Here is a 72,089-nt window from a genome sequence, read left to right as displayed (position 1 = left end):
ACAGAGTGGCTGCAACGATGAACTCGACTTAACAATTGAGAGAATGACACAGGACTGGACAGTGTTTTGATGAGATGGGTAGACAGAGTGGCTGCAATGATGAACTCGACTTAACAATTGAGAGAATGATACAGGACTGGACAGTGTTTTGTTCTGTTGTGTCCTATGAGTCTGAAGCAACTTGATACCACCTAATATTAATAACAATATAATAAATTTAATAAATATGTTTACTTATAAGATGACTTGTTTTTATTGTGTCTAATCTACTGTTATAAAATTTTTCAATGGCAATAAAAACAACAATAAGACCATGATCACTAACTGAGCTTCACCGAGCACGTGCTGGTGACAAGCATTGTACAGGGGACATTTTCCTGACCAAAAATAAAATTTAATTAGAAGATAATACTTTTATCTTCCTTAATAGATAAAAAAGAATGAGACTCAGGAAGGTGAGATGATTCACCCATGGCCACAGAGTCATTTTAAAAAATAGAACTCAACATTTGTCAAAGAACCAGAAGAGGTGAAGAAGGTGGATGGTGCCCAGCTATTAAAAGATATAGGGTCTGGGGTCTTAAAGGCTTTAAGTTACACAAGCCACCATTCAGCAGAGAAACAAGTCCATATGGCAGAAGCACACCATCAGTGCGATCATGAGGAGTCATAGGGCCCGGGTAATAGGCCTCAGCAGACACATAACAAACAAACAAAAAATATAGTGTTGAGAATAAGGGGGTTTGGAGCAGAGATCCAAAGCCCATCTGTAAACAATGGAACAATCCTACCACAGAGGGGCCACAGGGAAGGGATGAGTCAGGATGCAGTAAAGCGTTGATGAAACACACTATATTCCTGATTCCTTGAAGCTTCCTCATCCCCCACTACCATGACCCAGTGCTGCTTCTCAATTCAGACTAGACCGGAACATGGACACAGGTATAGAGATGGGATGGGAGTTGAACTTATATAGTGCCTTGGGAAGAACTGCCATCTTTACTATATTCAGTCTGCCAATCCATGAGCATGGGATATTCTTCCATTTATTGAGGTCACTCTTGATTTCTTGAAGTAGTGTTTTATAATTTTCCTCATACAAATCTTTCATTTTTTAAGTCAGGTATATCCCTAGGTATTTCAATATGTGCTTGGCTATTGTAAAGGGTACTACCTTTTTAATCATCTCTTCTGTGGTCTTGTCTGATGTGTAGAGTAGTCCAATAGACTTCTGTTTGTTGATTTTGTATCCTGCCACTCTGCCATTGTCCTCCATTGCTTCCAACACTCTGCTTGTGGAGTTTAAGGATCTTCAATATATAGAATCATATCGTCTGTGAATAATGATAATTCGCCTCTTCCTTACCCAGCTGAATACCTTAAATATCTTTCCTTTGTCTTATGTTGCTAGCTAGGACCTCCAGTACAATGTTAAATAGGAGTAGGGACAAGGGGCATCCTTGTCTGGTCCCCTTTATCAATGGAATTGTTTTCGTCTTTTCTCCGTTAACTACCACATTAGCTGCTGGTTTTTCATATATGGTGTGTTAGACAGGGTTCTCTAGGGAGACAAAACCAGATTGCTAGTAATTATATATAAATATATTTATAAAGATAGATATATAACACGAGAAATGAACCATTAAATTATATACAGATAGATAATACAAGAAATTAACAGTTAAATTATAAAGGAGTGAGACACTAGCAGTCCTTTAAAGTCTTGTGAGCTGCCAGTCCCTTTTCTGTTAAGAGAGCTGGGCTATATATACCCAGGCTGGAGGGTGGAGAGAATGTGGGGTAGAAAGGGGGAACTGATTACAAGAATCTACGTATAGCCTCCTCCCTGGGGAATGGACAGCAGAGAAGAAGGTGGGGGAAGACGTCAGACAGTGTAACATATGACAAAATAATAAAAATTTATGAATGATGAAGGGTTCATGAAGTAGGGGGAGTGAGGAGGGGAGGGGAAAATGAGCAGCAGATATTAAGGGTCCAAGTAGAAGACAACTGTTTTGAAAATGATGATGGTAACAAATGTACATATGTTCTTGACCCAATGGATGTATGTATGGATTGTGATAGAAATTGTATGAGCCCCCAATAAAATGATTTTTTTAAAATAATGAAGGTGAATCAATAGAATGAAGGCAACATATGTACAAATTCACCTGATGCAAGCAATGTATGGATTGTGACAAAAGTTGTAAGAATCCTCAATAAAATGATCTTTTGATTAAAAAAAAGAACCAGAAAAACAAAATAATTCCCCTAAATATTCCAAAATTAAGAATTAGGTGGGGGGGGGAGGAAAAAACGAGGAGCTGATACCAAGGGCTCAAATAGAAGTAAATGTTTATAAAATAATCATGGCAACATATGTACAAATATGCTTGATATAATTGAGGTATGGATTGTTATAAGAGCTGAAAGAGCCCCCAATAAAACAATCTTTTTAAAAAAGAATTAGGCAACATGTGTATTCTGCAAGTTCATAAGGAACTTAATAATTTCTGTTTAACTGCAGAAACAGAACATTTGCAAAAGACCAAGATTTAATGTGTTAGCAAACTGCTAATGAAGATGTACTAACTAAACAATTGCTTCTGAAGAAGTATCATATATTTATATAGTGTTTCTAAGCTTTCTGTGCATAATTACTACCCTGAAGACCTTTGGCTTTCATTTTTTAGCCTAAATCAGCTCTGTGTAGTAGGTCCAGACACTGAGCATTGCTTCCTGGAGCCACTCTGCCTTCTTATCGAGGCTGGACTCGAGTATCCAGCCTGGGAAAAGGCTCAAAATCTCTTGTTGTAGGACAAACATTCTGGAGTCAGCACAAAGAGGCCCAGTAATGCTTCAGGATGTGGTTTCAGCCAAAGGTGATACCATCACAAGGCCAGGACGAGAGGGGAAATACAATCAGGAGCTGTATTGAATGGATTCCCATTACCTGGAGTCTTCCTGTTCTTTCTACCACCTCCAACTCGCCAAGAGTCTCAATTACCATTGAAGCAAATAATTAGTAATGAGAGCCGGAAGCAAAAGTATTGGAACACTTGAACTCTCCTGAACATAAATATAATCATAGTAATAAAATAGCAAATGAATCACCGAATTGAGGGCAGGGCAGATTCCATAATGATCTAAATTGAAAAGATTGTTCTGAACAGTATGCAGAGTTACAAGGCTCTCAAAACATTTTGCTCAATCAAAGAACTATTAACTCTCCCATACTCACAATCTTGGTGATAAATATTCAGACTCTGGGTTTTTACATACCCCATGTCCATTATTAGATGACTCAACATATAGATGTTGCATGAGATAGTCGAATGCATCAACCACAATCAGTCATTCATCTATTCATGTATTTAAACCACATCTGAAAGGAGAACCCATCCTCAGGGAATTCAGATCCAGATTCAGTTCACATTTCCTGAGTAATAACCACATCCTTGACTTTGATCTAAGCACTTTAACTCAGTCTGGTGCCTATCATTTGCTAGACTTTTTAAAATAATTAAATCATTTTATTGGGGGCTCTTACAACTCATAACAATCTATACATCAATTACTTCAAGCACATTTGAACATATGATATGTTGCCATCATCATTTTCAAAGTATTTCCTTTCTCTTTGAGTCCTTGGTATCAGCGCCCCCTTTTTCCCTCCCTCTGACACCCTCCCACCCACCTGAACCCCTGATAAATTATTATTTTCATATCTTACACCACCTCCTGTCTCCCTCCACCCACATTATTGTTGTTCATTGCCCGGGGGAGGGGTGGAGGGAATTATACATCATTGTACTCAGTTCCCCATTTCTCCCCCTTCTCCCTCTACCTTTCCCCTACCCTCATGGTATTGCTCCTACCATTGCTGTTCCTGAGGGAGTTATTTGTCCTGGATTCCATATGTTGAGACCTCTTATCTGTACTATGGTACATGCTCTGGTCTAGCCAGATTTTTAAGGTAGAACTATGGTCATGAAAGCGGGGGGTAAGAAGCATTAAAGAACTAGGGGAATGTTGGTGTCCACCATCCAGTTATCTACAGATGGGCTTTGGGTCTCCACTCTGAGGCGCATCATTAGCATAATATATTTGTTTGTTTGGGTCTTCTAATGCCTGATATCTTATCCCATCGACACCTCATGATCACACAGGCTGGTGTGCTTCTTCCATGTGGACTTTGTTGCTTTCCAGCTATATGGCTGCTTGTTTAGCTTGAAGCCTCTAAGACCCCAGATACTTTATCTTTTAATAGCCAGGCACCATCAGCTGGTATCATCACATTTGCTTATGCACCCATTTTGACTTCAATGATAGTGTCGGGAAGGTGAGCATCACAGAATGCCAGGTTATTAGACCAAAGTGTTATTTCATTGAGGAAGTACTTGAGTAGAGACCCAATACCCATCTGCTACCTTAATGCTTAACATTTAAATATTATGTACATAGACCTATATCACTATCATTATTAATGTATTCATATATATACATGTCTAAATTTATGCCTCTATAAATGTCTTTTGCCTCCTAGTCCTTTCCTCTATTTTTTTACTTCCCTCCTGTCCCACTATCTTGTTCGATTTTCAGTTACTTTATCATGTTATCTCTTATGATCGTCACAAACAACTTTGAAATTAGGTGTTCTAGTTCTATTTTATACATATGAAACTGGAACTCAAGGTTAAGTGACTTGTCCAAGATCATACAATCAGTCAAGATTTAAAACTCATTGCTGAACCTAGGTCTTCTAGCTCTCCCCCAAAAAACAAAAAGAAATTTACTGCCATTGAGTCAATCCAGACTCATAGCAACCCGATAGAACAGACTAGAACTACCTCTGGGATTCTGTGGCTCTAACTTCTTACAGGAGGGGACAGCTGTATGTTTCTTCCCAGGAGCACCTGCTGATTTTGAACTGCTAATCTTGTGGCTAGCAGCCCAACACATAACCCATTTTGCCACCAGGGTTCCCTCTAGCTATCTCTTGTAGATAATATTTCCCCTCATGTTCATGCCTTAACTTTACTGCTATCTGAACCAATGTGTCTGATCAGGAAGAAAACAAAGCTTATAGTTTGATCCAGAAAAGACCAAACATCTTACAGTTAAAGTCAACTTTGTCTAAGAATTAATAGGTGCTCTTAAACCAGCTCTAACAAACCACATGCTCCAGGGACAAGACCCACGGCAGAACGTTTTACAGCCCCTGGAGTATCACGTTGAAGAAGCTGCTAATTCTTCATCAGAGACAAATGAATAAATGGATGTGACATATTCCAACTAGGGTAATTAAATAATTTCAAGATTTTCCAAAATGACTCTTACATGTTTATCTTGTATCTGCAATCACTAAAAAGAACCCATTTTCCAATAGAGAAACTATATCTACCTCTTTTTCATAACTACATTTAAAGCATCTAAATTTGTGAGGTATTTTATCAACTGTAAAAAATTGTAATTTAGGTTGTATGAGGGGGTTTCAGAAAGATTATGAAAAAAATCCATTATCTTTTAATTCCATCATCTATGAATTTTTGAAACTCTGTGTTTCACATGCACACATATAAAACACAAGAGTAAGTTAAAAAGTATTTTTCAGACAAAATTATTTTATTTTTTAAGGATTTAAAATAATTTTTAATAAATCATTTTATTGGAGGCTCGTACAACTCTTATCACAATCCACACATGTACCCATTGTGTCAAGCATATTTGTACATTTGTTGCCAACATCATTCTCAAAACATTTGCTTTCTACTTGAGCCCTTGCTAACAGCTCCTCATTTTTCCCCTCCCTCCCCCCACCCTCCCTTCCTCCCTCACCCTTGATAATTTATAAATTATTATTTGTTTATCATGTCTTACACTGTCTCGTGTCTCCCTTCATTCACTTTTTTTGTTGTCCATCCCCCAGGGAGGGGGTTATATGTAGATCCTTGTGTTTGGTTCCCCCTTTCTACCCCACTTCCCTCCACCTTCCCATTATCGTCACTCTCACCACTGGTCCTGAGGGGTTCATCTGTTGTGGATATTCTGTGTTTCCAGTTCCTGTCTGTACATCCTCTGGTCTAGCTGAATTTGTAAGGTAGAATTGGGGTCATGATAGTGCCAGGAGTGGGGCATTAAAGAACTAGAGGAAAGTTGCATGTTTCATCATTGCTACACTGCACACTGACTGGCTTGTCTCCTTCCCGTGACCCTTCTATAAGGGGATGTTTAGCTGCCTACAGATAGGCTTTGGGTCTCCACTCTGCACTCCCCCTCATTCACAATGATATGATTTTGTTTTGTTCTTTGATGCCTGATACTGGATCCCATCAACACCTGATGATCACACAGGCTGGTGTGCTTCTTCCTGTGGGCTTTGTTGCTTCTCAGCTAGATAACCACTTGGTTATCTTCAAGCCTTAAAGACTCCAGACACTTTATCTTTTGATAGCCAGGCACCATCAGCTTTCTTCACCACATTTGCTTATGCATCCACTTTGTTTTCAGAGATCATGTCAGGAAGTGACCATCATGGAATGCCAGTTTAATAGAACAAAATATTCTTGCATTTAGGGAATACTTGAGTGGAAACCCAATGTCCATCTGCTACCTATAAATATATGCACATAGATCTGTTTCCCCATCATCATATATAAATATATTTACATATGTACATGCCTGTATTTAGACCTCTATAAATGCCCTTTGCCTCTTAGTTTTTTCCTCTATTTCCTTTTACTTTCCTCTCATCGCTCTATCATGTTTGGCTTCATTTGGGTTTCAGTAATTCTTTCAGATCATATAAATCTTTTGCCTTTTACAAAATTATTTTAAACATATCTCTGTGATGAGTGGATGCCTGAAGACAGGTCCTCTCAGTAATACAGTTACTTGTTTTAGCATAGTTAGGACACTGTCAAGAAAAAGATACCTTTTGTGCCATGAAAAAGAAAATTATATTTAGATCTGTGCTAATATCAAGTTTTTTTAAAACTAAAATAAGCATCTTCCCAAAATTACTGAAGCTTTGCAAAATGCTTACAAGGGTGCAGCCCCAGGAAAAGCAACCATTTTCAGATGGATCATATTTTAAAGAAGTTTGGGAAGACCTCCAAGATGCGCTATGAGAGGGAAGATAGGCAACTTCAACCCATAAAGTCCAGAAACTCATAGAAGACAGTAAAATTACCATTGATGTGGTGGCTGCTGAAGTTGGGATCTCACATGTTTTATTATTTTCACATTCAAGGGAACATGTTGCCTAAGCAAACGTTCAACTGCCTGGTGCCAAAAGCCTCATGCAAAGATAAGCTAGTTAGAAGAGTTGAACTTCCCATCAATCTTCTAATTAAGATCAAAGCTAATGAAGACCTTTTATTTTTTAAAGAATCACAACCAGGTATAGATCTTATATTTACCAATAGTATCCAGAGAGTAAGAGTCAATCAAAACAATCTGTGACCCAAATAAAAACCAAATTGGTGTCAATGCTGACTCATAGAATCCCTATAGGACAGAGTAGAACTTCCCCTATGGGTTTTCAAAACAATAACTCTTTACGGGAGTAGAAATGTCCTCTTTCTCCCCAGAAGCAGCAGGTGGTTTCAAACAGCTGACCTTCCAGTTAGCAGCCCAACACATAGCCACTATACCACCAGGGCCTGAGGGGATCTGTGAGGTAAATTAATTTGGAGCCAGAGAGACCAGGTTAGAATGTTATGTCAACCGTTTGGGAAATTCCAAAAGGGCCATACTGATGGCTTTCTCAAAAGACACAAGTTGACCACAAGTTTTAAGAATATTGAAAAATCACTAGGTAGGAAACACACCAGAAAAGTTGTGCCTAGGAATGTGTTTCCAGGACAACAAAGCACCTGCTCGTGTTTCGAGGGTAGCAAGGATTGACCTACAGGAATTTTGTTAGGAGACTTTACTCCATCAACTCAATAGCTTTAATCTTGTCTCATTAGCGTTCCCCTCATAAAAAAGGTTTAAGGGAACAGGATTTTGAGTTCCTCAAGGTACAAAAAGAGTTGTTTTGATGTAGTGTGGTGTAAATAGAAGAAAACCGCCGTCCTCGGAAAAGCGAGAGAGAAGAGAGCTCCACCTTTCGAAGTGTGTACACTTAGATGGAGGCCAGATCAAGAAAAAATAGTTTCACATTTTCATACTTTTAAAAAAATTTTTTTGATACTTTTGTTTAATAAAGGTTTCTACAATTTTTAGCAATAATTTACCTCCCCTTATATATATACAAGAGTAATTTAAATTAATTTAAAACCTCATAGAGCTATGAAATGATTTGATATATGCATCAATCCCAATTAATAAAAAGGGGAGTAAGCCTCACAATTATTTCATTACATATTTTCACAAACTTTCTGAACCCCACTCAGGGGTGTGTGTGTGTGCATTTCAAACACTGGCTCCATTACTTATCAGCCATGAAAATTTTTGTTGTGGTTGTGATTAATGCTATCAAGTTGGCTCCAACTCAACGGAATGCTATGTACAACACAACAAAACATAGACTGCTCCTCGCTTCTAAGGAACATTCTTAGTTACACTTCTTGGTTTGTCCTTCTTGTGTTAAGTGATACTTTCAATGTACTTCACCAGCACCATAATCTAAATTTATCAATTATTCTCCTAGCTTCCTTATTCATTGGTCATCTTTCTTGGGTTTTTTTTAATTAATCATTTTATTGGGAGCTCTTACAGATAAATAATCCATAATTCAATTAGATTAAGCATAGTTGTACAGTTGTTTCACCATCATTTTGAAACTACTTTCTTCTTGAACTCTTTGATATCAGTTCCCCTTTATCTACTCCGTCCCCGACCCTACCCCCCAGAAACTCATATTATTTTATATCTTATTATTATTTTGCCATATCTTACACCATCCAATGTATCCATTCTCCTGCAATTTTGTTATTTGTTCCCCTGAAGTGGGGTGATACAGTCATCATCACTCTGAGTTCCTGGCCCCTTTTGTCCCATACCCTCAGGGAGCCTTTACTCCCATTACTATTTTGGAAGGGTTTATCTATCTTGAATTTGATGTATCAAATGACCTTAATTATACAAATGAACATACACAAGTATCACAAAATTAATGAGGTGAAACTAAGACCATAATTGTAAGGGGAGGAAATATTAAAGAACTAGAGGATATTTATGTCTTTCATTAGTGCTATATTATACCCTGACTATATCATCTTCCATGTGGTCCAAGACTGTCCAATTATCTTACAGGTGTGTTTTGGGTTTCCACTTTGTCCATGCTCCTTCATGCCAATCTCATTGCTTGTGTTTTAATTCCTTATACCTATTCCCACTGACACGTCATGATCACACAGGCTGGTGTGTTTTTTCCATGTGGGTTTTGTTGCTTCCCTGATCGATGGCTGCCTGTTTAACTTCAAGCTTTTAAGACCCCGGGTAATATAGCTCTTAATAGCCATCAGCTTTCTTCACCACATTTGCTCTGCACCCATTTTGACTTCAGTGATCGTACTGGCAAGTTTGGTATCAAAAATCCAACATTATTTGAACAGGCCGTTCTTCTACTGAGCCATGATTTATGTAGAGACCCAAAGTCCATCTGCTTCCTTGGTGCATTATATATCATATATAATAGTGACAGAGATAAATACCCTTATAGTTATATATTTACATATATACATAATTTATACCTATTATACATATATAATTTTTACTTTCTTATGTTTTCCTCCTATTCTTTCCTCTGCTCAACTATTATGTGTACCCATCGTTCACCTCTCAGTAATTCAACTGCAAGGAGTTGGAAACAACTCAAATTTCCATCAACAGCTGAATGGATTAAAAAAACGGTGGTACATGCATACAATGAAGTATTATGCATCATTAAAAAGCAGTGGTGAACGCATGAAGCACATTTCCACATGGGAAGAACTGGAGGAAATTATGCTAAGCGAAGTAAGCCAAACATAAAAGGACAAGTACAACATGAGTCTGTTCAGACAAGCTTAAAAAATGCAAATGGGGCACAGAGAAAAAGATACAGTATACAAACATTCCTGGGGTGAGGTCCAGGTAGTATGGCAGGAGCCAGACTAAATCCAGGGATACATATGGTAGCCTACTAAAAAGGAAAGGGAAAAGAGAGAAAAAAAAGAAATGGGTAGTGGGGGAACAGGGCACTAACCCACCCAATGGGAGGGTATTGGTCATATCTCCACAGGGAAAGAGTAACCAGACTTCAACCCAGTGATCCAAGATGTGAATGCAACATGCCGGCATGAAGCGGGGAGCCAGTAGAGAGGTCTGAGGGCCCCACTGCAATCCCAACTACGTGGACAGCTGCCCCTCCCCCAAGAAGAATTTACTTCAGAGGATGCCACTGAAGCTACATCTCAGAGCACACAGGAGCAAATGAAGGGGGAGGAAGGAAGGGGGGAGCACATCCTGGCCCAGCAAGCCTTGATGACAATACCCCTGCTCAGAGCAGCCAATGCACAGAGAGGACCACAGGGCCGGCCCCACTGTGAGGCACAACATTCCTCACTGACCCATAGCCCTACAGGGGACAACACTGGAGACACAGTGTGGGAATTGCACCCAATCTGACCCCACAACACCGAGGCAAAACACTACAGGCGTGCAACAGAACAGCAAGGGGAGCAGAGAAAGGAAGTCCCAAGGGAGTACCAAAAATAGACTTTGGGGCCAGGGCATGGGACCCATCAGACTTCACCAGAAAGCACTCCTAAAGGTCAACAAACAGACCTTGAACTATTTACAGGATTTTCTTTTTGTTGGCATTGGTTTTTTGTTGTTGATTTCTTTTCTTTACTTTTCTTTTCTTGCTTTGTTTTGTTCTGTCTCTTTTTTGTGCATATTATTATCTCTGAAGGTCTATCTAGATAAGATAAGCAGGATAAACAATCTGGAGGAGAAAACAATGGGAGCAATGGTTGGGGGGGCATGCGAGAGGGGAGGTAGGGAAAGGAGGTGTTGTTAACAAACTGAGGCACAAGGAAACAGCAAGTGATCCAAAATCAGTGGCAAGGAGGGTGTAAGAGGCCTCATAGGGCTTAATCAAAGGCACTGTAACCGAGAGGAATTACTGAAACCTAAATGAAGGATGAGCATGATAGTGGGACAAGAGGAAAGTAAAAGGAAATAGAGAAAAGACCTAGGAGGCAAAGGGCATTTATAAAGGCCTAAATACAGGCATGTACTTATGTAAATATATTTATGTATGATGATGGGGAGATAGATCTATGTGCACATATGTATAGGTTTAGCATTAAGGTAACAGATAGACATAGGGACGCCTCTCAAGTACTCCCTCAATGCAAAGACACTTTGTTCTATTAAACTGGCATTCCATGATGCTCACCTTCCTGACACCATCGCTGAAGACAAATGTGTGCATAAGCAAATGTAGTGTGAAGAAAGCTGGTGTCCGGCTATCAAAAGATATAGCATCTGGGGTCTTAAAGGCTTGAAGATAAACAAGCGGCCATCTAGCTGAGAAGCAACGAAGCCCACATGGAAGAAGCACACCAGCCTATGTGATCATGAGGTGTTGATGGGAACAGGTACCAGGCATCTAAGACCCAGAACAAAATCATACCCAAGGTGAATGGTCAGGGGCAAGGGTGAGGGGCATGGAGTGGAGACCCAATGTCCATCTTTAGAGAATTGGACATCCCCTCTCAGAGGGGTCACAGGGTAGAGATCAGCCAGTCAGGGTGCAGTATAGCACTGATGAAACACACAACTTTCCTCTAGTTCTTTACTGTTTCCTTCCCTCTCTATCATGACCTCAATTCTACCTTACAAATTGTATTAAACTAGAACATACATACTGCTACAGATAAGAGCCCTAAACACAGGGAATCCAGGAGAGATAAACCTCTCAGGGCCAGCAATGATAAGAGATACCAGAAGGTTTAGTGTAGGGTAGGGGAGAAAGAGGAAATCGATCACAAGAATCAACTTATCACCCCCCCTCAGGGGGACAAGCAACATAAAAGTGGGTGAGGGTTGACAGAGGACAACGTAAGATATGAAAATAATAAATGAAAAAGAAATGGGGAGCTGGTATCAGGGGCTCAAGTGGGAAGAGAATGCTTTGAAAATGATGATGGCAGCATATGTGCAAATGTGCTTGACACACTGGATGAATGTAAGGATTGTGATAAGCGATGTAAGAGCCCCCAATAAAAGTATTCAATAAATAAAATACATTTTTAAAAAGAATGTTAGTGACCTTTGTGCCTCTATCAGTATTTCCCAAAGTGCGTGATAGCACCTAAGGGTGCTGGAACAGTCTAAGGGCTGCAAAAGCCAATCCCTCCACTTTATCCTGGGTTGTGGGATATAGTACCAAAGCTTATTTGGGTTTTTTGCTTTTCTTTTTCTGAAAAAGCGACAGTAGACCAAATGACAAATTTGGGCACCTGCGCTCTAGGTTTATTTATCATAAACTTAAGTATTGCATCGGATTTCACTGCCTTCAAATTGATTCCAACTTATAGTGACAAATACAAAATTTTCTGTCACTAAAATACAGCATTCTAGAAATAAAATATCTTTAATGACTCTTTCAAAGAAGGCAAAATCATGAAGTAACTTCATCTTATCAGAGTTCACACCATTATTCCAGCACATTTTTAAAATTGAGAACAAGGGGGTTAGTAGCTTCCTTTCATACTAGCTTATAATAGCTCTCTCTCTAAGTGACTATCGCTGGAAAGGACTATTATAAATTCCCTACCTGAACTATAACATTGCTGCACAAAATTGAAACACTGACATAACACCTAGAAGCTATTAGGTTCTAAATCAGACGTAAGTCACTTTAAATAGACTCTGCGGATGAGAGTTGCTCAGAAACTAATAGCAGTTATTTGCTCTACTGGATGGAATCTAAGAAACTATTTTAGTTGGGTCTGAAAAAGTCGTTAAAGTTTCTATGTGAACAGCAATAAAGAGAACTACTATAAAATTTACCTGTTTGCTTATTTTGCCCAACCTTTCAGATATGAGTTCTGGCATTTCCACAGAATTGATGGCCAACTAGTTTTGGGTCACAAATTCCTTGTAGCCAATTATTATTCCCCAGAAATTTGCCCAGGCCAGTTATTATAGCCAAACATAATCCATTAACAAAAACTAACCTTTGTGAATATGTATAAAACTCTGCAAAGTTATGTGAAATAGACGGAGCTGCCAGTACTCAGTAAATGAAGAGGAAAATGAATATTTTGTATTTCAAGGAGTAAATGAATATCCTTGGATATTCCATCCATCAGAAATAGCACCTTTGATACTTATGGGAATAATCAATTACCAAAATAAGAACAGAGAAATTCAGGGACTAAAACATTGAAAAATCAATAACTATATCTGTTATATACTGTATTTTAATAGGTTCTATGGGAAAGGAGCCCTAATGACTTAGTGGTTGTGTGTTGGACTGTGATTTGCAAGGTAGGCAGTTCAAAACAACTAGCCCCACTGGGGAGAAAGAGGGCTTTTCTACTTCCATAAGCAAGTACAGACTCAGAAACTCAAAGGTCAGTTCTACCCTGTCCTATAGAGTCACTATGAGTCGACATTAGCTGGATCGCAGTGAGTTTGGATTTTGTTTATTTGGGATGGGAGATAATGATATGTTTATGAAACCCTGTTCCTATTTATGACTTGATAATTTGAGTAAAGTATTATTTGCTATAGAAATAACAAACTTTATTTTTTAAGTTTTATTGATGTAAAATTCACATAACCTACACTTACATAGTTAAGTCGCCTTTTTATTATTTTATTGGGGGCTCATACAACTCATCACAATTCATCCATCCATCCATTGTGACAAGCACATTTGTACATTTGTTGCCATCATCATTCTCAAAACATTTGCTTTCTACTTAAGCCCTTGATATCAGTGAATTAAGCAGCTTTTAAAAACAGTTGTAAATATATCATCACAATCAGCTCTAATGTTCCTTCCCCTCTCCTGCATTCATTGTTTGTTCCCAATTCCCCTCATCTTCCTCACTCCCATCCTGGATAAACCATAGCATTAATCATTGTCTCTATTCATCCACTGTTTCTGTGCTGCATAAACTGGGAAACCTAACAGAAACAACTGAAATAAAACAAAACAGTAAGAAAAAATAATAGTATAAAGATAAAAATAAAGAGTAAGAAAGAAAAGAACACCAGCAATATTAAAAAGACAGAGGAAGGAATTTCTGTCATGGAACAAGTGAGAAATATTTAAGCCTAGAGCAAATTCAGTATGGGTCAAGAGGGAGGTCAACTAACCAAGTCTCATATTACATCATAGTTCAATCCACCAGGATCAAGTTTATGATCATCTCTGACTCAGAGTAAAGCTGTGCAAGTCCCTCACCTGTGGCTAACGAGGAGGCTTAGTCTGACTAGATGTTCTGCCGATGGGTTTGGGACTCCCACTCTCCTCCATAGCCTTCTATAAATTGGCTAGTCACAAATTAAGTTCTGACACTTTTCCCTTTGTCATATTTGGATTTTGTTATTGTCAGCTTTGCATCACACAGGCTGGTGTGTTTCTTCCATGTGGACTTTGTTGGTGCCTTACTTAGATGACTGCTTGTTTGAATGCAAGCCTTTAAGACCCCAGACACTATTCTAATTGATAGCCAGGCACCATCTACTTTCTTCACCACACTTTGCTGTAGCACCCTTTTCTTCAATGAACTCTTCATGCAGGCAAGTATTAAGCAGGGCCATGAGAACTAACAAACTTAGGGACTTAATTCAAATAGCAAAGTTTTATAACTGGAAGAGACCATAGAGCTTGCCTAGCCTAGTTTCTCAGGGTGAGTGAGGGAGTGAGTAAGCTAGTTATTCATTTATTTTTAGTGTGACCTTAAAATAATTTAACTCCCCAAAGCAAATCCACAAAAACCACAAGGAGTCCCCAAAATAGATTTCAGGCTAGGAGGGGCAGTTCCCAGAACCCCTTAAAACCGGTGGGGGTTCATAAAAGTCAATGGACAGACCTGGAATTATGTATGCATTTTGTTTTTTACCCCAGTTTTTTCTTTCCTTTTTTCTCGCTTTTTATTCAATCTTTTGTTTTCTTTTTGTTTTGCCTCTGTTTTTGGTATTTTGCCTACTTATATAAGATAGGCATGGGAAGCAAGCCCGAGGAGAAAGCAATGGGACAGAGAGTTCCAGAGGGACCTGGGGAAGTAGGAGGCAAGGAAAAGGAGTGGTAAGCAAGCAATGCCATAGGAGGAAGATAAAAGAAAGCAGAGGAAAGATCTAGGAAACAAAGCTATGGATAGAGGTACAAACATAGGTGTGTACTTATGTAAATATATTAATTCATTAAAATAGAGGTATTGGCCTATGTGTGTATATTTATATAGCAATACATTGAGGAAGTGGACAGACTTGGAGCCTCTGCTCAAGCCCTCCCCGAAGGCAAGAACACTCTGTTCTAACAACCTGGCATTCTGTGATGCGTACCCTCCCGACAAGATCTCTAAAGACAAAATGGGTGCATAAGAAAATGTGGTGAAGGAAGCTGATGGTGCACAGCTATCAAAAGATATAACATCTGGAATCTTAAAGATTTTAAGTTAAACAAGTGGCCATCTAGCAGAGACGCAACAAGCCTACATGGAAGAAGCACACCAGCCTACGCGATCATGAGCTGTCGACAGGATCAGTTAACAGGCACCAGGAGACCCAAAACAAAACAAGCAAACAAAACATATTGTGGAGAACAAGGGTGTCGGAACAAAGACCCAAAACTCATTTGTAGACAACAGAACATCCCTCAAAGAAGTGTCACAAGAAAGGGATGAACTAACCAGAGTGCAGTATAGCACCAATGAAACACACAATATTCCTTTGCTTCTTTCACTTCTGACTAGACCAGAGCATGTACAGTGGTACAGATAAGAGCCCGTGGCACACAAATACAGGTCAGATAAGCCCCTCAGCAATAGAAATGGGAGTAGTAATACAAGGAGGGCATGGGGGATGTGGGAGGAGGAGGGGAGGGAGGGGGACCCAATTACAATGATTCATGCATAACCATCCCTCCCAAGGGGATGAACAACAGAAACATGGGTGAAGGGAGACAGCAGTTGGTGTAAGATATGAAAATAATAATAAATTATCATTTATCAAGGGGTCACAGGGTGGAAGGGGGAAAGAAGGGAAAAGGGGGAGCTGAAACCATGATTCAAATAGAAACTAAGTGTTTAAAAAATGATGATGGCAACATATGTACAAATAGACTTGGTGCAATGTGGAATATTATAAGAGCTGTGAGAGTTCCAAATAAAATTATTTTTAAATAATAATTTAACTCCTTATAATTGTAACCTATATGACTGTATTCCTTATTATTCTGTATTTTTTTAATTTCCCCTTTCTTACTGAAGTGTTCCTAACCCAACCCATGATTTTTCCAATTGTCTCACATGTAAGCAAAAGCTAGAAAATGAAAAAAAACAGAAGGAGAATTGATGCATTCAAGCTGGAGAATTGGTAAAGAATATTGAAAATATTGAATATACTGTAAATTGACAGAAAAAACCATGCAACCTTAAAAGAAACACAATAAGAATGCTTCTTAGACACAAGCGTGAAGAGAGTTCAGCTCACCCATTTCTATCAAATAGAATACTTTTCTATCAACTAGAATTAAAAACATTAAAGAAACACATTGATACACTAAAATATTTTACATAATAATACAATAATAATGTCTTTTCCAAGGGCTCAATAGAAATCAGATGTCTAAAAAAGAAAGATGGCAATATAGTACAAATGTGCTTCATACAATTGATGTATGGATTACTATATGAGTTGTAAGAGCCCCCAATAAAATGATCTTTTAATAAAATAAACAATAATACAATAATAATGTCTATGTTTATCACAAATTACTGACTTTTGTTATTACAAACCATTGAGTTTACCTAGAATTTTTAATGTAGTAGCATTTACAGGATCTGTCCATTATTACAGATTATACATAAATTGGATATTTCATAACATGATACAGCCTGTACACCTGTCAAAGCTCCACTTCCCAAAATGAGAAGTGCAGACTAGCCAGTGTTTCACAATGGTAAAGGGCACACCTGAGGAACTTACTGAGGGAGACATTTTTGACCTCTTACTTTATTATTCAACCAATCCGTTGGCTATTTTGTATTTTTTTACTATTTTCTCTCATTGAGGAAATATTCTGAATCTGATCTAAACTTTTTAAACTATTCGGTTGTATGCAAAATACTTCTGATACTTGTGAGTTTACAAAATGTTCTTAACCTCAAGAGAAACTAAGCAGGTTAGAGAAAATTGAAACCAGTCCAAATCACTGAGTCCATTTTGGGAAACCCCTTAAGTCGAAGAGGAATGCAGGTAGAACGGAACAGCAATGAACCCAGAGAAAGTTCCTAGGACGTCAAACATGATTCCACATTCAAAACTAGATGTTTTGTGTTAATTTTCTCAAAAAACATCATTTGAAAAGAAGGGAAGGATGACAACATATGTAAAGATGTGTTTGACAAAATGGATACGTGTGTGGATTGTGATAAGAGCTGTAAGAGTCCCCAGTATGGTTTTTTTAAAGAAGGGAAGAGTTGAAGAAAAACATGGAAGAGGCAAGCCTATCAAATTCAAGAATTTGCAGTGATACCTTGCTGAAGTTAATCTTCCTAACTCTTGAAGTTTATCAAAAACTCACTCCATTCCAACTCATAGCTGCCCTATCAAACAGGGGAGAATTGCCTCTGTACCCTTCAGACATTATAATTCTCCTTGAGAGTAGAAAGCCCCACTTTTCTCCCTCTGGGTGTCTAGTGGTTTTGAACTGCTGGCCTTGCAGTTAGCAACCTAACATGTAACCCCCTACCACTACTCTATCAGGGATCTTCATCAAGATAACAATCCTAGTGAAAATTCATTTCTGTTCTAGTCAATTCAGCAGGACTGAGAAAGCATGGAGAAATGAACAAAACTGGATTCTTATCCACAAGACCTGATTGAGATGATGAAACAAACAAACAAAAAAAGGTAATGAAATTATGTTAAAGATGAAGCATAATGTTATATGATATCATAATACAATTATATTATAGGGAAGATTTTTAGGATCTTCTTCCAGAAGTCAAAGGGAAATAAACTCTATTTCTCATCTGTTCAAGTTCTCCCTCTCCCTCAAGTTATGCCTCGATGCCACTTCTGAATCAACCTGTATGAAATGAAATTTCCCATACACTTACTGTTTATATTACAAATTTGATGACACTTTATTGATTTATTTTTAATCATTTTATTGGGGCTCTTATAGCTCTTATCAAAATCCATATATACATCCATTGTGTCAAACACATTTGTATATGTTGCCATCATCTTTTTTTTAAATCATTTTATTGGGGGCTCGTACAACTCTTATCACAATTCATAAATCCATCCATTATATCAAGCACATTTGAACATTTGTTGCCATCATCTTCTTTCTACTTGAGCCCTTGGTATCAGCTCATTTCCCCTCCCCCACCCTCCCTCTCTCATGAACTGTTGATAATTTATAAATTTTTTTCATATCTTATACCAACCGCTCTCTCCCTTCACCCACTTTTCTGTTGTCCATCCCCCTGGGAGGGGCTATATGTCTACCATTGTGATCTGTTTCCCCTTTCTTCCTCCACCTTTCCCTTATGTTCTGGGTATCGCTACTCTCATTATTGGTCCTGAGGGGGTTATCTGTCCTGGATCCGATGTGTTGCAAGCTTTTATCCATACCAGTGTGCATGATCTGCTCTAGCCAGATTTACAGGTAGAATTGGAGTCATGATAGTGGGGATGAGGAAGCATTAAAGAGCTAGAGGAAAGTTGTATGTTTCATCAGTGCTATACTCCACCCTGACTGGTTCATCTCTTCCTTGTGGCCCTTCTTTAAGGGGATGTCCAATTGTCTACAAATTGGCTTTGGGTCTCCACTCTACACACCCCTCATTCACCTCTATATGATTTTACCTGATACCTGATCCCATCGATACCGCATAATCACACAGGCAGGTGTGCTTCATCCATGTGAGCTTTGTTGCTTCTGTTAGATGGCCACTGGTTTATCTTCAAGCCTTTAAGACCCCAGATGTTATATTTTTTGAAAGCCGGGCACTATCAACTTCACCACATTTGCTTATGCACCGATTTTGTCTTCAGTGATCATGTAGGGAAGGGGAGCATCACAAAATGCCGGGTTATGAGAACAAAGTGTTTTTGTATTGAGGGAATATTTGAGGATAGGCCCAGTGTCTGTCCCCTACCTTAATATTTAACATAAATTTATGCAAATAAATATATCTAATATGTAAATAAATAACATATAAATATGTGTACATAGGTCCATTTCCCTGTTGTTATATATAAATATATTTAGATATATACATGCCTATATTTAGAGCTCTAAAAATGTCCTTTGCTTCCTAGTTATTTCCTCTATTTCTTTGTACATTCCTCTTGTCCCACTGTCATGTTCAGCCTTCATTTGACTTTTAGTAATTCCTCTTGGTAACATTGCCCTTGATCAAGCCCCACCAGGAATCCTATGCCTTCCTTGTCATGAGTTTTGGCTCACTTGTTGTTCCCTTGACCCTGAGTTTGTTGACACCCCCCTTCTTTGCCCCACCTCCTCCTCTCCTGAGTCTCCACAAAACAGTCGGTCCTGTTGTTCTTTCTTCTGGATTGTTTATCCAGCCTATGTTATCTAGACAGACATGTACAGACAATCATAAGCTTAAAAATAAGCAGAGCAAAACAAAACAACAACCCCCCCAAAAAAAAGCAAACCCAACGACAATAAAAAAGGAAAGCCTATAAATAGTTCCAGGAATGTTTGTTGACTTTTAGGAATGTTTTCTGGTTGAGTCTGATGGGTTGCCATGCCCTGGCCCCAAAGTCTAATTTTGGTATTCCCCGGGGACTCCTTTGCTTTGCTCCCCTTCCTACTCTGTTGCACAACCTTAATGTTTTGCTCAGGTGTGGAGGGGTCAAATCAGGCACAGTTCCCACAGTGTCTCCAGTGTTGTCCCCTGTAGTACTATGGGTCAGTGAGGGACATTGTGTTGGCCCAAGCCCAAGGATAATATTCCTTCTCAGAGCAGCCAATGCACAGAAAGGACCAGCCCCACCGTGAGACACAACATCCCTCTTTGATAACACTTTAAATACTTCCCTTGACTCTAGTTCTAAAACTATGCAATGGGTATCATGTGCATTGAGGAAGGAGAGAGCATAACATGTCAAAGCAACAAAGCATAGTGACTTGGAGGGTGTTTTTGGAGCCAGACAACCCACATAACAATGCCAGGAACACTGCTTACTAGACGAGCAATTTGGGGGAAGTTACTTCAGAAAGTAACTTAGTAACTAAATTACTAAGACTCAGTTTTTCCGTTTGCAAAATGGCATTATTAATAGTCCCTACTTCATAGTATTGTGGGGGTTAAATGAATGGTAATCATACAGGCATACCTCGTTTTATCATGCTTGGCTTTATTGTACTTCACTTTTTTATGAATTGAATGTTTATAACATCTCTATGTCAAAGAGGTCACATTAATAATAAGAAGAAGAGTATGGCATCAGGATTGGAGGAAGGCTTCTGAACAACCTGTGATATGCAGATGACACAACCTTGCTTGCTGCCAGCAAGGAGGACTTGAAGCACTTGCTGATGAATATCATGGATCGTAGTCTTCACTATGGATTGCAACTCAATGTAAAGAAAACTATAATCCTCACAACTAGACCAATAGAAAACATCACGGTAAATGGAGAAAAGGCTGAAGTTTTCAAGGATTTTCTCTTACTAGGATCCACAATCAGTGCTCATAAAAGCAGAAGTTAAGAGACCAAAAGACATATTGCATTAGGTCAATCTGTGCTACAAGACCTCTTTAGACTACTGAAAAGCAAGGATGTTATTAGGGACTAAGATATGCCAGACCCAAGCCATGGTATTCTCTATTGCCTCATATGCACATGAAAGCTGGACAATGAATAAGGAAGACATATAAGAATAGATGCGTCTTTTGTTTTTCAAAATCTTTTTATTGGAAGCTTATATAGATATCCTATCGTTCCATATTTCAATCACATCAAGCAGAATTGTACAATTGCTACCACAATCAAGTGCAAAGCATTCTTTCCTTCTTGAACTCCCTTTTACCTGTGTCCCCCGCGCCCAGCACCCCTGTACTACCCAGAAACCCTTATTCTACTTACTGTCTCTATAGGTTCATCAAGCCTAGATTTCATAAAATGAAAAAGATAAAAAGATATAACACAATGTCAAGAGAGTCATCCACAATATTAAAAGGCATCTGAGACAAACCTCACTGTGAACAAACAAAATCCAAAAATATACAGGAAATGATGAAAACTAGATCAGGCCCAATGTGCATCAACTGACAAGGTTTTAACCATTCAATTCAGATTTGTCATTTTTGACCTTCTATAATCATCTCTCCAGTGCACTCTGTTTGGTAACCAGTATCTTCCCATCCCTCTTTTATGGACAGAGGTAGCTGGAGAAGAATAGGCATCCTGTTTGGTAATGTGAAGCGGCAGTGAGAAAGAGGCCGGCCCTCGATGAGGTGTATTGTCACAGAGGTGCATGCGTGAGCTCAGGTATAGGAACAGATGTGAGGAGGGTGCAGTGTTTCATGCTGTTGTGCATAGGGTGACTATGGGTTGGAGCCAGCTTAATGAAAACTTACAACAACAATATCTAAACATTAGCTATGAATAATGTTTTCATTTAGGTATATTCGTTCATGTATCTCACACATACAAGTATCACAAATGCATGTGTCTTTTATTTACCAAGTGCCCCATATATGCCTGACACACTAACTCAATGGTGAATGAGAAAGACAATACTCCCAACCCTCAGAAGGCTTCATTCTCAGCTAAAGCACGCAATACACAATAAGCCTCACTGGGAAGGAGGGTACAGGATATTTTTTGTACCTCCCTTGGTGCCTGCCTGAATTACAAAATAAGTGTTTGTGAAGGAATTCTTGTTGTTAGTTCTCAACAATGGTACTAGACTGTTGTGATCCATAGGGGTTTCATTGGCTTATTTTTCAAAAGTAGGTTGCTATGCCTTTCTTCCTAGCCAGTCTTAGTCTAGAAGCTCCAATAAAACCTGTTCAGCCAAGAATCATATCATTGGGTGCACACCTCCATTATACGATCGCTGAGGACAAACGGGTGCATAAGCAAATGTGGCAAAGAAAGCTGATGGTGCCCGGCTATCAAAAGAGATAGTGTCTGGGGTCTTAAAGGCTTGAAGTTGAACAAGCGGCCATCTAGCTCAGAAGCAACAAAGCCCACATGAAAGAAGCACACCAGCCTGTGTGATCACGAGGTGTCGAAAGGATCAGGTATAAGGCATCATCAACAACAACAAAAAAATCTTACCATAGTGAATGAAGGGGAAAGTGCAGAATGGAGAGCTATAGCCCATTTGTCGGGCACTAGAGATCCCCTCACAGAGGGGTCTAGGAGAGGAGATGGGTCAGTCAGGGTGCAATGTAGCACAGATGAAGAATACAGCTTTCCCCCAGATCCTGGATGCTTCCTCCCCCACCAACTACCATGATCCAAATTCTACCTTGCAAGTCTGGATAGAGCAGAGGTTGTGCACTGGTGCATATAGGAGCTGGAGGCACAGGGAATCCAGGGTGGATGATATCTTCAGGACCAGGGGTGTGAGGGATGATACTGGGAGGGCAGAGGGTGAGTGGGTTGGAAAGGGGAAACCGATTACAAGAATCTACATGTGACCTCCTCCCTGGGGGATGGACAACAAAAAAGGGGTGAAGGGAGACTCCGGACAGGGCAAGATATGACAAAATAACAATTTATAAATTATCAAGGGCTCATGAGGGATGGGAGCAGGGAGGGAGGGGAAAAAAAGAGGACTTGATGCAAAGGGCTTAAGTGGAGAGCAAATGCTTTGCAAATGATTAGGGCAAAGAATGTACAGATGTGCTTTATACAAGTGATATATATACATGTATGGATTGTGATAAGATTGTATAAGTCCCTAGTAAAAGATTTTAAAAAAGAAAGAAAATGTTTTGAGAATGATGATGGCAACAAATGTACAAATGTGCTTGACACGATGGATGGATGGATGGATGGATGGATGGATGGATGGATGGATGGATGGATGGATTTGATGAGTTGTATGAACCCCCAATAAAATGATTTTAACACCCCCCAAAAAAAAACCCTGTTCAGCAACATAATCATAGCAACAGGTAGGCTCCACCGACAGGTGGGTGGTAGCTGAGCCTGAAATGAGCTCCACTGACAAGTGGGTGGCTGAGCCTGAGGTACCTTGGTTGGGATTGTCCCAGAGGTCTCCTGTAGAGAAGGCAAGCATCTGGCAGCTGAACCACTATCATCCCTGAAGGAAATACATTACAGGCTAAAAGGAGGACATGTTTTGTAAATCTTGTACTCCAAGACAAAGAAAATCAACAAGTCTGTGGAGAAGTCAATCATACTCAATTAAGAAAATATCATGGAAGCACATCTTTTAACAAGGGAACTTGATGGCCTAGTGGAATACGAGTTGGGCTTGTAACAGGAAAGTTAACAGTTTGAAACCACCAGCAGCTCCGTGGGATCCACCAGCAGCTCCGTGGGAGGCAAATGAGACTTTGTGCACCTGTAAAGATTTACAGCCTCAGCTATTCAAAGGGGTATTTCTACACTGTCCCGTGGGGCCACTATGAATTGAAATTGACTCCAGGCCAGTGGATTATATAGAGAAATACAGAGCCCTCGTGGGGCTTTAGATAAGATATTGAGTTAGTTAGTTTATTGTGCCAACCTGGCCGATAAACACAAGTGGGGCTAATTGAAGGGCTGAGGGAAAAATGGCTTGGTGAGTCTCACCTTTTGAGTTCTCAGGTCTCTTGCTTTGTGATGGTCACACCAGAGTGCCGCTGCCTTAGCAGTTCCCTGCTTCAGCTGGCAAGGCTGACTTCCTACAAGACATCCCCAAGCAGAAACCACATGGACCTACCCCAATGCAGATGCAGCCCTGGGTGCTGGAGCAGTTGTGTGGAGACCCCTGTCAGTGCTGAGATGCTTACATTTTCACTGATTCGGCTTCCCTCCTGCAGTCCGTATGATTGTGTCTGTTTTGTGAGATCCAGGAGGACTTTGTGGATTGGTGTTGGACATATGTGTTAATGGGTTAACGTTGGACTTGTGGGCTTGGGCAGCACTGGGTTGGGATATTTTCTTGATGCGCACTTAACCTTTATATAAAACTCTCTCTTATCCATGAGTTTCTGTGGATTTGTTTCTCTAAAGTACCCAGACTACCACAGAAACCTATTAGATCTAAACACACTTAAGCAAGACAGAGTGCAAGTGGTTATCCCCAATCTAGGACTGTTTTTATGTTTGTAGACCACTCATGCCAAGCCTGAGGATGGTAGGTTAAAAGTTGTTCGTGAGAAGATCAGTGATTTGAACCCACCTGTTGGATCTGCAGTATTAAGACTTAGCTAGCAATCTGCCCCCAGGAAGTTTAAAACCTAGAAAATCTAAGAGCGTAGCTCTATTCTGCCACATGGGGACTCTATGAGTCAGAATTGACGTTATACTACCTAACAACACAAGTATGTATGTCAGTGATTTCTGAGAACACGAATGTTCTCATAGTAAAGCAAGCTAGCTTCCTTTGCTTACTACGTGAAGGTTGCCAGTGAATTTGACCCAGAGGGTTTATAACCTCCGACTTATTCAAGGCACTCAGCCCTGCTGATTCTACTCCCACCAACAATAATGAGTTCAGCATGTTTGGGAAGAGAAAAAAAAACTCGGTTCTTTCTCTGAATTTTCGTTATGCGCTACCCTGTTTAGTTCATCTGATGCTCGTCGGAATTCTTCCTTACAGATTTTCATATAAGGTTAGCATTTCCTTTATGAACTAATTAACTGCCCTCCGGTTGGCGCAGGTTCCCCACGATCCCTGGACAAGGTCTCCAGTTGCTCTGTCAGTGTGATGAGCAATTCTCACCCTGCACTTTGGCCAACAAAAATATTGTGCTATTTTACAAGCAGCAAGAGTCCCAGAAGGCCTCACGGTTCCATGGCTTGATATATGCAGAAGAATCATAAAACATTTTATGACTCCAGGAAAGTCAAACAGTCCCAGTAATGCCCCGAGGCAGGTAAAGCTGTGTGTCCTCGCTCAGCCCCCCGCCTGCACAACTTTAACCTCCCGCCCTCCCGCTCGGCAGGAGTGACTACAAACATAAAAAGAGTCCTTGGTTTGGGCTAGTTGCTTGCACTGAGTCTTGCTTAAGTGTATTTAGATCTAATTAGTGTCTTATCTAAGGAATCAGTGGGATTATTTATTTGAAGCATAAAAGCTAAGTTGTTTTAATAATTGGAATGTTCCATACCCTTGAAAAAGCCAAGAAATTTACATTTCACTGAATATTGGGAAAGAAACAGGACATTTGCTGATGGGAAGCACCCCTGCTAACTGACTTCTATGCACTCCACGTGTTCTTTGCAGAACTTTCCCCAGTCACATACAAAAACAATAAATGCTCCCTGGGATATTATCAAGTAGAGAAAGCTTTTCAAACGTCACTGATATACTTGTAGATCATCACAGATGACCAGTGTTTATACCAAACCAGAGATCATGTGTATAACCGAACCCAAACAAACACTAGCCGCTATTATTACATCGATTCCACTTACTTACTTTATTATTATTGCTATTAAAAGACCATTTTATTGGGGGCTCTTATAACAATCCATATATCAATTGTATCAAGCATATTTGTACATATGTTGCCATCATTCTTTTCTAGACATTAACTTTCTATTGAGCCCTTAGTATCAAATCTTCTTTTACTCATGACCCCTTGATAAATTATAAATTATTATTTTCATATCTTATCCTGACCGTGTCTCCCTTCACCAATGGTTTCTATTGTGTGTCTCCCTGGGGTGGGGGTTATGTGTCAATCATTGTGATCGGTTCCCCCCTTCCTCCCGTCCTACCCACCTTTCCTTTACCCTTCTGGTATCATTATTCCTATTCCTGTTCCTGAATTCCATGTGTCATGAGTGCCTATCTCTTATCTGTACCTGTGCACATGCTCCAGTCTAACCACAGTAAAAGGAAGTACTGGAGTCATGAGAGTGGGGGGGGTGAGGAAGTCTCCAGGAACCAGAGAAATTCTGTGTGTTTCACTGGTGCTTTACTGCGCCCTGGTTGACTCATCCCTTCCCTGAGACCCCTCTGTGAGGGGAGGTCCTATTGTCTGCAGATGGGCTTTGGGTCTCTGCTCTAACCTCCCTCGTTCTCAACAATATGGTTTTTGTTTTTTCATAGGTGTGTAAATATGTGAATACATTAATTCATTAAAATAGAGGTATTGCCATATATTTATATGGCAATTGACTGAAGTAGTGGATGAACTTCGGGTCTCTGCTCATACCCTCCCTCAAGGCAAGAACACATTGTTCTAACAACCTGGCGTTCTCTGATGCTCACCCTCCCAGCACAATCATTGAAGACAAAATGGGTGCTTGAGCATATGTGTTGAAGAAAGCAGGTGGTGCCCAGCTATCAAAAGATACAGCGTCTTCATCTTAAAGGCTTACAGTTAAACAAGTGTCCATCTAGCAGAGAAGCAACACGGCCACATGGAAAAAGCACACCAGCCTGTGTGATCATGAGGTGTCATCGGGACCAGGTAAACAGGCGTCAGAAGACCTATAACATCCACTTACTAACTTGGAACAACTCATCAGGAAAGATTGAATGCTGGAGAAGGACATCATTTTGGGTAAAGTGAAGTTCATTGTGTTGAATTGACACAATGGCCACAACAATGATCATACGCCAATGAGCATAAACATGGAGTAGGGCAACATGTCCCAGATTGTAAGTTTTTGTGAGAGCAGACAATCTCATCTTTCTCCTTCAGAGAGTCTTTTGAGTTTCAACCATCAACCTTGTGGTTAGCAGCCCAGCATTTATCCCACGACACCACCAGCACATTACAAACTACAGTAGAGAAATGGATATGGTCCATGGCCCAAGTAAAAATTTTAAAAATCCTCCCACTAAGGATGATGTAGAACATGTATACACATATTGAAATTTTAGAGCTTCCCCAATATACAGATTGGCTCATGCTGACATCTAAGCTGTGATGAGTCATATGGCCTAGGTGAAAGATATCTGACCATTCCTAAAGTAACAGGAAGAGCCCAGAGGGTATAGTCTAACTTTGTTACCAAACATTCTTCAAACATATTATACAAATATTTTATATGCATATCTTTTATATACTATAGAGCTAACATATTTTATGTGTTGCCCACAAACAATCCAATGTAATTGCTATCCAAATTATCTTTTCTTTCAGACTCTGAAAGAAAAGTTTAGTGTCCTATAATTTCTTGTTCCTACAAAGATAAATCCAACCAAGAATACTCCACTGGCTAGATGCCTTCATGATGCCTTGACTGGCTGTTAAAAGAGAAGTTCATGTTTCTTGGGGAAGAGTAAGACATGAAGTCCATAAAGTCTATGTGAAATGACAAAAACATCCAAAGTGATTCAAAACTACACCTGACTGCCCGCAGGCAAAGAAGCATATGTGTTTCAAAAGGCAAAGCCATGAAGCTAGTTCCAATGGTGTTCCCAAACCATATAAAAATTCACCAAGTTACGAGGCAGCTCAAGCCTACTCCTTTGTTTGCAAGCATACCATCCAAGCACATCTGTGTTCGCGAACTTGAAACTTTAGCTTTTCCCTAATGATTTCAATGGGGATGGTTTCAGTCAAGCAAACTGCCTCCGCCTGTTAACTCTAAGCCCTCACTATTTTCCTACACCGGGGTGAAGGGGGGATGTTTTATATTTTACAAAGAAGCATTACCAAAAACTAAGGATTTGTTTAATAATCTCTTAATATTTATAGGCCTCCTTTCCTTCCTTGGAGAGAAAGTAATAAAATATGTGAAGAAATTATTTTCATCTACCACAGAAAATCCTACCTTGTCACATCCAGAAATGCCACCTTCCAACTGCCAATGGCTATTTCCCGCAACCCTTTAGATTTTCCCTCCAGAGCTTTCTTCCAAAATTTAACTTGATACAACACAGTTTAACTTGAGAGTTGTGGAGATCATATTCTCAGATGATGTGATTACCCCAAAAAGGGCAATATTAGTTTATAAATGTATTATATATTTACATATATTTGAATACATAGCTTTGAAAAATTCTGGGTTTTTTTTACATTTAACCCATTTATCGAATCTATGATTCCATTCTTGAAAACATTTTTCAAACTCATCTGTTTGAATGGCAGACAGCACCTCCCTCGTTTTTTTCTTCACCTCTTATACATTGTCAAATTGCTGTCCTTTCATGTCCCTCTTCATTCCCAGAAACAAAAAGAAGTTTCACAGAGTGAGGTAAGATAAGTAAGGTATATGGGGCAAGAGAGGCATGCTGTTCTTTGCCCAAAACTGCCACATTGAAATGACTTCATGAACAGGTGCATTGTTGTGGTGGCAAAGCCAGTCCTCCATCTGCCACAAATCAGGCCTTTATTGTCACACAGTTACGCAATCCTTTTAGAACCTCAAAATACAAAACTTCATTAACAGTCTGACCTGGTGGAATGAAATCCAAATGCGTTATGAGTCGACATTTTTGTCCATTCAAGAAGTTGACCAACTTGCAGATTGAGCTTTGTCATCAATCGATATTTCACCTTTTTTGAAATGAGAAAAACACTCTATAGCTTGAGGGGGTTTTTTTCCTCCCAAAATTCTGTCCTTGTAAGCTGTGTTCAATACCACAACAGTATCTGTAGCATTTTTCCCAAGCAGGAAACAAAGTTTCACAGCCACACACTGTTCTCTTAAATTGACCATCACCAAAAAACAAGATTCAAGCAAAACAGCTTTGATGAAAAAATTCACTATGACCAAAGAGAAACTTCCCAGGTGATGACACTGGGTGTACTGACTCAGAGTGAGTTGCTTGATGTTTGCCTAGTAGGAAAAATACAAACTACAAAAGCTCTGCCCAGAAGCACTATTTTCCGTTGTTGTTTTTTTTTTAGGGTATCCCCGTGTGTGTGTGTGTGTGTGTGTGTGTGTGTGTGTGTAAACTTTCATAGAATAGGCTGATATATATATATATATATATATATGTTTGTGTGTGTGTATATATACTGTATTAGTATATTAGTGAGTCCATAACATGTGAATCAATGTGGTATATTATTATATTAATTACCACCTCCTGTATTGGTTTGTATGTTCTGTGATACTGGAAACTATGTCACCTCTATTTCAAATACCAGCAGTTACTTCATGTGGTGACCACAATGGATGGGTTTCAGCAGAGCTTTCACACTAAGACAGACTACAAAGAAAGGTCTAGTGAACTTTTTCTATAAATTATCCCATAAGATCCCTATAAAGCACAGAATATTTCCTGAGATGTCTACTTACTTACATTGAATGAGTCATGGGGATGGACTGATTGATTACTGGAGAAGGATGTCATATTTGGTAAACTGAAGGGCCAGTGCAGGTGAGGGACCCCTCAGTGAAGTGAACTGACACAATGGTCACATCAATGGCCTCCTACCAATCATCATGAGGATGGGGCTGGGAAGTGCTTTCCTCTGTTATACACGGGGTCACCGTGTGTCAGAGCAGGCTCAATGGTCACTAGCAGTGCTGCATATTAATTCCATTACTCTATAGCACTTGTTTTCTGAAAGAATCAGTGTCCAGTAGACACATAATATGAATGAGCTACATGATTCATTTAAGTTTTCTAACAGTCACATTAAAAAATTAAAATAAATGTATTTATTTAGCACAACATATCCAAAATAGTTTCATTTTGAGATATGGTCAATTCTTTTAAATTACTGAGATAATTTACATGTTGCTTCTCAAAACACATGGCACATTTTACACTGTAGCATGCCCTATTTCATCCTAGCTCTGCATGCATAGCTCAGTAACCTCAGATGAGTTGGGCAGCACACACATGGAAGCTAAACCTAAAAACCAAACATATCCCTCTGAGTCAATTCTGACACATCGTGACCTGACAAGATGGAGTAGAACTGGCCCGTGAAAGTTTGCAAAGCTGTGACATTTCAGGAAGCACACAGCCACATCTTCCTCCCTAGGAGTGGTGAGTAGACTTGAAACATCTTTCAGTTAGCAGCCAAATACTTAAGCACTGTGCCACCAGGGCCCCTTAGATTTAGAGCATTGTTTCCCAGATTGGGTGATAAAACCTCCTGGAGGTACTGGAACAATGGTGGGGGTGGGGCATAAAGCAGATACCTACACTTTATCCTGGATTATGGACTATAGTATAAAAGTTTTAATTGCCAGGAGGTCACTGAGTAATATTTTTTTTCTAAAAAGAGGGTGGTAGGCCAAATAAGTTTGGGAACTTATAGTCTAGAGCAGGAATTCTCAACCTGTGAGTCGTGACCCCTTTGGGGGTTGAATGACCCTTTCACAGGGGTTGCCCAATTCATAACAGTAGCAAAATCACAGTTATGAAGTAGCAACAAAAGTAATTTTATGGTTGGGGATCACCACCACATGAGGAACTGTATTAAAGGGTCACAGCATTAGGAAGGTTGGAAACCACTGGTCTAGAGTGTGGGGGGCGGGCTATTAATTGGAAAAGCATTGTATGATCACTGCCAGTTCCCCCAGTTTTAGATGTGTAAATGTATATCAGAAGTTTAAATTATCTAGTCCTTTATAAGCACAAGCTATTTTTTAAATCATTTTATTGGGGGCTCACACAACTCTTATCACAATCCATCCATCCATCCAATATGTCAACATATTTGTGTATTTGTTGCCCTCAGCATTCTCAAAACATTTGAGAATGTTCTACTTGAGCCCTTGGTATCAGTTTCTCATTTTTCCCCTCCCTCCCCGCATCCACTCCCCTCATGAACCCTTGATAATTTATAAATTAATATAATTTTGTCATGTCTTACACTTTCCAACGTCTCCCTTCACCCACTTTTCTGTTGTCCATCCTCCAGGGAGGGGGTTACATGTAGATCCTTGTAATCAGTTCCCCCTTTCTACTCCAAACTCCCTCCACCGTCCCGGTATCACCACTCTAACCACTGGTCCTGAAAGGTTCATCTGTCCTGGATTCCCTGTGTTTCCAGTTCCTATCTTTACCAGCGTACATCCTTTGGTCTAGCCAGATTTGTAAGGTAGAATTGGGATCATGATAGTGGGGGGTGGGGGTGGAGCAAGCATTTAAGAACTAGAAGAAAGTTGTGTATTTCATCATTGCTAGGATAGGAACCGGAAACACAGGGAATCCACGACGAGGTGATGCTTTATCCTGTTGTACATAGGGTCTCTATGAGTTGCAATTGACTCAATGGCACCTAACAACATTGTTATAATGTTAGAAGATAAAATAATATACTGTCTTGGAATTCAAAAGCCCGGAGGTCTACAATGTTTCTTCTTGAAGGGAGAATCTCTTTCCTTGCCTTTTCCCATTTTACAGACTGACTGCATTCTGTAGTTCATGATCCTTTCCTCCATTTCCTAAGTCAGCAGACTCTGATCTTCAATCTGGACTGTCAGACTCGGATCTATCAATCTCTCTGACCTCTGCTTCCATCACTACCTGCTTCTCTAACTCTGGTACTCTTGACTCCCTCTTACAATAAGTCTTGTGATTAAACTGGACCATCTAGATCATCCAGGATAATCAAGAACCTTCACTTAATGATATCTGTACAATCTCTTCCACTGTTTAACAGAATATATGAAAATTTTCTGGTCACTAGGTATATGAACATCTTTAGGTGCCAGTATTTTACTGATCACAATTGGGTATGTCTAGTTTAGGGATCCAGGTGAAATTCCATCACAAAACATCTAGGTATGATATAATCTACAGGACACATGCTAACCAGGCCCTAGATGACTCCTAACTTGTTTCAAGCAATATATCAGAAGAATAAAAGTGCAATAAATGTAATCGTGGCATTTGTCTTCAATAAGTAGAAATTGTCCGTTTCTAGAAGTGCATTTGGATTGACATATCAATGACAACAATGGACTGAAGTATACCAAAGATCCTAAAAATGATGGCGGTCCAAGGTATGGTTCCTTGTTTTGTACGTAAAAGCACAAGAGTCAGCCAACTCAATGGCAACTAGCAACAGAAGCAATGTACGTAGATGTTCTGATACCTTAGGGAAAGTCCAGATCCTGGGTGCATAAGTCAAGACCAGAGAGAGAAAGAAAGGCTCTCCAGGTGATTGTTATCTTTGTAAAACTGCCTTTCCCAATTTGGCAGGGAAAACACACTCCCTACACACTCACTTCCAAGCAATTAGTACCACTTTGAGCATGAAGCAAGTCATAAATGATATTTTCTCATAAGAATGTAAAAAAAAAACTCGATAGAAATCCTACCCCTTGCTGAATTTACATTACGAAGGAGAAAACACTTTAAATCAAATCAACCAATATTTCATGAGCATATTATGAGGAAGGCATAATGCCCGACTTAAAATAGTCCCTGACTTAAATCATGCATTCCACTTTTGTAACACTAGCTACATTTCAATGTTCCCTTTACTAGCGCACTAGTAAAGGGAAAGAATAATTTGACTCACAAACCCTTTCTTGATCCCATTAGGGAAATGCCCTCTTAATGCTGTCTGATCCACGTAACTGCCTTCTGAGACCCTGCTTTCACACTGGCGTCCCTGGGTAGTAGCAACAGCTAAGAGTTTGGCTACTAACAACCAACCGTAAGAAAGGAAAGAGAGAGGAAAGGAGAGTGGAGAAAAATGGTCAACACGGGAAGTGGGAAGAATTACTGTTGCATTGGGGGGATTGCAACCGAATCAACACGTATAGGAATTGCTTCGTGGAAAATCAGTCTGCTGTTTTTCACTTTTCTCCAAATCACATTAAAAAGTTTTTTAAGTTAAAAAAAAAGAGTAAAGTTGGCAGTTTGAATATACCCAGATTTGCCTTGGAGGCAAGGCCTGGCCTTCTGTTTCCAAGCAACGGTAGCCCTTGGAAACCCAGGACCAGTTCTACCCTTACAAACACTGGGTGGTCCTCAGTCAGAAGTGACTCCATGGCTACCAGGCTGTACTCTCAGGGAGTGATGAGACAATTATTCACATTTCAAAACATGTTTTTCTCGAAACATGCAGTTCTTGTACCACCATCTGACTTTCCCACTGTGTGTTTGTTGTTGTTTTTCGGTTTTGTTTTGTTTTCACGTGCTCAGGCTCCAAATGCCTTACCCTCTCGAGAGTGGTGGATGTGTACTGCCCGGCTCACATCAGAGTCCACCCTCCAGTAATCCTGGGGGTTTCTTCCAGTGGACGGTGAAGGAGACAAAGAGTAATTATGATTACTGCTGAAAGCTTGCTCCTTGGGTTCTCTGTGCACAACCTCCAAAAGCACTTTCTAGCCAAAATTGTGGAGCCCCTGGTGGTGAAAATAGTAACCTCCTGGGCTGCAGATAGGTCAGCAGAGACTGCTAGAGGTGCCTCAGAAGGAAGATCTGGCGATCCGCTTCCAAAAAGTAATCTGGGAAATCTTGTAGGGCAGTTTTACACTGCCCTCATGGGATCACCATGAAGCCCAGACTCAAAGGCAACTGGGTTAAAGTTTCCTGGGTGTGCAAATACTTTGTACTCCACTACTAACTTAGACATAGGTGGTTCAAATCCACCAAGTGACACTAAGAAAGAAAGAGCTGGCAGTCTACTTCTATAAGATTAATTAAAACCCCACTGCTATTGAGTCAATCCCAACACATAGATAACCTATAGAGGGTTTCCAATGCTGCAAACCTTCACAGGTGGTTTTGCTTGTGGGTTTGAACCGCTGACCTTGTGCCAGCCCAATGTATAACCTGTTGGGAGACTATGGCCATTAAGTCCCTAGTTTCAGCCACGTAGCAGAAACTTGGCTGCTTCCTAACAGCAAGGCTTTGTGTCCTGCCCAACTCCGCCCCCACATTCCAAGCTACATACTCTGTAGCACGGGCAGTTGTGATAACTGACCTTGTTGCCATTGGTTAAAATACTGAGCACCCATTGGACTACAGACATACCATATTAGGAACATAACGAAATTAGTGGTTCATCTGGTAAGCCTTAATTAGCATGCGAACGTCATGTTGCATGCCCTTTTTACCTTATTAGGAACATGTGCCTGATTGGTTGTTATACAGTATGCTTCATTAGAACATGTAGACGATTGGTTGTTACACAGTATGCTTCATTAGAATATGTGCCTCCCACTTCCTACCTGCAGCTGATTGGCTAACGTTGTTATGCCTCATTGTAATACAGATATTGTATTGGATGCTATGCAGTATGCCTTATTAGCATATACTCCTCCCAGTTCCTCTTTAATGTAAATATATACCCCGAGTTTTGACGATCAGCACTTGTCTTGCTCCATGTCTCTGTGTCTTTCTTCCATCCAGGTTCGCTGCCCCTCCGGGTCACCGCGTGAGGGTCTTGCTGGACGAGAGCCCACAATAACCCATCAAACCACCAGAGCTCCACTGGTAATCCTAAAGAAGACTGTTCTACTCTGACATCCATAGACTTGCCGGGAGTCAGAATCCACTTGACAGCAACAGGTAAAATTCTATAAGCCAAGAGAAATGATCAACTTATGAGTCATAAACTACCACTGTGCTAAAAGGGGGGGGTGGGTATCAATGATAATCATTTTCATGACAACTCAATTTCAAGAAGACACTGAATTCATGGTTTGCCTAAAGGGAATGAACCCATTAATCATAGTAGCAACCTGGAAGCAGTGGGAAAGCGCCCCCATGAAGATTCTAGCGCTTTCATCTGGAGAGATGCAGTGTAATTATGAATCTCGCTGTGAACTTCGGCAAATAATAATTTAATGCTGCGATATGGGTACCATTAAAATCTGAATATAGCTTTCCAATAATTTCTAGAAATTGAAATGGAATCTAGTTGGCAAACACCTGACATTTTGACACCAATGAAAATATTTTCTATAGTTACATAAGCACTAAAAAATGTTTTATAAAATCTATCCAGAAAGACTTATAACTAGGAAAAACAATAATAATTAACAAGATTCCATCAGGTACACTGCAGCCAAAGATAACTTTTAGACCAGCTGAAGGTGATGAGGTCATTTCTGGTCCTGAGTTCATAAGAGTTGACCACCTGTAGTGATTAAATACTTAAAAGAATTAATTTTCCAAATAGGAACAGGCAGAAAGAGGCGCTCCCTTTTATGTGACTTCCTGTTCTGCCAAGGTGATGGAATTCAGTGCACACTTCAGTTGTTCCTCTGGGGCAGGAATTGATGTGCAAACCCTACTGGTCCCAGCTGGGGGAAAAGACTGGAATTTATTTATGAATATACTGTGGAGCTTAGATTTGTTTCAAGGATAGGCTGTGTCCAAAGCAATCCCATTTAAAAGCGGGTGATGAAACTAGCCAATGAATGAGGAACCATCTTGACAATTCAACTGGATCATACAAAGTTGCACCTGCAGGTAAGCCTGCTACATTGGCTGTGATTCTTCTCAGCAAGTTGAAGAGAGTATCATTGCAGCGCAAGAGTTGACTAAAGCATTGTCAGAAAAATAAACAGCAACATTTAAAAGTATATATCTTTTATATATGAATCGAATGAGAGGGTCAGTAAGAGGAAGACCCTCAACAAGAAGGATTGACAAAATAGCTGCAACAACGGGCTCAAACACAACTCTGAGGTGGGCAAAGGACCGACCACAGAGTGACTATGAATTGGGACCAACTCGACAAACCAAACTACAATATATTTTTTTCTTTTCTTTTTACTTTAATCATTTCATTGGGGGCTTGTACAACTCTTATGACAATCCATACATACATCAATTGTGTCAAGCACTTTTGTACATTCATTGCCCTCATCATTCTCAAAACATTTGCTCTCCTTTTAAGGCCTTGATATCAGCTCCGCATTTTTCCCTCCCTCCCTGCTCCCTCCTCCCTCATGAAGCCTTGATAATTTATCACTTATTTTGTCATATCTTACACTGTCCAACGTCTCCCTTCACCCACTTTTTTGTTGTCCGTTCCTCAGGCAGGAGGTTATATGTAGATCCTTGTGATTGGTTGCCCCTTTCCACCCCACCCTCCCTCCACTCTCCCTGTATCACCAATCTCACCACTGCTCCAAAAGGGATCATCTGTCCTGGATTCCCAATGTTTCCATTTCCTATCTGTACCAGTGTACATCCTCTGGTCTAGCCAGATTTGTAAGGTAGAATTGGGATCATGATAGTGGGGAGGGACGGGGGAAGCATTTAAGAACTAGAGGAAAGTTGTATGTTTCTTTTAAGAAAAAATCATTTTATTAGGGGCTCATACAACTCTTATCACAATCCATACATACATCAATTGTCTAAAGCACATTTGTACATTCATTGCCCTCATCATTCTCAAAACATTTGCTCTCCACTTAAGCCCCTGGCATCAGGTCCTCATATTTTCCCCTCCCTCCCCGCTCCCCCTCCCTCATGAACACTTTATAAATTATTATTTTGCCATATCTTGCCCTGTCCGACATCTCCCTTCATCCACTTTTCTGTTGTCCCTCCCCCAGGGAGGAGGTTACATGTAATCAGTTGTAATCAGTTCCCCCTTTCCAACCCACCCTCCCTCCACCCTCCCACTATCACCACTCATATCACTGGTCCTGACGGGATCATCTGCCCTGGATTCCCTGTGTTTCCAGTTCTGATCTGTACCAGTATACATTCTCTGGTCCAGCTCTAGCCAGACTTGCAAGGTAGAATTGGGATCATGATAGTGCAGGGGGGAGAGTGGGGTAGAAGCATTTAGGAACTAGAGGAAAGTTGTATGTTTCATCGTTGCTACACTGCACCCTGCCTGGCTCGTCAACTGTCCACAACCCTTCTGTAAGGGGATGTCCAGTTGCCTACAGATGGGTTTTGGGTCCCCAATCTGCACTCCCCCTCATTCACAATGATTAGATTTTTTTTGTTTTTTGATGCCTGATACCTGATCCTTTCGACACCTCTTGATTACACAGGCTGGTGCGCTGCTTCCATGTGGGCTTTTTTCCTTCTGAGCTAAATGGCCGCTTGTTTTACCTTCAACCCCTTAAAGCCCCAGACACTATACCCTTTGATAGCTGCGCACCACCATCCCTCCTCACCACACCTGTCTATGCACCCATTGGTCTTCAGCAATCATGTCGGGAAGGTGAGCATCATGGAATGCCAGTTTAATAGAACAAAATATTCTTGAATTGAGGGAGTACTTGAGTGGAGGCCCGATGCCCATCTCCTACCTTAATTCTAAACCTATAGATATATGCACATAGATCTATTTTCCCATCCTCATATATAAATATATTTACATATGTACTTGCCTTTATCTAGACCTCTATAAATGCCCTTTGCCTCCTAGCTCTTTCCTCTATTTCCTTTTACTTTCCTCTGTCCCACTATCATGCTCAGTCTTCATTTGGGTTACAGTAATTCCTCTCAGTTGCAATAACCTTAATGAACCTCACTGACCTCTAAATTCACAAGGTCTACTCCATTTTTCAAGGTCCCTGGGAGGCACAAATGGTTTGCGTTTTCCTGCTAAAGGTTGGAACACTGCAGAAGACAAGCTTGTGATCTGCTTCTGTAAGGTGTACATCCAAGACAACCCTATGGAGTCATTTTCTTCTGTCACTCATGGGGTTACCATAGGGTACTATCAACTCCAGGGCAAGAGATTGAAGTTTTTGTTCATGGGTACCAAGATTTGAGTTATCCTCCCATGATCCAATCAGTTAAACATTTGACTACTAACCTCAATGCTTAAATTCACCCAAAGAAGTCATAGAAGAGAGACTGTGTTAGTCCAGGTGGACTAGAGAAACAAATTCATAGACACTCATATATGTATAAGAAAGAGCTTTATATACAAGAGTAATTGAATACTGATAAAACATCCCAGCCCAGTCCAGATCAAGTCCATATGCAACGATGCCGAAAATAGGAAGATCACAGGCTTGTGGGTGGAAAGTCTTGTGGACCCAGTAGTGGTGGAGGCATCTTAGTGTTGGTGTGGGGCTCCATGTGGCTCCTCCAGCTCCAGGGCTCTGGCTGCATCAGTGTAGCTTCATCAGGCTCATCATCAGTAATGTCTTGCAGTAGTGAGTGTATCTGGCCTTCAATGAGCTATTTATCTCTGAGGTACCTCCAAATGAGGTCATCAAGCTGCAGCCTGATTGAGAGGCTAGACTCCACCCCTTAACACGTTAACAGAAGATTATGTAACTACCACAGAGGCCTTGGTGATCTGTCTCCAAATGGTCGCTGTATTGAAAATCCCATAGCATATAGGCCACTCTGCTCTGCATCTCATGCCAACATGAGCTCCAATATGACCAGGAATCTTTTCAAAGGAGAAGAGATGCAGACACATGCAAAGGAAGCGCACATGAGACACGCAGACCAGAGGGCAAGTAATCATGTGAGAAGACAGAGATTGGAATGACCTTGAATCACAGACAAGCTACAAAGCGCAAACCAAGGAAAAGCTGGGGCTAACAGAGGCTGGAAGAACATGGAGTCATCCTCCCATAAAGGATTTGCAGGAAATTTGCCGCTGCCAAGAAGCCCCTGTGGTGTAATAGGTGACACGTTGGGGTGCTAACCCCAGGTTAGTGGTTCAAACTCACCGCTGCTGCACAGGAGAAAGACGAGGTTCCGTAAGCTCTAACCTAAGGGAGCACTTCTACTTTACCCTGTAAGACATACCCCACAAGTCACCATGTGTCAAAATTAACTTTATGGGTTTGGATTATTGTCCTGCCAACAACTTAAAAAACTCATCGAAGTGAACATTGTCAATAGTCAGGGTTTGTTTGTTTATTGTTAATGCGATCCAAGTACTTTCTGCATTTTAATTTATTAAATATTTTACTAGGAAACAAATTTCAAAACACTTATAAAAGAAGGCAAATACCTGGACAGTCTAATACCTTACAGAAGATGTTTTCAATGATATGTATGTTAACGATGCCCCTACTACAAAAGGTATCAAGCTCAGTCAGTTTTATTGAGTTCTACCAAATGCTCCAGAAACAGGAGCTTAATAACCTCTGAGGTTGCTATAAACTTGATATAAAACAGAACTACATGAATTAGCATTCCTAAATTAGCAGTGTTTTAAAAGAAAAGCACATCATCTTCCTTGAAGTTTCATTTAAGAGTGTTTCTCTGGGCCAATATTAGGAATTAGAAAATACGCTTAAACGTTATTAAAACAAATATATAAAAATATAAGTACATATATAAATAGAACATAAACTATATAAATATGTAACTATATAACTATATATATATTGGGGAACTATATATATTTTTCTCTATTAATATGTAACGCTTCATGCGTATCATCCTTGTGCAGGGGCCATGTTAATCTACTCTGTGCCCTTTCAATTTTAGTATATGTGCCGTCGAAGCAAGCATGGGAAATACATATATCATATATATCTGGGGGAAATATATATATATATCATACACCTGGGGGTAATATATATATCATATATCGGGGGAAACATCATATATATCTGGGGGAAATATATGATATGCTCATCCAAATATATATAAATGCTCATCCAAATAAAAAACATTTGAGCATGCCCACTATCTGGTGCTAACCCATAAAGTAAATATAAACATCCCCAAACTGACGCAAACGTCCAGACTTGCTGACATCCCTGGCGTTTTAAAATGCCACGAGCATGTGCTGATAGTTTCACAGGGAGTAAAAGCCGCTGCTCCTCGGCGGGCCTACGTCTCCCGCGCCCCGCCCCCACGCCGAGGTCGTGCCACTGCGCAGGCGCGACGCGGACGCAAGTGCGCGCGGGGACGCGCGGAGGATGGCGGCGCTGAGCTGCCCCACGCCGCTGCACGCCCACGTGGGCCGCGGGCCTTTCCGCGAGGTGTACGAGCCTGCCGAGGACACGTTCTTGCTGCTGGACGCGCTCGAGGCGGCGGCAGCCGAGCTGACCGGGTGCGTGAGGCGGTCGCGGGGCCGCGGGGAGACTTAGGGAGTCTCGGCCGCTCGGCGGCTGGCGGGAAGAATCGGTCGCCGCCCCCTTGGCGGGAACCCGCCCACTGGCCTGTGATTGACACCGAGATACGTTTTCCTGCAGAATCCTGTAATGCGCGTACCAGGAGTGGGTACTCTTTTGCCAAAATGTTGGTTTCGTGATCTTGAGGCCTTCTTACCACGCTACGATGTCTTTTCCGATCCGCTTGTGTGAAAAACGCATGCCCTTTTTTAAAGGCAACTGTTGTCATAAACATAAAATAGCCAAAACATTGGACTTTTACTAAGTATTTTAAATTACCGATCGTTATCGGATTTATTCAATACACAAAAAACAACATAAGGGCAGTAAAAATAGGTTGGAAGAGCTTAAAGAAATTCTTTTATCAGCGCTCCGTAACATACTCTGCCTTGATAAAATGTTAGCCAGTTAAGTAGCTGCTAGCCACTTGTGGGTATGGAGCAGTTACCATGTGGCTAGTGCAGCCGAAGGTCATTCGTTTCGTTTAATTAAAAATTATCTTCTCAAAGCCAAGCTCATTGCCAACGAGTCGATTCTGACCCATGGCAGCCCTGTAGGAGAAGATAGACTGCCCCGGAGGTTTCGAAGCTGTAAACCGTTAAGGGAGCAGGAAGTTTCATCCTTCTACCAGGAGCTGCTGGTGGGTTTGAACTTCTGACTTTGCGGTTAGCAGCAAAACAGCACACTCTGCCATAGGGGCTATGGAATCTACCTGAGAGCTTTATAAATATTAAATTGATATTGTTGAAATGTTCGTGCTGAATTTTGAGTTAGTGTATATATATAATCCTAACAATTTTAAATGCATATATGTGCAATTTAACTTATTTCTAATGAAAAAATATGGAGACTTGGATTTATTTAAAGATGAAAACTTGAACTGGGTTTTCTCAGGGTGAAATAATGAGCTGTCAGGCCTCAGAACAGCTTCAAACATCTATATTGTGTTAATTTATCTCTCTTGAACTCAGTTGGATTTTTCCATGTATAAAATACCCCAACCTTTATTAAACCAGTTTCTTATTGTAAATGATGGAATCTGGATTTACTGGAATATGGAATGGAACAGCACTGTTTTATCACTTATCTTTTATGATCAAGATATCCCAGAAAGATTTACAAGCCCAGATTGCATGACAAAGTATGCAGTAAAAGGACCTGATTTTTATTATAAAGTCTTGAATAGTGCTGGTCTTGGAATTCTAATTATTTATGAGACTATGATGGTTATTTTCAAATAGAAGTGACATGATAAGATTCACAGACCATCCTACAGAATAAGAAAAGCTTCTCGGCTATATGGGCTGTTTAAGTTAGAAACGCCCAGTGTCTACTCTTGGTGAGTTTTGGGGAGTTAGGTGGAAAGACCACTGCAGGGACCCTTTTTTAATTCAGTTCTCCCTGGTGGCATAGTAGGATGTGCTTTGGGCTGCTAACGGCAAGGTGAGGAATTCAAACCCAGTAGCCACTCTGGGAGAAAGATGAGTCACTATGGGTCACTATGAGTTGGAGTCAACTTGATGGCAGTGAGTTTGGATGAGGCTCACCTGCACCTATAACAATGTACAGCTCAGAAATCCTATATAGGATCACCATAAGTTGGTATTAACTTAAGTGGCGGTGGGTAACAACCTTCTAAGATAGTTAGAAATAACATTCTATGGTCAGATATTTAAATATTTTCCTAATTCCACATATAGCTAGCCAAACACTAATTTTTTTCCCTTCAAAATCTGTTATTAGTTAAATACGCCATCTATTTCCTTACCTCCCCACTCTATAAGGTATGCTAATAGACTTGGGAAAATTATGTAACTAAAACATGACTGAGGAAAACATCTTTCCTAAATACATTTTATAGTTAAGCTAATCCTGCCCTTTTAGGAAGTCCTAAACAGCTCCTTGCAAAGATTCTGTGTTTCACATTATTTGATATTCTAAAAATAACTTATTCTAGTAATATTTTATTGACATTAATTGAAAACCACTTATCGTGATTTACAATAAATTGCACACTCAAATCGTCAACAATTTCGAGTAACACACCGTTAAATTTGAGTACAGTGTGATGGTAAGTAAATGGTAAATCAGTTTTATATCCCCATATAAGAAGGGGCTTTGGGGCCAGGGCATGGCACCCCATCAGACTCTACTCGAAAATACTCTTAAAGGCAACAAACAGACCTTGAACTATTTAGAGGCTTTTTTTTGTCATTGGTTTTTTGTTGCTGTTTTGTTTTCTTTTGCTGCTTTGTTTTACTCTGTCTTGTTTTTGTGCATATTATTATCTGCAGGTCTATCTAGATAAGATAGGCAGAATAAACAATCTGGAGGAGAAAATAATGGGACTGATGGTTTGCGGGGAGGGACATGGAGGAGGGAGAGGTGGGGGAAAGGCAGTGGTGTTAACAAACCAGGGACAAGAGAACAACAAGTGAGTGATCGAGAATCAGTGGCAAGAAGGATGTAAGAGGCCTGATAGGGTTTAATCAAGGGCACTGTAACCGAGAGGAGTTACTGAAACCCAAATGAAGGCTGAACATGATAGTGGGACAAGAGGGAAGAATGAGGAGCAAAAGGCATGTAGAGAGGTCTAAATACAGGCATGTACATATGTAAATAAATTTATGATGATGGGAAACAGATCTATGTGCACATATTTATGGGTAGCAGATGGACATTGGGCCTCCACTCGAGTACTCCCTCAATGCAAGAACACTTTGTTCTATTAAACTGGCACTCCATGATGCTCACCTTCTTGACATGATCTCTGAAGACAAAGCCAGTGCATAAGCAAATGTGGTAAAGAAAGCTGATGGTGCCCAGCTATCAAAAGATAAAGTGTCTGGGATCTTAACGGCTTGAAGATAAACAAACAGCCATCTAGCTGAGAAGCAATAAAGCCCACATGAAGAAGCACACCAGTCTGTGTGCATAGGAGGTGTCAGTAGGATCAGGTCACAGGCATCAAAGAACAAAAAATCGTATAATTGTGAATGAGAGTGAGTTCGGAGTGGAGACCCAAAGCCCATCTGTAGGCAGCTGAACATCCCCTTACAAAAGGGCTGCCGGGGGAGGTGACGAGCCAGTCAGAGTACAGTGTAGCGCCTATGAAATGTACAACTTTCCTCTAGTTCTTAAATGCTTCCTCCCCCCACTATCATGATCCCAATTCTAACTTATAAATCCAGCTAGACCAGAGAATGTACACTGGTACAGATAGGAAGTAGAAACACAGAGACTCCAGGACAGATGATCCCTTCAGGACCAGTGAGAGTGGTGATACCAGGAGGGTAGAGGTAGAAAGGGGGAACCTATTACAAGGATCTTCATATAACCCCCTCCCTGGGGGATGGACAACATTGGGTGAAGGGTGATGTCACACAGTGTAAGACATGGCAAAAAAATAAAAATTTATAAATTATCAAGGTTCATGAGGGAAGGGGTCTGGGGAGGGAGGGGAAAAGTGAGCTGATACCAAGGGCTCCAGCAGAAAGCAAATGTTTTGAGAATGATGATGGCAACAAATGTACAAATGTGCTTGACACAATGGAAGGATGTATGGATTGTGATAAGAGTTATTCAAGCCCCTAATAAAATGATTTTAAGGGGGTGAGGCTTAAAAAAATTTATGGGAAAAAAATCCATTATCTTTTCATTCCATTTTTCAATTAACTTTCTGAAGCCCCCACATGTAAGTGATGATACTGGGGAAATGTACATTGAAATTAGCATTGAAATTCTTTTCTCTAAAGTGTATTTTTGATCCTGCCATACTTATAACTGTTTGTTTCTTCTTAGAGTGGAAATATGCCTTGAAGTCGGGTCAGGCTCTGGTGTGGTATCTGCATTCCTATCCTCAATGATAGGTCCTCAGGCCTTTTACATGTAAGTAGATTACATTCTTTTTTTTTTAATACTTTTATTGAGGACTCTTATATCTTATCACAATCCATACATTCATCCATTATGACAAGCACATTTGCACATATGCTGCCATCATCATTTTCAAAGCATTCTCTTCCCACTTAAGCTCCTGATATCAGCTCTCCCTTTCTTCCTCCTCCCTCCCCCACCCGCTCTCCCTCACAAACCCTTGATAAATTATAGATTATTACTTTCAAATCTTACATCATCCTCCATTGCCCCTCACCCACTTTTCTGTTGTTCGTCCCTCTGAGAGGGGATTATAGGTTGATCCTGGTGGTCGATTCCCCAGATTGCATTCTTCTACGTCTTCCACTGTGAGAAGTCACGGTGAATGTGATTGATTAAATGAAGTAACTGTTATGCATTGGCAATATGCATATGCTATTTTATTTAAATATAGTAAGGTCCTAGATCACAAATTATCCTTTTCTGGAAATTATAACTGCACATCAGAACTCCTCTAGTATACTGCATAATTATATCTTAAGGTTTAATGTTATTTTAGGCACAATTTCATCAGAAAAAACTTAAATTGCCTTGAAAAATGGTTGAGAAGATAGAAAATAGAAATAAAATAAATGTTATCACATAGGGTCAAAGTGTGTTTCCCTCCAGATCCCCCCACCCCATTTCCCATTCATTTATTTTAGTATCACCAACATTTTCCCATGATTTAAAGTCTTTTTAACTTTCATTTTTAATGACTGCATAGTATCCTTTCACTGGATGCATCATAATTTAATGAATTCCTTCAGGTGTATGTACATATGAAAGTATTCTTTTACTCTTGGACATTGTATCAATATAATTTTTTTCATCAGTACACCTACTGACCACTGAGCAATTTATCTCATTAGCCAGCATTTTGTATTCATGACAGTTTTGCACATTGACGATGTGTATCTACCATTAGTGCTTATTATGCTACTTCAAGTCGTGTGCCAACCTGGCTGAGCTCTGATTCTCAGAGGTACTCATGAGGTACTCATGTTCCATTTTGTGATCTGATGTGGCCAGCTGCCATTTTTATTTTATTTTTATTTTTTAATCATTTTATTAGGGGCTCATACAACTCTTTTCACAATCCACACATACATCTTTTGTGTCCAGCACATTCGTACGTATGTTGCCATCATCATTCTCAAAATATTTGCTTTCTACTTGAGCCCTTGGTATCAGCGCCTCATTTTTCCCCTCCCTCCCCATACCCCCCTCCCCCTGAACCCTTGATAATTTATAAATAATTATTATTTTATCATATTTTACACCAGTCAACATCTCCCTCACCCAGTTCTTCGCTGTCCATCCTCCAGGGCGGAGGTTATATGTAGACCTTGTCATCTGTTCCCCCTTTCTCCCTCACCCTCCCTCCACCCTCCCGATATTGCCAGTCTCACCGCTGATCCTGAGGGTTTTATCTGTCCTGGATTCCCATTTCCTATCTGTGCCAGTGTACATCTTCCGGTCCAGCCAGTTATGTAAGGTAGAATTGGGATCATGATAGTGGGGGCGAGGAAGCATTTAAGAACTAGAGGAAAATTGTATGTTTCATTGATGCTACACTGCACTCTGACTGTCTCGTCACCCCCCCGCAGCCCTTCTGCAAGGGGATGTCCAATTTCCCCCAGATGGGCCCTGGGTCCCCACTCTGCACTCCCCCTCATTCACAATGCTATGATATTTTTTTTTAGTCTTTGATGCCTGACACCTGATCCCTTCAAACGCCTTGTCATCTCACAAAGCTGCCATTTTCACACGACACTAATTTACACGAAACAACCTGCTCCATGAGATCATAGCCATATCAATATGGGAATCCCAATACCATTGAGTCAATTCTGACTCTTAGTGACCGTAGAAGACAGGGTAGAACAGTCCCTATGGATTTCTGAGACTGTAAATCTTTATGGGAGTAAAAGGCCTGTCGTTCTCCTAAGGAGTGGCCTATGGTTTCAAACTATTGACCTTGCAGTTGGCAGCACAACATGTTATCCATCACACCCGCAGAGCTCAATAGTGAGAAGTGGGCATATAACAAATCTTGGTTCATTTTGCTTCACCATTATTAAAGTATTCTAATTTTTCCCCTTAAATCTGTTCTGTTTAGGCGAAATGAAGTATTCCTTTAATTTTTCAGTAACAGATATGCCTCATGGATGCAGGACATAGTTTTCTTCCTTTTTGGTTTACAGGTGCACGGACATCAACCCTAACGCAGCAGCTTGTACCCTGGAGACAGCACACTGTAACAAAGTCTGCCTTCAACCCATAATTACAGACTTGGTAAGAAATTCATCCTCGTCCAGTAATTATAAATTACCTTTACAAATAAATTAAGGTCAAGACAATTTAAGTCAAATAAAGTTGAGGAATTACTTAATTAAACAGTGACTCCCTAAACAGTATACTCCATTCAAAGTAAATTCTTGGCTGCTGTAATCCTCAAAGAAGAAAGTTTGCACTCCGTTAGCAGTGAAAGCTGAAAGGGGAAGACAATGCAACAAGAGGTGGGCCAAAAAACCTATGGAAACAGGGCAAGGCCTTGAGAAGTTGTGATGAGTTGTTGAATGAAAAGCTGGTTATCTGTTCTGTAAACCTTCACCTAATTCACAATTTAAAAGTTTTTTTTTTAACAAAGTGAAAGGAGTTGTATCAAAAACAACAACCAACTTAAATAAGTAGATAGATAGATAAATAAATAAAAGGCGTCATGTTAAGGAATAATGCACTTTGAGCCAGGCAGTAATCCGAAACCAACTGATCAGACATCTTTTGGTCAAAAGTGACAGCTCAATTTAACTGGCTTAAATAAAAAGCAGAATGTATTTGGTTTGTCACTGGAAATTCCAAGCACATCTATCCTCAGGCACTCAAATGATAATGCAGGCATAGTTTTCTTAGATCTCTAGCGGCTCTATCCTTGGCAGCCTTTGCCTTCATGCTAAAAAGGTACTTGGTGTCATCTGTGTCTTATATTTCCGCAGTCCCCACCTAGCCAGAGAAAAAGGCCACTGCTAGTCAGTTGCTATAGCAAAATCCCCAGACTGAATAGTACTTGCATCAACGTGGGTCATTTCTTTCAATCACCTGCTGTAGCCAAGGGGGTTGGAGTATGGAGATGATTGGTTTAGACCTGGATTATATTCCCTCCCCAGGAGGGAGAAGGTTGGGATCAGTCCTTCCTGAACCACGTGGATTGAAAATGAGAGGCCCTTCCATAAGGAAATGTAGTTAACAGAGGAAAAATGAGACCAGCACAGGTAATGACAAACATAAAACTGCAGCATCGCAAGTGTGTTTCAAGACACAGCTTGCTCTTTTTGAATTGTTCTATAGTAATTTTGATTATATATAAGACGTAGATTATTTTGCATTTGTATTTGATTGCTTAGATATAAATATGAAATGCCTTTTTTATAAGCAAATATAGAGGCATCACCGGGTAATAAGGCTTCTTAACCAGTGTATTATTCTTACATTGATGAGGGTAGGTTGAGGGCGAAGGAAAGCCCAGCTCCCTATCTGCTCAAGGATGAGTCCTACGAGACAGAAGTAGACATGCCTCAGCTCTGCAACGTTCTTTACCCTATTTCGACACCAATCAGCGGACATACGACACTCGGCTGGGTTTCATAGTCCATTATGCTGGCCACATTCTATCTCAAAATGTCATTAAGACGACTTCTTGTGGTCTCTTCCAGGCTCCCCCACTTAGTCTCATGGTCTCAGTGCTGTGGCCTCTGCTGCTTCTCCCACATCAGGCAGCTGACAATTATGGGAGTTAGTAGGAAAGTAAGCAGGTTACATCAAGTCAGGATCAGAAGACAGTCAGGATGTATCCTTTGTCTGCAACACCTCTTCTCAACCATCCTGTCAGGCATGTCTCTCTCTGGTCCTTGGCCCCTCTCCAAATGTTACAAAGCTTCCTTAGTGCTGGTGAATGCTCAGAGGGCACCCCAATCTTCCAGCCTGCCTACTGATCTATCTCACAGTCTTCACCAAGGGTTGCTGCTCCATCTCATAGACTCTGTGTGACTCCTGCACTCTGTTTCACGGTCTTGGTGCTGCTCTGCTGCTTCTGCCACATCAGGCAAGAAACTGGCAGCTTTCTTGATGGCTGTGAGTTTCATCTTTTTGCTTCTCAGATGGCTCACTTATACCCAGCAGAATGACAAAGTTAATCCCTCAAGTTAGAGCTCTCTGCACCTATTTGCAGACACTGTGAATAGAAGAGAGATACCAGGTTCTTGAACTTCACCACAGTAGCTTTCTTGCTTTTACAAATTGACAAATTATTTCCAGTTTAGAAAGAATTAAACCAGTACTTACGTAGTTCTAAACATTATTAGTACAACTTCTTGCTGCTATTAAAAACTAGATAGTAAGAAAGGTACTCTTAACGATTTTCATGGGATCCATGTGATCATGTTAATCTTTAATTTTACTTCTTTCTTTTGAGTGTTCATAGTAATTATTGAAGCATATATTTATTACTGGTAGGACAATAAAACATTTAAAAGTGGAATAAATTCAGAACGTCTTGGTTTTTTTTTATCTTTTTATTGGGGCTCATAAGGCTCTTATCACAATCTATACATACATCAATTGAGCAAAGCACCCTTATACATTCGTTGCACTTGTCATTCTCATAATTCACCTTCCACTTGGGTTCCTGGAATCAGCTAGGTTTCCCTTTTCCACCCTGAACGCGCCTGATCTCGTCTTGGTTTTTTTAAAAAGCAGATGTCGAAGCTGAAAGTCACATAGCTGAAAGTCATAAACCCAGATCTATAATCCAGAGTTAGAGGCCCCACTGCTGCTTAGGATGTAACTTGTTTTGTCTAGGCCAGTAGTGGGTCCCCAGAAGTTAAAAGTGGCCCACAATCTTGAATATTGAATTTTGGGAAAGAAATAAGCAAGAGATAGTTCTGAGCAAAATGATAATCAACTTACAAAGTTCTACATTCAGAACATGGCAGAAGGATGAGAGTGCTCCATAAATATTTAGTCTCAGGAACCCTGTGTAAGATTGCAGTGAGTTGGATCGATTGATGACGGTGGATTTGGGATTGTATACAATAAAATGACTTTTCAAGAGCTGAATTTACTTTAAAAAGTAATTTCATTGTATTTCATTTTTAGTTTTAAAAGAAAGCATTTATTTTGTTTTTCAATATATGCTACATTTCTTATATTCTTAGAACATAACTTTACCTTTGTTTCAGCAGGATCAATATGAAGAGCGGGTATTCTGTGCTTTATGTGATAATGACTATGGCTTATTCATGCCTTTAATATCTCAGCCTTTAATCACTTTTCATTTTTATTTTCTCCATCTTTTCACTAGTTATAGGTCCTATTTCACTGCTACTCGATAGCTCTTTCAAGTGTTTTGTGTTAGAAAACCAAACCACCAATGTGGTAGACTTGAATTTAAAGTAAGAGGTAAGGACTCTGAGTAGTGCAAAGTACAGTGAAAATGATTGAAAGCAAGAACTCAAGACTGCTTTACTTTTCGAGATCTCCCAAGTTTTCCTCCTTTGACAGGTACCGTCTCAGACTTTTCTATCAATCTGTATTAGTAGGGATATTTGAATTGGCCTTCTCTCACAGGTTTTGACCTTCTACAGTTTCTGACTCTCCCCAGATTTACTGTATATTTGTTTAGTGTATTGATTTTAAAAATCTCTCAGAGACTTTTTTGTTTTCTCTCTAGTTCTTGGCTATATTCTTGTGGTATGAAACTGTCCAAAAGCTGAATATGGATGAGTTCGGTGCACTGTAATGAGACTTTATATCCTGCCCATGATGGCTTTTTAAAATTTAAGTCCATGTTCTTTTGAATTCCAAAAATGTTTACTTAAAATCCATTACTGCAATAATTACTACTTTATAAAGAGCCCTAGTGGTACACCCATTTAGGTATTAGCTACTCTCAGAAAAGCCAGCAGTTCAAACCCACCAGCCTGCCCCACAGGAGAAAGATGAGGCTGTCTGCTCCCATAAACCCTATGTAGGATAGATATGAGTTGGAATAGACTCAGTGGCAGTGGATTGGGTTTTCTGAGTTTGTATAAAACATCAGGGATCATTATACATAGATATGAAGCAATTACTCTCTGGTTTTCTTACTCAATATTTTTGGGAAATTACATAATGGAATTCTGTCTAGAGTTTGAAAATATTTCTTTATGAAGTTGAAAAACAATCTTTTGGAGAGGACAGCAAATTAACTAGAGCTCTTTCTACATGCAGACAAGGTTACACCTAAGTTTCCCTACCACCTTCCGCCACAAGTTGTCTGTCAGTTTTTTTTTTACTGTGATGGTTAGTTTGTGACTCTGATGCTGAAAGCTATGTCACTGGTATTACAAACACCACCAGGGCCACCCAAAATAAACAGGTTTCAGCAGCACTTCCAGACTAAGAACAGAGTACACAGAGGAATACGCTGACCACTTCAGAAGAATTAGCCACTGAAAACCCTATGGTTAGCATCAAAACATTGTCAGTTACGGAAAATGTAATAAACAGAAGGAGAATATTGACAATGATAGTGTGTTCGACTGAATAGAAACACAAGACCAGTGATACTCATCTTTGTACAAGAAAGAACTTTACATCAAGAAGGAGCCCCAACCCATTCCAACCCAAGTTCATAGGTCTAATGCTAGCTCAGTCCTCGTCAAACTCATGTAGCTGCATGTTGCTGAAACAGGAAACAGTGATTAGAAGCTGGTGAGTGCAGTCATGTGAATTCAAGGTTGGTGGAAGCATGCCAGGGTACCTGCAGCTCTCAGGCTTCGGCATCCTATCTGAGACTACCCATGGAGGTAGACACAAAGTCCCTGTGAAGCCCCAGCAAGGAGAAAGTTGAGTGGCAGAGAGAGAAGCGGTTCCCAGAATCCCACATTGTCATATAAAAGACCACACACTCATGGAGGTGTCATTCAGCTACCACCTGGTTGACAGGTTTGGTTCCATCTCTAGACAAAAGTTTCTAGTTGACATATCATCCAAGTACCACAGAGAGTGCCAGAAGATGAGCCCTCATGTCAGAAGGCACTCAAAATATAAGTAAGGAAGAACAGCCTTCTCAAATGACCTTATGACATGGATGAAGTAAAGTGCGTGGGAAGAAAGCCATCAGGACCTTCTTTTGCTGATGAAGCACTACTCAAAATAGCTGCAAACATCAATAAATAATTGAAAATTTGGACTGTAAGAAGTATGACTAGGAAAATTGAGAGTTCAAAAGGAAATAGTGCATTAAGATCGATACTCTAGGCATCAGTGAGCTGAAATGTGCTGGTATTGGCCATTTTTAATCAGAAAAACATATGGTTTACTAAACCAAAAATGACACAATCAAAAGGAATGACTTTGTATTCATTGTCAAGAGGACTTTTCAAGATCTACCTTAAAGTACAATGTTGCCTGTGGTAGGATAATGTCTATGCACATTCAAGGAAATCCAATGAATATGAATATTTCTCAAACTGAATGAAGAAACAAGAATTCTACCACTGTGTTTGTCTGCAGATCAAACATGCACTCAAGATACATTGGTAATTATTTGAGATTGGAATGCAGAAGTTGGAATCAGGAAGGGACGTAGTTGGAAAATACTATCTTGATGATATAAACAAAGCTGGAGATCACGAGAGGATTTTGCAAGACCAACAACTTCATCAAAGCAAATGCCTTTTTAAAAAAATAAAAGATGTACCGGTGAAGAACACAGCTTTCCCCCAGATCCTGGATGCTTCCTCCCCCCAACTACCATGATCCGAATTCTACCTTGCAGGCCTGGATAGGACAGAGGATGTACACTGGTGCATATGAGGGCTGGAGGTACAGGGAATCCAGGGTGGATGATACCTTCAGGACCAAGGGTGTGAGGGACGATGCTGGGAGAGTGGAGGGTGATTGGGTTGGAAAGGGGGAATTGATTACAGGGATCCACATGTGACCTCCTCCCTGGGAGAGGGACGGCAGAGAAGGGGGGGATGGGAGACTCCGGATAGGGCAAGATATGACAAAATAACTATGTATAAATTACAAAGGGCACATGAGGGAGGGGGGAAAAAAAGAGGACCTGATGCAAAGGGCTTAAGTGGAGAGCAAATGCTTTGAGAATGATTGGGGCAGGGAATGTGTGGATGTGCTTTGTACAATTGATGTATGTATATGTATGGATTGTGATAAGAGTTGTATGAGTCCCTAATAAAATGTAAAAAAAGAAAAGAATTAGGGCAAAGAATGTACAGATGTGCTTTATACAATTGATGTATGTTTATGTATGGATTGTGATAAGAGTTGTATGAGCCCCTAATAAAATGTTTAAAAATAAATAAATAAAAGATGGGCTTCTCCAGATGTACTACAAAGAAGCCAAATTGAGTTCCTCTGTGGGATGAGACTACAGAGAAGCTCAATATCGGCAGATAAAACAAGGCCAGAGATGACTTTGGAATAGACCATCAATTGCGCATATGTAAGTTCAGGTTGAAGCTGAACAAAATTAAAAGTCCAAAGGAGCCAAAATAGAACCTTGAGTATATTCCACCTGAAGTTTGAAAGTATCCACCTGAATATTTGAAGATTTGATGTATTAAACACTGATGACGGAAGACCTGATGAGTTGTAGGAGGACATAAAAATATTCATGAAGAAAACAAAAGCTTACAAAAGAGACAGCAAAGAAAGAAAAGATCAAAGTGACTTTCAGAAGAACTCTGAAACTTGCTATCACTCATAGTATAATGAAGGCAAAGGGAAGAAACTGTGAAGTCAAAGAGCTTTAAACATTTCAAAGAGGAGCACAAGAAGGCAAAGTCAAATATTATAATGAAATGTACAAGGGCCTAGCCTTAGAAAACCAAAAAGGACGAAAATGCTCAGCATATTGGAAACTAAAAGAACTCAAGAAAAAACTTAAGCCTCAAGTTGCAATATTGAAAGATTCTATGGGCGATAAATTGAATGATGCAGGAAGCATTAAATGAAAATGGAATGAATACCTAGGGTCACTGTACCAAAATGAACTAGTTGACATTCCACCATTTCAGGAGGTAGCATGTGAACAAGCACCAGTGGTACTGAAAGAAGTTCAAGCTGCACTGAAAGCATTAGCCAAACACAAGCTCTAGAAATTGATGGGATACCTATTAAAATGTTGCAGCAGACTGATGAAGGACTGAAGATGCGGCCAATTGATTGGGAGGGATACATATTTGTACCTATTCCAAAGAAAGGTGACCTAACAAAATATTCAAGTGACAGGACAATATAATACCACATGCAAATAAAGTTTCGCTGAAGATCATCCACCAATGAAGCTGCCAGAGGTTCAGATCTGATTCAGAAGAGGATGTGGAACAAAGGATATCATTGTTGATGTCAGATGGGTCTTGGCTAAAAGCAGAGAATACTAAAAAGATAATTACTTGTGTTTTATTTACTATGTAAGGCATTTGACTGTGTGGATCATAAAAAAACTTGAGAAGAACGAGACATCCAGAACACTTCATTATATTCATTAAGAACTTATACATAGATCAGGAGGCAGTGGTGAGAATTGAACAAGGGAATACTGCATAGTTTAAAATCAGGAAAGCTGTGTGTCAGGGTTGTGTTCTCATGCATATTCAAACTGTATGCTGAGAATCATCAGAGAAGCTGGATGATATAAAGAATGTGGCATCAGGATTGGAGGAAGATTTATTAATAACGTGTGATATGCAGATGACAACTTTGCTTCCTTAAAGCAAAGAGGACTTGCAGCACTTGCTGCTGATGAAGATCAAGGCTCGTAGCCTTCAGTGTGGGTTACAACTCAATGTACAGAGGACTAAAATCTCACAACTGGACCAAGAGGTAACATCATGTTAAATGGAGAAAAGATTGAAGCTGTCATCTTTCTGAGATCCACCATCAGTACTTATGGAAGCAGTAGCCAGGAGATCAAAGAATACATTGCATGTGTAAATCTGCAACCCAAGACCTCTTTAAAGTGTTGAAAAACAAGAATGTTACATAAGGACTAAGGTGTGCCTGACCCAAACCATGGTAATTTTAATTGCCCCATATGCGTGTGAAAGTTGGACACTGAATAAGACTGAAGGATTGATGCTTTAAAAAAAAATCATTTTTTGGGGGGCTCATACAACTCTTATCACAATCCACACATAACTCAATTGTGTAAAGAACACTTATACATTCGTTGCCCTCATTCTCAAAACTCACTTTCCGCTTGGATTCCTGGAATCGCCTCCTCATTTTTCTTTCTCCCCTTCCCTTCCTTTCTCATTTCCCCCTCCCTCATGAAACCTTTATTATTTATAAATTATTATTTTATCTTATCTTACACTACCCGGCATCTCCCTTCACCCACTTTTCTGTTTCCCATCCCCCAGGGAGGAGGTTATATGTAGATCCTTGTGATCAGTTCCTCCTTTCTACCCTTCCCCTCCCTCCCGGTATCGCCACTCTCACCACTGGTCCTGAAGGGTTCATCTGCCCTGGATTCCCTGTGTTTCCAGTTCCTATCTGTACCACTGTGCATCCTCTGGTCTAACCAGGTTTGCAAGGTAGAATTGGGATCATGATATTGGGGGGAAGGAAGAGTTTAAGAACTAGATGAAGGTTGTGACTTTCATTACTACTACACTAGACCCTGAGTGACTCATCTCCTCCCCACTACCCCTCTGCAAGGGATGTCCAGTTGTCTACAGATGGGTATTGGGTCCCCATCACACGCTCCCCTCATTCACAATGATAGGATTTCACCCCCTGCCTTTGTTGCTTGAAACCTGGTCCCCTCGGCCCCTCATGATCACACATGTTGGTGTGCTGCTTCCATGTGGGTTTTGTTGCTTCTGGGCTAGATGGCCGCTTGTTTACTTTCAAGCCTTTAAAACCCCAGATGCTATATCTCTCAATAGCTGGACACCATCAACCTTCACCACACTTACTTAGACATATATTTGTCTTCAGTGTTTATATGGAAAAGGTGACCACACAATGATGGTTTTTGTTCTTTGGTGTCTGCTACTTGATCCTTAAACACCTCTTGATCACATGGGCTTGCATGCTTCTTCTCTGTGGGCTTTGTTGCTTCTGAGCTAGATGCCTGCTTGTTTGCCTTCAACCCTTTAAGACACCAGATGCTGTATTTTTTGATAGCTGGGCACCATCAGCTTTCTTCACCACATTTGCTTATGCATATATTTGTCTTCAGCGAGCATGTCGGGAAGGTGGGTATTATGGAATGACTGTTTAGCTGAGCAGGGTGCTCTTGTATTAAGGGAATGCTCATGAGGAGGCCCACTGTTCACCTGCTATCCTACTACTAAACCTATAAATAGATCACATAGGTCTATTTCCTCCATAATCATAAATATGTTTACATATGTACATGTCTGTATTTAGGCTTCTACGTATGCCCTTTGCCTCCTACTCCTTTCCTCTATTTCCTTTCGCTTTCCTCCTGTCCCACTACCATGTTCAGCCTTCATTCTGGTTTCAGTAATTCCTCTCAGTTACCTTGCCCTTGGTCACTCCCTACCAGTCCTCCACCCCCTCCCTGCCACGGGTTTTGAACCACTCATTGTTCCCTTGTCCCTGGGTTGGCCAACACCTCCTCCCTTCCCCTACCTCCCACACTCTCATGTCCCTCCAGGACTGTTGGTCTCGTTATTTTCTTCTCACATTGTTTATCCAGCCTGTCTTATCTAGGTGGACCTGCAGAGATAATAATATGTGCATAAAATTGTGGATGGCTTCAACAGCACCAAACAAAGTGGCACATAAGAACATGGCGACGACGGCAGCAACACTGACCAGCACCAAGCAAAAAAGCCACTGACATACAAAATTTAAAAGAAATGAAAGAAAAAAACAAAACAGAAAAAGAAAAGCTTGTTAATAGTTCAAGGTCTGTTTGTTGACCTTTAGGAGTGTTTTCTGGACGAGGCTGATGGGGTGCCACATCCTGGCCCCAAAGTCCATCCTTTATACTCCCTCAGGACCTCCTTGCTCTGCTTCCCCCGCCACTCCATTGCACGCCCCAGTGTTATGCCTCAATGAGGTGGTGTCAGCTCCGTCACACAACCCACACTGTGTCTCCGGTGGTGTCCCGTGTAAGGCCATGGGTCAGTGCAGGATGTCGCATCTCGCTGTGGCGCCGGCTATATGGTCCTCTCTGTACATTAGGCCCTCTGAGCCGGGCTATCTTCCTGTGAGCTTGGTGGAACCAGGTGTGCTCCATTCAATTCCTCCTCCTTTGCTTCAGCTTCCTTCTGGGTATGGTGTGGTAGGTCAGTTCCTTTCCCACAACAGATGATCCCTTGGTGTGTTAGTGCCCTGTTCCCCCCGTGCCATCAACTCAGTTTCTCCCCACCCCAATCCTCCCTCCTCCTGCCCCCCTTCCCCTTCTTTATGTTGGACTCTCATGTACCTCCTTAGGTGTGGTCTGCCCTCCCACCAACTATCTATTCTTCTGAATTATAGTGCTGGCAAAGAATATTGACATTACCATGGACTGCCTAAAGAACATGCAATTCTATCCTGGAAGAAGTACAACTAGAATTTCAGCTCTTTAGAAGCAAGGATGGTGAGACTTTGTCTCAACTACCTTGGACATGTCAGAAAAGACTAGTCTCTGGAGAAGGACATCCTACTTGCTAAAGTAGAGAGGTAGCAAAATCAGGAGAAAGCCCCAAAGAGATGGATTGGCACAGTGGCTGAACAATGGGTTCAGACATACAAACAATTGAGGATGGCACAGGGCTGGGCAGTGTTTCACTTTGTTGGACATGAGGTTTTTCTGGCTCGATAGCGCCTTACAACATGATGCCTGTAAAGGCATGGGTTTTTTGGGGGGTTTTCTTGTTTTGTTTTTTAAACGTTTTATTAGGGGCTCATACAACTCTTATCATAGTCCATACATATACATACATCAATTGTATAAAGCACATCTGTACATTCTTTGCCCTAATCATTTTCTTTTCTTTCTTTCTTTTCCCTTTTCTTTTTTTACATTTTATTAGGGACTCATACAACTCTTATCACAATCCATACATATACATACATCAATTGTATAAAGCACATCCATACATTCCCTGCCCCAATCATTCTCAAAGCATTTGCTCTCCACTTAAGCCCTTTGCATCATGTCCTCTTTTTTTTATTCCCCTCCCTCCCCGCTCCCCCCTCCCTCATGTGCCCTTTGTAATTTATACATCGTTATTTTGTCATATCTTGCTCTATCCGGAGTCTCCCTTCCCCCCCTTCTCTGCCGTCCCTCTCCCAGGGAGGAGGTCACATGTGGATCCCTGTAATCAATTCCCCCTTTCCAACTCACCCTACACTCTCCCAGCATTGCCCCTCACACCCTTGGTCCTGAAGCTATCATCCACCCTGGATTCCCTGTGCCTCCAGCCCTCATATGTACCAGTGTACAACCTCTGCCCTATCCAGCCCTGCAAGGTAGAATTCGGATCATGGTAGTTGAGGGAAGGAAGCATTCAGGATCTGGGGGAAAGCTGTGTTCTTCATCGGTACTACCTTGCACCCTGACTGACCCATCTCCTCTCCTAAACCCCTCTATGAGGGGATCTCCAGTGGCCGACACTTGGGCCTTGGGTCTCCACTCTGCACTTCCCCCTTCATTCAATGTGGTATATATATATATATATTCTTTTTTTTTTTGCATGGTGCCTTATACCTGGTCCCTTTGGCACCTCGTGATCGCTCGTGATCGCACTGGCTGGTGTGCTTCTTTCATGTGGGCTTTTTTGCTTCTGAGCTAGATGGCTGCTTGTTCACCTTCAAGCCTTTAAGACCCCAGACACTATCTCTTTTGATAGCCGAGCACTATCAGGTTTCTTCGTGTAAAGGCATGGGTTTAATGGTTTTTAAAGTATTTGGTTATTTAATATAATCTGAGCAATACTTTAAATGCCATTTTTACCCTAAATGCACTTTCTTTAAAAAGACATTTTTTTGTGTTTTCCATAGACAATTATATTCAGTTTGAAGTTTCATAAAATGCCACACAATTGTATTTTCAATCTCTCCTGCCTTTGCTGTCTACCTTGTTTCAGGTAACACATTTATAAGAATTAAAGAAATTGATGTTACTTACTACCAAGTTTATTCCATCTCATGCTGAGCCCATATGTGCTGCTTAGAACTGCTCCATAGAGCAGAACTTTCAAGGCTGTAGCCCTTGGGAAGCTGATCTTCAGTCCTGTCTTCTGCCAGTGGTTCTCAACCTTCCTAATGCCGCGACCCTTTAATACAGTTCCTCTTGTTGTGGTGACCCCCAACCATAAAATTATTTTCATTAATTTTGCTACAGTTATGAATCAGGGGACCCCTGTGAAAGGGTTGTTCGACCCCCCAAAGGGGTTGGAACCCACCAATTGAGAACCGCTGCTCTAGCTGGATTTGAAGCATCAACTTTTTAGCTAGTATTTGAGTGCTTAATCATTTGTGCCACACCAAGAGACTCCCAATTGAAGAAGAAAAAAGAAGAAAATCCATCATCTGACAATTTCTTTAATTTAAATGGGTTTTTTTTGTCATCAAATAAAACATTTCTTTTTATTATAGAAAGTAAATGTTTTAAGCTATTTGGAGTTCTAAAGTTGTGTCCAAATCTATGGAAACTAGAACATGTCTCATAGAACTCCTACAAGTGGGAATGTGAGGGTGATCTGGCTGCGACATCTGTCACCCCATTGATCGCCAGGGTTGATTCAGCTGATCTGGCTGGCTAGGCGGGTGTCCCCTTCCTCCCTCACCGCTCCATGTGCGTCCCTCCCGAAGCTGCGTGCTCGGTTGAAGAGGACGACCTTCCCCGATAGAAGGAACACCGTCCTTCAGACAAGGGTATACAAGTAGCGCTCCCCTGCTAGAACCTCCAAACAAGTCTCAAGAACTCCTAAAACTGAACTCAAGACTGAGCATATAACTGTTCAGAAACCAAGGATTGATTTGCGGAATCATTTTAATTCATTCTTTTATTAATAATAATAAATTAATGTAATAGCTCTTATCACAATCCATACATCAATTGTGTCAAAACACATTTGTACATATGTTGCCATCATCATTTTCAAAACATTTTCTTCCTGCTTGAGCCCTTGGTATCAGCTCCTCTTATTTCCCCTCCCTCTTCCACCCTCCTACCCTCATGGACCCCTGATAAATTATAAATTATTATTTTCATATCCTACACTCTCCACTGTCTCCCTTATAGTAAATTTATCCATTATTACCTGTAAAATCAGTAATATGGGTGAAAACCTTGTTAATAAAATTATAATTCTAAAATTTATATTAACTTACAGATTAAAAATTTTACCTAGCAGATAATATTAAAATATTTATTTCTAGTTTTGTCTACAAGTGTGGTCCTTTAACATATTTTTCTTAAAATGTAATAGAGTATTTAAATATGTATCCATATGTATTTTACTTAGTCTGGCTTAAAATTCTGCTTATTGTTCAACAAATTTAGGTCAAAGGTTTGCTACCAAGATTGGAGGGAAAAGTTGATCTTCTGGTGTTTAATCCTCCCTATGTAGTGACTCCATCTGAAGAGGTAAGATATATACAAAATTTCACTATATTTTTAACTGCCTTGTTTCTACATCACATGAACTTCACATGACATCATTTTAGGTTGCTAACACAAACCATTCCAGTTTTATTCATACTTACCAAAAATTGGCTTCTATTGGTAGACAAAGGAAAGAAACCTAAAACAATAAATAAAGAAACTATTCTTTTTTTTAAAAAACATTTTATTAGGGACTCATACAACTCTTATCACAATCCATACGTACATCAATTGTGTAAAGCACATCTGTACATTCTTTGCCCTCATCATTTTCAAAGCATTTGCTCTCCACTTAAGCCCTTGGCATCAGGTCCTCTCTTTTCGCCCTCCCTCCCTGCTCCCCCCTCTCTCAGAAACTCTATTCTTCTATAGTCTTCAAAATCCCATCCAAAGCAGAATATAGGTATTTAAATATTCTCCTTCTCTCTTGCTTGCTCCCTCAGGTACGCCTTTTATTATGATTGATACATTTGCAAAGCAAGCGATCTTAATCAACCTTAAATTTCCATTGGAATTCTTTCTGAATTTCTACCACCCTTCCATTTTACCATAAACAGATTTTTCTCTTTTGTAAATATTACCAGAAGTGAGAGAAGGAAACCAGTTCTTGTTTTAGATAGAGACAGTGATCTAGAAATCTCTGTCGTGAAGTAAACCATGTTAACCATTTCCCTGTACAGAGCATATTGAAGGGTGACGGTGCGTACTTGTGGATCAGGGCTAGCCGTGAGCTGGAATTGACATGATGGCAGTAGGTTGGGTTTGGATTTGGAGCTCCTTTAATTAGTCCTGGTGGCACTGTTGAGTAAACGTTTGATTGCTAATCTTGCGGTTAACAATTCAAACCTACCAGCAACTCGGAAGTACAAAGTTGAGGCTCTGTGTTCCTGTAAAAGAGTCACAGCCCCCACTGAAACTCTACGAGGCACTATGAGTCAGAATCTATTCAGTGACAGTAGGTTTACATTAGATTGCCTTTTAATTGATGTGCCTACTTTATTTAGATGATCATCTTTTGGCAAAACTGATAAATGTTACACTCACCTCCACTAAGACTGGGAAGATCCACAAAGCTGCTATTACTGCTAATAAAGATTAAACCAGTAAGAAGTTTTTATCTCCGCTGACATAGGAAACTCATTATCACATTCAGGAAAACATTTTAAACCTGAAGACCACTTCAGGGAAATGCAAGTTACTAAGACCCTTTAGGAAACATTATGAAAGTATATTATTTTATCATACAAACATGATAAAAATGTTTGTTCAATAATCTCAATCCTTGAAATCTAATTTAAGAAAGTTATTCAGCAACACAAAAATGGAAATTCACAAAAAAACATATCATTACAATGACAAATATTATGGAGGCATATATGAAACAGAATAGAAATAGGTGAGAGAGTCCTGGTATATTTTGTGCACAAACTGGGAAGACTAATGAATGATGAGTGGAGAGTTTACAGCATGGCAGTCGAAAAGGACTCTTCTAGAGATTATTTCTAGCACTAGGTTCTGGGCTTCTCCAGAGCCTTGCAGCTGCTGGACTCTGTTATGATTGAGTGTTTGCCTTGGGCTCTGTTGTGATTCCAACCAAGAGAGCAAGTGTCATAAATCCTCTTCTATGAGCTGAGTAATTAATTAATTGGAGAGCAGGATCAAAGTACAGCACAGCGAAGATTTCCTGGCGTTTTAGGAACATGTTTTACAAAGTAAAACATTAGGAAATGGATGTAAAGAGATTGCAGCTAAACTATGAAGACCGGAACCAGTAGTCTGGGAATCAAATGGAAGAACAGTTTCTGTTCCCAGAGTATGATGATAAAGAGAATTGAACCACAGTTTTTAAAAAGAGCCTTGAAGGAAAGATTGAGGAAAACATAATATGAAAGATATTCCAACTTACTAATACATCCAGACACATGGAATCTGGTGCTTTTGGTTTGTGCCTATAATCCATAAGTGATCACTGCAAGCTCAGCACTGGAGCTGGGTAGAAGGCAAGCACAAGACCACATTGACTCTTGCTCCAAGGTACGATACAATGAGCTTTCCCCACAAAGACTGAAACTGCTTGGGGCCTATGCAAATGTGATCAGCATCAGATGATCAGTAAGCACCAGATTAACATGGTTTAGCATCCTTGAGGAAACATCTAAACTAGCGTCTGCACAGAGTTCCTACTCAAGACTGGAGTAACGTAGCAAGACACTCCAGACTTAGCAAAAGTATATTGTTAGGCATGGGGATACTAACCATAAGGTCAGTGGTTCAAATCCATCAGCTGCCTTATAAGAGAATAGGCTGTTCCTGTAAAGATTTATAGCCTCAAGAACCCTAAAGAACAATTCCATGCCCTCTGTGGTCTCTATGTTTGGGAATTGATTCAATGGCAGTATATTTGGGTGGTTGACTTTTTTTAATCTTCTGTCAACAAAACAGTTTACCTCTAGAGAATGGGCTCCATCAACATAGGGGAGAAAACCGAGAAGACAATATGAGGCCCAGGAAAAGAGGGAATTCAACCCCAGGGCAAAGCAAAGAAGTCTAAGGGTGCTAGTAAAGGATTGTCTTCAGGAGAAAAATCTTAAAGCAAAATAGAACTGCTAAATGTACTTTTGTGATTAACTATTGCGATTACATGGATCAAGAGGTAGCTGTGCGAACAGAACAAAGGCGTTCTGCATGCTTTAAAGTCAGAAAAGCTGTGTGACAGGGTTGTGTCTTCTCACCAGACTCATTCAGTTTACATGCTGAGCGAATCATCAGAGAAGCTGGCTTATGTGAGGAATAATGTGGCATCAGGATTGGAGGAAGACTTAGTGACAATCTGGTGTGCAGATGGCACAACTTTGCTGAACGTGAGGAGGACTTGCAGCACTTGCTGATGAAGATCAAGTGTTGTAGCTTTCAGTATGAATTACAACTCAATGTAAAGAAGATCAGGATCCTCACAACCTGACCAATTAGTAACATCACAATAAATGGAGAAAATGAAGTTATCGGGATTTTTGTCTTGCTTGTGGATTTACAATCAGTGCTCGTGGAAGCTGCAGTCAATAGATCAAAAGATGTATTACATTAAGTAAATCTGCTGCACAATATCTCTATAGTCTTGAAGAGCAAGGAAGTATGTTACTTTGAGAACTAAGGGTGCCTGACCCAAGCTGTAGTATTCTCCTTTGCTTCATATGCATGTGAAACGTGGATATTTAATAAGGAAGACCAAAGAAGCATAGATGCATTTGAATTGTGGTGCTGGTGAAGAATATTGAAAGTACCATGGACTTCACTAAAAGGACAAACCAATCTATCTTGGAAGAAGTCAGGCCAGAGTGCTCCTTAGCGGCAAGGATAGCAAGACTTCGTCTTACATACTTTGGACATACTTTCAGGAGAGTAGTCCCTGCAGAAGGACATCATGATTGATAAAGTGGAGGGACATCTATAAAGAGCAAAGCCCTCAATTAGATGATTGACAAAGTAGTTGCATCAGTGGGGTCAGGTACAGGAAAAATTGAGAATGGCACAGGACAGTGCAGTGTTTTGTTCATAGGGCTGTGCATAGGTCCCTAGGGGTTGGAGCTGACTCAATACCTAAGTTTAAGATATGTATGGGAATACAAAAGGGACTTCAAAATCTTCATGGAAACTTGGAATTAAAAGATAATGGAATTTCTCATGAATTTATTTAAGCCTATTTGTAACTAAAATACAAAGAAAAATAAACAAACATAGAAACTAGTACTTTACTATCAAAAAGTATGAAGCTATCAAAAATGAATTAAAACTAATCCAAACCACTTAAAAAGATTTCTGTAAGGTATTCTAAATGAGAGACATGCAAGAGTGAATGTAAAATGTATAATCAGCATAATGTTAACGACATCAAACATTGGCATGTGTATGGGTATGTGTGTGTGGTGGGAAGAAGATAGGACAATGAAAACATTTAAAAGCTAAAATATGGAGGAAAAAGGTAAAATAGCCAGCTTTGTAAAAACATGTGATCATATTTTTCTCCCTTGTAAAGTTATGTATATAGGTGCATATAAAGAAATTAAAGCAAATATAAATCATATTAAATGGATAAAAGCAAAGGCATGAATGTTTTTTTGTTAAGTAAATGCCATAGAAAGAAAGAGAAAACAATTGTTAGGGTTAAAGTAAGATTCAAAACATTTATATATATATATATATATATATATATATATATATATATATATATATATATATATATATTCTTTAATTTACAGTGGTTAAAACAAAAAATGCTTGAGTGTACCGCTATCTAATAAGTGGGTTTCAAAAGGGAGGTGTAAAGGATACCCCTTCTCATCACTTTTATTCAACATTTGCTGGAAAGCTTAGCCAGAGCCTTTAGACAACAGAAAAGGATGGAAAGAATCCAAATGAGTAAATTAAGAAGTGAAACTCTGTGCAAATGATAGGCTTTTATATGTAGAAAACCCCAAAGACTCCATAAAAAAAATTGTTGGAAACAATTGAAAAGTTTGGCAACATGGCAAGATTAACACCAAAAAGTTATTGGATTCCTATATACTAACAAAGAGAACTCCAAAAAAGAAATCAGGAAAACCATTTACAATAGCTGTGCACACACAAAAATGAAATACTTAGGAATAAAGCTAACTAGAGAAACAAAAGACTTGTACCAGAAAAACTACAGATCACTATTACAAGAAACCTGCTTAAATGGAAGAATATTCCATATTCATAGATAGGAAGGCTAAACATTGTGAAAATGTCACTACTACCCAAAGTAGTCTATAAATATAATACAAATGCAATCCAAATCCCAAATTCAATCTTTAAAATTGCTAATTTTATATGGAGAGCAATGAACTTGTTAAGAAGAGGCCTCTTTACTATCTGATCTCAAATCCTATTCCACAGCCACTGTAGTCAAATTAGCCTAGCACTAGTACAATCGTAGATACATAGATCAGAGGAACAGAATAGAGAACCAAGAAATACATTCATCTACCTAAAGACAACTGATCTTCAACAAGGACCCAAAAAGCCATCTCATGGGAATGAGATAATCTCTTTAGCAAATGGTGCTGACAAAATTGGATCTCCATGTGCAGAACATTGAAATACGACCCAAACTTCACTCCATGTACAAAAATGAACTCAAGATGGATCAAAGACCTAATGTAAACCCCAGAGCTATAAAGACCATCAATGAGATAATAGGGACAAACTTGAGCACCCACTACAGGACATAGACATATTATCAAACATAATGAAGGGAGAACAAAAGGCGAAATAAGATGTATATTCAAAAGCCTTCATCAGAAGACTAAAGAGAACCCATGAACTGGGAGTGGGGGTGGGGGTGGGGGTGGTACGGGGCGGAAATTAGCAGCAGCCCAGTAGACAAGGGAGTAATGTCTAAAAATATAGAAAACGGAAAGACCTCATTAAAGGAAAAAAATATTTCTAACCCAATTAAAAAGTGGGCGAAGTACATTAACAGGCAGTTTACCAAAATATTATATCCAAGTGAATAAAAATATGAAAAAATACAATCAGCCATCTGGGAGATGCAAATCAAAACAACAGTGAGAAACTACCTTACACTGACATAGACAGCCCAACCTTAAATGCTAGAGAGGGTGTGGAGAGATTGGAACCTTTATACCATACTGGTAGTTTGTAAATGTGTACAACTCCAGCTAACAAGTGGGAGTAGAAATTCTATATCCTCTAGCAATATCTCTTCTTGCCATATACCCTAAAGTAGTAAGAGATAGCATAACAGATACATGCACACCCATGTTCATCACAGCACTGATCACAATAGCAAGAAGTTGGAAACAGCCCAAATGCCCATCAGTAGACAAATGGGTAAAGAAACGTTAGTGTATGCACACATGAAATACTAAGCATAACTCAAACAATGATAAAGCCATAATGACCTGGATGGACTTGGAGATAATTATGCTGAGTGAAGTTAGTTCATCACAAAAGAACACATACTATATGCAACCACTACTGTAGGGATAAATCCCAGGGGAAAACTTGTATAACAAAGGGAACAGACTTTAGAGGTTGCCGAAGGGGGGAGTGCAGGGGAGGGAAGAAGCAGCCGCGGACTAGAGGGTTTGCCAGTGTTGACTTGGGTGGAAAGGGAGGCTGGAGTTCACGAGAGGAAGATGTTGGGCAGGGAGGTTTGGGAGGACTGAAATAGGAAGGTGAGGAGGGGTTTCAATTACTGAATGCCGGCTTGGTGGTCTGAAATATGAACCCTTCCCAATTTTTTAAAGGGTGTATATGATTTATCTTTTAAACAATCTAGAAAAGAGCCAGGTGCTGTAGGACATTCTTTGTTTCCGCCAAATAGATCTCTTACAACACAAGTTCCTAGTTTCTTCTTAATATTGTACATATATTAACTGATATCACTCAATGCACACATTGTAATGAACTCAAATACACTTCCCTCCCCACTCTGCCCCCCTCACGAACCCTTGGTAATTTATAAATTATTATTTTGTCATATCCTACACTGTCCGACATCTCCCTTCACCCACTTTTCTGTAAAACTTATTTGTTTGGTGAATATTTGTCAAAAAGATTCTGTTTATGATTCTTGATTTCATATATAAACTGAGTCAAAAATACAACTTTAGTCCAAAGAAAACACTTTTTTTAATTGTTTGGAGGTGAAAAGTCGAGGCATTGAGGCAGCCTGGGCCGGTGGCAGAAATGGCCGAGAAGTCATGGACAGATTCTTTCCATTGGCTGCAGATCTGCTTTCCCCAAGAGGATTATTCTATCTCGTTACCATTAAAGAAAACAATCCAGGTAATGCCCATCAGTTTGTATTTTAGCCATTTACTAGGCAGAAGTCAAGAATTAATAGTGCAGAAGACTACATAAAATCACATGGACTATTGATAAATGCAGACATAACATTCATGTAGAAAGATATTTTTGAGGTAAATTTTTATGGCTTCAAAAAACATTGTCTATTATCTCCACCATCTCACTCCTCTTCTTTTTTTTCCTCACTCCTCTTTGTAACCTAGTATTCACATACACAATCTCTAATTTCTTCTTTAGAACACCTCAAGCTCAATATTGTGAGTTTTTCTCTCCACCCTTGTGGCCCCATGCTCTGGGCAATTCTGTTTTCTTTGGTTCCTCTGAAGTTGTATCATGAAAATTGTCTGTTCTGTCTCCCGCGGTGCACTCTACTTTTCCTCTAGGTTCTATAATTCATTGCATCAGCCACACTACATAGCAAGACAATTTCATGATTAAGGGATTTACTGAGGAAGGCAACAGGTTCCATTACAGGTGAGAAGTACTCAGAATACCGTTGTTCAGTCAGGACACATTACAACATTCTTTCAGGGCTGCTGGTAAATGCCCAAAGAGTAGTCCGCTCTACTAGAACCCTCATCCTGGAGGCCCTCCGCCCCATCTCCCTGAGTCAGCAAGCCCAGCTTGCCGATTAGGTGCCCAGATGCCCTTCACTTTTGCCCCGAACACTCAGATTTACTTGCTCTGTGGGCTGGAGGGGTTGGGAGTATGTGGCCACAACCCTTTCTCAGGCTTTGGCTCCTGTTGCTCCTCTGATGTCACAGCTGTCATCCTGCACCCAGGAGGTTTACTGTGCAGGGACCTTGGGTCCAGAGGACATGCATCACTCCTGGCTCAGGCTGGTAGAGATCCCCCCTCCCGTGTCTCCGAGGACTCATTTTATACCCAGCATGGTGGTAATCCCAATGAGGCCTGTTCAGAATTACTCACAGGTGCATCCTATCAGTATCTACGTCCCCCTTCTTACCCAGACACATGTAAGCAAAGGTCGTTTAGTGGGAGCTACAGAGACTTTGGTCAGACGAGTCACATTAAATGATTCATTGCCCCTGCACTATCTCATCATTTGGATTTTTAAATTTTGATTTTAAAATGACTAAGTAAGTTGATCGTAATCTTTCTTCTTTTCCTATCTCCTTTGATTTTATCTCATGTCTTACACATCATGATTACTAGTTTTCTTTATTTTTTGTTTTCTTTTAAGATCAGTTTTATTTCTAATAGGAAGGGATAAAAACTGCCTTATTTGTCAGAACTATGCAATGGAAACCAGTATGGGGTGCCCTTATCTTCACTGACATTTTTCATCCAAGAGGAAGACTAGAGGGCAGAGATTGGAGCCCTTGCTGTAATTACAAGTTTAATTAATTTTTGCTGTTGTTGAATCCAGAGTAAGCTGCTCCTTCAAAGCAGGCCATGCACCCCAGTTGGAACCCAAGCAGCACCTTGATGATACAAAATGCTCCCATCTATCTGAAGCCCAAGGCCACTTAATAGGAACTCTTATTATACATTGTTTTACCGGATGAAGATAATTTTTTAAGTTTGTGTTTATCATTGTAATAAGCTGTTTAGTGATCAAACCAAAGTATTTAATGAGGGTTTACAGTTTGTTCTCATTTTTATTTTAGAAGAAATTTTTAAAATAATGAAGAAAAAAGGCCTGCAAGGCACCACTGCACTTTCCAGGCAGGCGGGCCAAGAAATCCTTTCTGTCCTCAAATTCTCCAAATCTGGATGTACAGGTGTCTGCTGACAGCTTTGGGAAGCGGAGTCCATTCAGCATGTTTTGGAACTGAAGTAATTCCTGGATTTATCAAAAACTTGTCAGAAAGGTTTTATAGAAAAAAGGTAGAAGAAAGAGGCATTCCCTTTCACCCACAGGGAGTATTCAAGCTTATAGAAATCTTTATGCAATGTGCATAAATTGCATATTTATATATAAAATATGTTTCTTATGTACAAACACCTTGTCTTTTTTTATTAAAAGATCATTCTATTGGGGACTCTTACAACTCTTGTTACAGTCCATACATTGCTTGCATCAGGCATGTTTGTACATATGTTGCCTTCAGTGTTTGCTAGACATTTATTTTTATTGAGCCCTTGGTATCAGCTCCTTTTTTCCCCTACCCCCTTTCATAACCCCTCGATAAATTATAAATTATTGATATTTTCATATCTTAAACCAACCAGTCTCCCTCCCCCTATGTCTTCTGTTCTTCCTCCTGGAGTGGGGTGTATGGTTATGTCAGTCATTACGATCAGTTCCCCCTTTCTCCCTTCCTCTCCCCACTTTTCCTCCCCCCCTTCCTCCTACCCTTCTGGTATCACTATTCCCACTCCTGTTCCTGGGTTCTGTGTGTCATGAGCACCATCTCTTATCTATACCTGTGTCCATGCTCCATCTAGTCTGAATTGAGAAGCAGCACTGGGGTTCATGGTAGTGGCGGGTGGGGAAGCCTCAAGGAACCAGAGGAATATTGTGTTTCATCGATGCTTTACTGCACCCTGGTTGACCCATCCCTTCCCTGTGGCCCCTCTGTGGAGGGAACGCACCGTATCTTATTGTACCTTACTTTATTGACCTTCCGTTACTGTGCTTTTTACAGGTTGGATGTTTGTGGCAACTTTGCCTCAAGCAAAGCCTCAGGTGCAATTTTCCAACAGCATGTCATGTACTCTGTCTGTGTCATATTTTGGTTGTTTCTCACACCATTTCAAGTTTTTTCGTAATGCTATTGCATCTTAATAAACTACAGTTTAATATAGACATACCTTATATGCACTGGGGAACCAAAGAAATGTGTGTGACTTGTTTTATTGTGTATTTGCTTTATTGCAGTGGTCTGGAACCAGACCCACCATATCTCCAAAATATGCTTGTATAATGTAAGTATAAAATATATGAAAGAATACTTATGTTAACATTATTTGTAATAGCATTGATTCAATCTCCATATCCATTAGTACAGGGATTGGTTAAATAATGCCTAAGTACAATAGATCTGAGTATGCAGTCAGTGAAACCAGTGTGTCGGGTGTCTGTCTACTAAGCCCCTGGAGGGGTCTGTGTTGTACTATGAAGGAAACTAAGGATTTGAGGACTGAACAGTGAAGCAGCATGGCCACAAGAAGCAGTGACACACAACTTTTCATTGCACAGCACTTGGGCAGCATTATATGAAGGGAGAGACCCGCCCTGCAGGAGACCGTGCACGGCAGCTCCAGGTGCCACCACAGCAAAAGTGCAGAAGGGAGGTTGGAGAGGGAGTGCTACAGATCCAATTGTGCCTCCCAGGGTTCCATATTAGAATCCTAGGTGGAGCTCCAACCTATTAGTTCTCTGCACTGTAGGGTTGCTGTGAGTTGGAATCAACTCAGCAACTCACACCACCTCCACCTGTGGGTGTATTCCATTTGGAAATGCCATTTACTGTGTTAATGTTACTATACTTACGAAGGTATGCTCGAAACCTCATCACTTCTGAATACTATGAAGAACACAAAGACGGAAAGAAGTCAACATATACGGGGAATGCAAAGACTATCTGAACACAGACCAATGTCCAATCCCAGGAACTCCAAGGATTGCTGACTACCAGCAGCTGAAATCAGTGACACTTGTTCAGCTTGGTTTAGAAGCTGAAATTGATGATACAGAATGTCTTTCAAGAGCTAGCTCTGAATTTGGACGTCTAGCTTCCGTGAGAAAATAAATTTCTGTTCTTTAAAGTTGCTTGTAAAAAAATAAAAGAAAGCTGCTTGTAGCATTTGGATACTGCTCTGGCAAGATGGGCCAAGGGAAATAGAAATAAGGCATATAGAGTAGCAAGGCGGAGAAGATCACTGTAAGTATAAGAAAACCCATAGGTTTTCTGCTTCCTGTGAGTGACTGCTTCCTGTCAATAAACTGAAAAGAGGGGATATGGAGAATTTCCCCCTGAGAACACAGGAACATTGACACATAGCAAAATAGAAGGCCCATGGGATTTTATAGATAATACCAAACACACAAGGGCCCCAACTCATTTGATAACAGGATTGTCTTTGATGCCAAAACCAGACAGAAGCCAGAAGGATTATCAGAGGTTGATCTCAGTTGTGAATATATATGCAATACAACAAAGATTGCTAGATTAATTTCAGTTGTGACCAAAAATGCATCATTTTATAATAAATTATTTTTGAATCAACACATATATTATCTGTGATAATAGTATTGTTCGTGTCCAATTAGAGTTTACCCCAGAGGTGGGGAAGTAAGTAAACTTAGTAGACAGGGGAAAAAATACTTCCTAATACATTCCATACCATTCATTCAGACCTCAAAAATGTAAACAGGCTACAAATTTAGAGCCCAGATCTATAAATAATAATGCTCCATGTAGTGACTGACAATAGTGCATTTTAAAGTCCAGGAAAGGGGGCTCTGGCGGCAGAGTGGGCTGCACACTAAGCTGCTGCTTATATCGCCAAGTTAATACCATGGATGACTGCTGACCCAGTAGTCTTGCCAGTATAGCACTGTCAGGAAACAGCAGGTGAGATTCCACAGGTGTGGTACTCAGACCATCGATCAAACAGACTGACAAAACGGGTGTTATGCAAGGTATACTGACATAAAGCGGTGTTAAAAAAAATCATTTAATTGCAATCTTATGACAGTAAACTACAAAAGTATTTCTGAAACAGCGCATCAAAATTGAATATTATTTTTCTTTTAAGTAAACTAAATTTTAAAATTATTTTTGTTGCTACTTCATAACTGTAAATTTGCTACTGTTATGAATCAGACGACCCCTGTGAAAAGGTTGTTCGACCCCCAAAGGGGTTGCTACCCACAGGTTGAGAACCGCGGGACTAAATAGAGGTGGTGTGTGAACTCTCATGACTGGCTAGAATATTAGTACAGTTTCTGGAAGCTCTGGCCTGAGCAATAATGCAGGTTTCTTCAACATTTCTAACAACAGTACCTCCATTGGCTGGCCTAGAAGAGAGTGTGACATGCTGTGCATGACAGATCCCCAGGACACAATCTAGAATTAGATCTTCTGAAAGCTGTCACTTGCCCTTCAATCTAGCCCCATCTGAGAACAATTAGGTCTTAGGACAAGGCTCTGCTTAATACTTGCCCTCATGATGAGATCACTGAAGAGATGGGTGCTATAGCAAAGTGTGGTGAAAAAACTAGATGGTGCCTGGCTATCAGAAAGAATAGTGTCGGGGTTTTAAAGGCTTGTCTTCAAACAAGTAGGCATCTCATTGAGCCATCAACTAAGTCCAAATATTAAAAGCGCCAAATCCAAAGGAGAGAATAGTATCAAAGCTTAAATTGTGAAGATCCAGTTTGCAGAAGGCTATGGATGAC

The 72,089-nt window shown here is 40.2% G+C and overlaps 1 protein-coding gene and 1 pseudogene across 3 annotated transcripts; one reads left to right on the top strand and one right to left on the bottom strand.

Moving 5' to 3' along the window:
• Positions 1-39,593: 39,593 nt before the first annotated feature.
• On the bottom strand, positions 39,594-39,694 carry LOC142441999 (U6 spliceosomal RNA; annotated as a pseudogene).
• Positions 39,695-40,072: 378 nt separating this feature from the next.
• Positions 40,073-70,592, top strand: HEMK2 (HemK methyltransferase 2, ETF1 glutamine and histone H4 lysine). Of its 3 annotated transcripts, XM_075542392.1 has the most exons (7): positions 40,073-40,241; positions 44,104-44,190; positions 46,425-46,515; positions 59,762-59,845; positions 66,556-66,697; positions 69,564-69,610; positions 70,183-70,592. In XM_075542392.1, exons 1-7 carry the CDS (start codon positions 40,108-40,110, stop codon positions 70,207-70,209), a joined length of 612 nt encoding a protein of 203 aa, XP_075398507.1. In that variant the 5' UTR covers positions 40,073-40,107; the 3' UTR covers positions 70,210-70,592. The 3 variants fall into 3 exon arrangements, with proteins under 3 accessions (XP_075398507.1, XP_075398506.1, XP_075398505.1); XM_075542391.1 differs by having other exon boundaries at positions 69,564-70,592; XM_075542390.1 differs by lacking the exons at positions 69,564-69,610; positions 70,183-70,592 and adding an exon at positions 68,350-69,540.
• The last annotated feature ends 1,497 nt before the right edge of the window (positions 70,593-72,089 follow it).

The sequence above is a fragment of the Tenrec ecaudatus genome, chromosome 2 (genome assembly GCF_050624435.1).
Source record: "Tenrec ecaudatus isolate mTenEca1 chromosome 2, mTenEca1.hap1, whole genome shotgun sequence".
NCBI classification, from domain to species: domain Eukaryota; kingdom Metazoa; phylum Chordata; class Mammalia; order Afrosoricida; family Tenrecidae; genus Tenrec; species Tenrec ecaudatus.
Note: the sequence above shows the minus strand (reverse complement) of the source record. Positions and strands in the feature narration are given on the sequence as shown.

Bases quoted from the DNA above. Each gene is read 5' to 3' on its own strand.
- HEMK2 (XM_075542390.1), top strand. From the start codon at position 40,108: ATGGCGGCGCTGAGCTGCCCCACGCCGCTGCACGCCCACGTGGGCCGC. The intron at 40,242-44,103 runs GTGCGTGAGGCG...GTTTCTTCTTAG, and splicing joins GCGGCAGCCGAGCTGACCGG to AGTGGAAATATGCCTTGAAG. The intron at 44,191-46,424 runs GTAAGTAGATTA...TTTGGTTTACAG, and splicing joins GGTCCTCAGGCCTTTTACAT to GTGCACGGACATCAACCCTA.